At 51.9% G+C, this 70,559-nt stretch overlaps 1 protein-coding gene and 1 long non-coding RNA gene across 2 annotated transcripts; one reads left to right on the top strand and one right to left on the bottom strand.

The window, feature by feature from the left end:
- Positions 1 to 24,970: 24,970 nt before the first annotated feature.
- Positions 24,971 to 32,103, bottom strand: TLX1 (T cell leukemia homeobox 1). Its single transcript, XM_025881018.2, has 3 exons — positions 31,242 to 32,103; positions 28,918 to 29,119; positions 24,971 to 26,731 (listed from the first exon to the last, which is right to left on the bottom strand). The coding sequence occupies exons 1-3, from the start codon at positions 31,822 to 31,824 to the stop codon at positions 26,509 to 26,511; spliced, it is 1,008 nt and encodes a 335-aa protein (XP_025736803.1). The 5' UTR covers positions 31,825 to 32,103; the 3' UTR covers positions 24,971 to 26,508.
- A 131-nt stretch (positions 32,104 to 32,234) lies between these two features.
- LOC141374691 (uncharacterized) lies at positions 32,235 to 42,212 on the top strand. The gene is made up of 4 exons (XR_012381775.1): positions 32,235 to 32,613; positions 35,949 to 36,100; positions 40,057 to 40,188; positions 42,024 to 42,212. It is a non-coding gene; the product is annotated as an uncharacterized lncRNA (long non-coding RNA).
- The last annotated feature ends 28,347 nt before the right edge of the window (positions 42,213 to 70,559 follow it).

Below are 70,559 nucleotides of genomic sequence, written 5' to 3' on the forward strand. Positions count from 1 at the left end.
TCTCTGATTGACTTATTTCACTCAGCATAACACCCTCCAGTTCCATCCACGTCGTTGCAAATGGCAAGATCTCATTCCTTTTGATGGCTGCATAATATTCCATTGTGTATATATACCACATCTTCTTTATCCATTCATCTGTCGATGGACATCTTGGCTCTTTCCACCGTTTGGCTATTGTGGACATTGCTGCTATAAACATTGGGGTGCACGTACCCCTTCGGATCCCTACATTTGTATCTTTGTGGTAAATACCCAGTAGTGCAATTGCTGGATCGTATGGTAGCTCTATTTTCAACTGTTTGAGGAACCTCCATACTGTTTTCCAGAGTGGTTGCACCAGCTTGCATTCCCACCAACAGTGTAGGAGGGTTCCCCTTTCTCCATATCCCCGCCAACATCTGTCGTTTCCTGACTTGTTAATTTTAGCCATTCTGACGGGTGTGAGGTGGTATCTCATTGAGGTTTTGATTTGGATTTCCCTGATGCCGAGCAATGTTGAGCACTTTTTCATGTGTCTGTTGGCCATTTGGATGTCTTCTTTGGAAAAATGTCTGTTCATGTCTTCTGCCCATTTCTTGATTGGATTATTTGTTCTTTGGGTGTTGAGTTTGATACATTCTTTATAGATTTTGGATACTAGCCCTTTATCTGATATGTCATTTGCAAATATTTTCTCCCATTCTGTCGGTTGTCTTTTGGTTTTGTGGACTGTGTCTTTTGCTGTGCAAAAGCTTTTTATCTTGATGAAATCCCAATAGTTCATTTTTGCCCTTGCTTCCCTTGCCTTTGGCAATGTTTCTAGGAAGAAGTTGCTGCAGCTGAGGTCGAAGAGATTGCTACCTGTGTTCTCCTTTGGAATTTTGATGGACTCCTGTCTCATGTTTAGGTCTTTCAACCATTTAGAGTCTATTTTTGTGTGTGGTGTAAGGAAATGTTCCAGTTTCATTCTTCTGCATGTGGCTGTCCAATTTTCCCAACACCATTTGTTGAGACTGTCTTTTTGCCATTGGACATTCTTTCCTGCTTTGTCAAAGATAAGTTGACCATAGAGTTGAGGGTCCATTTCTGGGCTCTCTATTCTGTTCCATTGATCTATGTGTCTGTTTTTGTGCCAGTACCATACTGTCTTGATGATGACAGCTTTGTAATAGAGCTGGGAGTCCGGAATTGTGATGCCGCCAGCTTTGCTTTTCTTTTTCAACATTCCTCTGGCTATTCGGGGTCTCTTCTGGTTCCATACAAATTTTAGGATTAATTTGTTCCATTTCTTTGAAAAAAGTGGATGGTATTTTGATGGGGATTGCATTGAATGTGTAGATTGCTCTAGGTAGCATTGACATCTTCACAATGTTGGTTCTCCCAATCCATGAGCATGGAACGTTTTTCCATTTCTTTGAGTCTTCTTCAATTTCTTTCATGAGTATTTTTATAGTTTTCTGAGTACAGATCCTTTGCCTCTTTGGTTAAATTTATTCCTAGGTATCTTATGGTTTTGGGTGCAATTGTAAATGGGATCGACTCCTTGATTTGTCTCTCTTCTGTCTTGTTGTTGGTGTATAGGAATGCCTGTCCTTTTTCTGACCTTGTCAGGTCCGGTGCTTGTCAGTCCTCAACCTCAACCAGAGTCCTCTTGGGAGAGAGTTAAGAAAGGGAGCATGTGGATTTCCTGCCAGCCCCCACCTGAACCCAGGTTCACCTCTTTGGCTTGAAGTCATCTGTCAAGAGGCGGCCTCCTCTCCTTTTGGGAAGTTACCTGTATGTCAGTTTCAGTGTGTGTTTAAAGATGTTCCATGGGTGAGGGGAGAAAAGCATTAAAGTGGCTGGTGAATATTCCCTTTTCCTGGAACAACTGATCCCTTAGCATCCCATAAAGTAAAATGTTAGATTTCTTCTTTTAATCTCTATTTCATGGAAGATGACCATGGAGGTGATGTAACTTGCCCAAGGTCACCAGCAGAGTGAAGACTGGACAACAGATCTATCTCACTCCAGAGCATGTAGTCACCCAACCCTCTCCAGAAGCCATCAGGGTGGGGTGGTTGGGGGTGTGTGTGTTCAAAGCCAAGTACGTTTCTAACTCAGGAGGGAGACTTGTGGGAAAATACCTTCTTATCCCCTCCAGAGAGAGACTGGGGTCTGTGCAGAGAAATGAAGCTCTGCTGGCCTAGACGGCCCAGGGGTGCCAGGGGCCAGTGCCTTGTCCCATTCGTGCTGCTCTAGGGGTGGGCCCAGTGGATGCTTTGAGTGGGTGGGATGAACTGGGAAGGGCGCCTGGGTGGCTCAGTCCCTTAAGCCTTTGGTTCAGGTCATGATCCCAGGGTCCTGGGATTGAGTCCAGCATTAGGCTCTTTGCTCTGCGGGGATCCTGCCTCTCCCTCTGCTGCTCTCCCTGCTTGTGTGCACGCTCTCTCTCTCTCTCATAAATAAACAAATAAATCTTTAAAAAAAAAAGAATTGGAAGGGTGAAAAGAACATAAACTGGTGGCTACTTGGGGGAATCGGAGCTATCGCGAGGTGATGAGCGTCCAGAGGAACCAATCCTGGGCTTTAAGAGGAAACACAAGCACAGGGCTGTCAGGAGCCACCTGAGCTCTGGCACGCACTACACTTCGCAGGGGGCTGCAGGCGTCTGGGGGTGCTTGGTAACAGCTGGGTAAGGTGGAAAGAACCAGCCTCTGACGGGAGACCGGCCACACTGCAGGTGGAGGGACACGAGCGGAACACACTAGAACAGCTGATGCGCTCCGCCTTGTGGCATGTCGGGGAATGGCAGCCCCGAGCTCCGGCCTGGGCATCTGGGGAAATTCCTTCCCGCCCGGCTGGCACGGCTGGAGTGCCCATGGTGTGTTGGGTCTTGCACGAGCCATTTACATCCACCGGCTCACCTTCACAACAGCGGGCCCCAAACCGCTTCTCTTCATCAGCACCTGTCCCTCCCTCCATCCTCAGGTGTGAGCCGAAGCCTCGCTTCCTCCCAGAGGGGTCTGCTGTCCCCCGCCTGGGGTCCTGTACCTCTGCTTGGTACTTCTGGAAAGCCTGGCTGGTTCTCTGGCACTTGTTTACTATTACTAGTTTATCTAACGGTGTACCTTCACCCATGGGCCATAACTTCCTCAGGCAGCTTACTCTCCTTTACAGTAGTGACAGAGAAGGAACCGAATTAATTTTTGTCAGATGAATATGTGATGAATGAGAGAGTATTCCTGGCATGTATAGCCTGGATGCCAGGGACACCGCAGCCTGCAGTGACGCCATGCCCGAAGCTGGCACTTTTAGGGAGAGTGTCCCTAAAGGCCATTAACCTTGAAATCTCAAGCACATCCCCTTGCAAAACCCCAGATGACTATATGTTCTATTCCTTTGTATTGCACTGTTCTCTCACTGGTGAGATCCTGGGAGAGAGGAACCAAGCGAGGAATTTTATGACATAACTGTCTGGTGTTGAGACAGGGTCCTGGAGAAGGTTGGTCCTGGCCGTGGTTGCTGAAATGGGGGAAGAGAATCCATTAGGTAATGACCCCCAGCAGGTGAACCCTAAGAGGACACTTATTTATTTATTTTAAAGATTTATTGATTTATTTTAGGGGGAGGGAGGGGCAGAGGGAGAGAGAATTCCAAGCAGACTCCATGCTGAGCGTGGAGCCCAGCTCGGGACTCGATCTCATGATCCTGAGATCACAACCTGAGCTGAAACAAAGAGGTGGATGCCTAATGGACTGCACCATGCAGGTGCCCCCTAAGAGGACATTTAAACTGGTCTCAGATTCTGGGGCTCAGATCAGTAGGGTCAAGGATCACATCGTTGATCTCTCACTATTGCCTTTTATGAGGTTTCCATACATGACTTTGGCCTCTCCTGGTCAGAGTTTTGTCCTCATTTGTCATCTGTGCATAGTGGTAGAAAGATGGTAGCAGTGTCAGCAAAATCTTGGGATCCCTAAGTGTGCCACAGAAACACCTTTGGCAATTCTCAGAGCACTGGGCAGACTTCTAACAGTCTACTTTTACAGATGAAGAAACTGTTACTCAAAGACTAATATAACTTGCTCACAATCAGACAACTGGTAATTGGCAGAACTAGGATGGCGATCCAAGTCTGTGGCTCCAAATGTGTGCTCTTAAAATTTGTTTTGAATAAATAACATACTCACACAACACAAAATCCAAACAGTTCTAAACAGTGACAAGTCAGACTACCTTCCATCCTCTAGCTCAGGTATTCTGTTGCTCTCCCTAGAGAGCCAGAGCTATAATTTTCTTGGGTATCTTTCCTGAGCTTTTCTATGCATATTCGGATATATATATTCTCTCCCCACATACCACATGTGGAGGGCAACCTCGCATGTGCCCTATTCCGCATCCTGTTCCTCACACCTAACACTGTATCTAGAGTTTGCTCCACATCCACATATTTAGAGCTGTCTCATTCATTTCATGGCTGTATTCTATTACACTGATAATTTATTGTCCTGGTCTTCTACTGATGGACACTGATTTGTTTCCAATCCTTGAGACTGCAAATAATGCTCCAACGAATATGTTTGTACACATGCCATTTCACACGTGTGCACATACAGCGCATCAAAGCCACTTAAGACTTTGATTGTTTGTTCATTTGTTTGTTTGGTCATTCATTAATCTAGGCCCCGAGGACACCAAGATGAATAGCACCTGGTTCCCTCCTGGAGGAGTGTGCACCTTGGCAGAGATGGTGAGCAGGGCATGGAAGAAGTACTGGCCATTCTGCTTCTGGAAACTTGAGGCTGACAACTGTTCTGAGGAGTGACCTTCTCCAAGCTCCTGGAAGGATGCTGGGACTCATGTGGACCACACTCTTCTTCATGCCGCACTGTGCCCTTCCCAAGCCTTCCTGTGTATGGCAGTTTTCTGCCCCATTTATCAGTCTTCATTTGAGTAGTGTTCAGGGAGGCGGGTTGGAGATGGTAGGAACAGGTGCAGAATGGAGAGCACCCGCTTGTGGATCTCTGTGAAGGCAGTGTGGAAAGACCCAGGGTAGACAGCCTCTTCTGGTCTTCTGGTGCTCAGTTGGGTACCCTCAAGACCCCTCCTTTGCCTCAGGTGGTAAAGGCATGGGCGAAGAGTCATCCCAAATCCTGGCACCCCCTACTAGAGAGTAGAGGCTCAATTTTAGGGGAATCCTGTGCCCTGGGCTTTAGGATGTGAAATACAAGGAGTCAGAGAAAAGGGAATTGGGAAAATAAAAACAAAAATGCAGGATCAGAGATGGAAAAAAGTAGGTCCACCAAAATAGGGATCACGCCTAGGGGAAAATTACAAAGACTGTACTTTCTTCGTTCTCCAGGTTCATAGACCTCTGTCTGTCCCCAGATACCCCTCTCTTTGCAACTAAGACAGTGATGCTCAAACCAGCACCCAGTAAGTTGGGCAGGGCTGGCCCTTAAGGAGAGCTATCCCTGCAGCCCCTCCCCATTTGGGAAAGACTGTGAGTTGGACTTATGGCCTAATGTAGCCTTATGGATCGGACCAGCCCCAAGAGAGACAGTGCCTCCAGGCCCCAATCTGGCCCCTGGTTCTACTCCATATCAGGCCTGTCTGCTAACCACTGTCAATGGCCATATCAAATATATCTACCTGTTCCATCAGCTGGGGCAGCTGAATTCTGGGTCCCTGTCTTCTGAGACCAAAATCTCTCTGAAGCTGGACTGGATCCTCACTTACAAGTTAGGGGTGGGGTAGGCAGTCTCTGTGATGGTCCCCAGTGATCCCTGCTTCCTGTGTAATCTCTCTCCCCTTGTAGAATCACCTTCCCTTGAGTGTGGGCTATACCTAGAGACTTGCTTCTAATGAATAGAATATGGCAAAAGTGAGAAATGTCACTCCTGAGATTAAGTTATGAAAAGACTGTGTATTCCATCTTGCTCGCTCTCTCAGGCTCTCTTGTTTACTTGCTCTGATGAAGCCAGCTGCCACGTTGTAAGCTGCCCTACAGAGAGACTCACATGGCAAGGAACTGAGGGAAGCTACCAGCAAACAGCCAGCGAGAAACTGAGGTCTTCAGTCCTCAGTCCAATAACCCATAAGGAAATGAATTCTGCCAACAACCATGTAAATGAACTTGGAAGTAGATCCCTCCCCAGTCAAGCCTTCAAATGAGACCACAGCCCCAGATGATACCTTGATTGCAACCTTGTGAGGGGAATGCACACTAGCAGAAGGTTGGATGAATGTTTAATGGGCTAATTCGTAGTATCTACCACACCTTCCACTGAAAGTGGAACTCCATCCTCCCTCCCAGAAATTCCATGGACTCAACCCAGCTAGCCCATACCCACAACCCCCTTCTACCTTAGCCCTGGCCTAATTGTCTCAGGGAAGAAGAACCCTCCCTATCCCACCAATTGTAAAGACATCTTATTTGTTTTAGTGAAATGTGGCCTTGTTCTCTGGGTACAACCAACGTTCAGTAATTCTCACTCTGTCTGTCCCTGAAATGCCAAGGTCAGGCTGGTGGGCTTGGGGTCATTGTTACCCCAAGTCCCCAACTATTCTTACCAAAATTTCTGCCTTCACACAATAGGCCCTAATTAGGAGAGCCCCAGAACAGAGGAATCTTGGCTTATTGTCACTCAGAGGATTCTCCTCAATGCCAACCAGCCTTGGAGAACCTCAATCCTCGGTCCTCTCCAGATCTTGTCTCCTAGTATCCTGCTGATGGAACAACGTGGTGGGGGGCAGTGGCCCTGCATTTCTATTACCCTAAGATGTTCTTGATCTCTATGGATGGGAGGAGACTCTGGAGTTTATGGTGTCATGGGAGAAAAAGACAAGTAAATAAGCACTCACAAAACCTCATGATGAGTGTGATGAGAGATGAATACCAAGGATATTTTGGGAACTGAGAAGAAAGTTTAATTCTTTCCCAAGGGCAGGGAAGGCTTTGCAGAGGGTAAAAGTTTACTGGGTCCTATGAAAGAGAAGACATTCCAGACAGAGGAAATGGCATGCACATGGCCAGGGCGGTTATGAGAGAGTGTGGTGCACTCAGGGAACTGCATGCTATTTGGAGAGCTGGCACTCCAGTGAGACAGGGACGCAGGACCCACTGAAAAACATTTTATTTTTACTGACATGGAAAGATGTCCAAGATAGGTTATCAAATGAATAAAGCAAGTTACATGAGAGTGTGTATGGTGTGATCCCTTTGTATTCTGTGTTAAGGATATACCTATATATGCACCTGATTGCATGTGAATGTCTGGACACTTATTGAAAGAAAACACAAGAAATCAACCCTTGAGGAGTTGGACTGGACTGGAAAGGAGAGGAGAGGAGAGAACGGAGAAGAGGAAGAGGGCCACTCTTCCTTTTTACCCCATCCCACTTTGCACTGTTTGCATTTGCATTATTTTACAAAACAGGTATGTTAAAATAATTTTATGGAGGAAGTGATGTAGCCATATTTTCTTTACAGAAAGATCACCTTCACAAGATTTGGGGAACAATTTGAATGTGGGATGGATATTAGATGCTATTAAAGAATTATTGTTAATTTGAGCCACATATGAAAAGAATCTTATTTTTCAGAGGTAAATAGTATGATACCTAATATGAAAGGATTTCTAACCCCTAGGGAGATTCAGCAAAAGCTGGACCCCATGAATTTACCCGTGTGAGTTTCTCCAGCAGTGCTCTGTGGCCTGGGGAAAGAGAAAGCATGCAGTGGTGATGTGGCTCTGGGCCTGGGGTCTGTCAGTGACATGGGTTAAATGCAAGGACAGGCTGCAGCTGGAGAGGGGTTCTTGGCCATATGGAGGAGAAGGAGAGCCAGGAAGTCCCCAACTACAGGGAACAGCTGTGTGTATATGTGTGCTTGGCTACTCCACATCTGGACACACTCCAATTTGGGAGGAACCCCCCTTTGTGTATGACTTGGAAGAAGGCAGAATCTCATCTGCCACTAGAAAAGCAAAGGGGCCAGAGCTTTCTCTTTCCATCCCACTCTCTGCCAGCCTGTGGGCACATGACCCAAGTTAAGCCAACTAACACTCCTACCAGGGATGACTCAAAGATGTAGGGACAGGTGAAAAGTTATTCAAAGTGGGAACACTGGGGCTGGAAACACAACACCCGCAGCACTGAGTGCTCAGTGGCAGAGACACCAGTGTTCAGTGGGGACTTCCAGCCAGAATATTCTGGTGGTTTGACCTTGGCTGTATTTCTTGCCTTCCTAGTTCTTGAACACTGGTTCTTTGGCATTTATATGGATTCTTTGAGCTACCCAACTCTTTTTTTTTTTAAGATTTATTTATTTGTCAGAGAGAGAGAGACATCAAGAGGCACACACAAGCAGGGGGAGCACAGGCAGAGGGAGAAGCAGGCTCCCCACTGAGCAAGGAGCCCATGTAGGACTTGATCCCAGGACCCTGGGATCATGACCTGAGCTGAAGGCAGATAATCAGCCGACTGAGCCATCCAGGCATCCCTGAGCTACCCAACTCTTTCCAAAAAACTCTCTTTACTCTTTTATATTTAGGGTAGCCAAAGTTAATTTTTACGCTTGCTGCCAAGAACCCTAACTGGTACATAAATTGGTACCACACAAATGATGGCACGTGAAAGATTATAAGGAGAAATGGTGAGTTATTTGACTTAGTTAGGGCTATAGGACTACTGGAATTCAGGAATGGGAATTCAGTGGCCTATGCCATACAGTACAAACCATCTAATTAAATTATTGCTTGTGTGATCACCTAGAATGAAGTATCCACTGAGGACAGGCTTTAGGAGACCACAGGAAAAGCAGTACCTGCTTCTAAAACCACAGAACAGCTTCTAGAAGTTGGATAACAAGTTCAAGCCCTAAATCCTCAGCTCAAAACATTAACTTAAACCCATGGACTTCCTGTTGTTGCTGGAAAATATACCTTATTTCTTGTATCAAGAGGGCTGACATAAATGAAAATGAATTTTGAGAATCTGATCTTAATGGTTCTTGAACTATAATGTTAGACAAATACTTATAAAATTAGAACATTTAATTAGGAAAAAAAGGGAACCCCAAGAACCAGAACAAGGCTACATAAGAGACATTTAGAGGAAATCCCCAACTATCACTGAGCATCCCTCACCAGCTGAAGCAGCTCCTCCCCACTGTCTGGCAGTGCCCTTCCCGTGACTGATGATGTGACTTCTCCTGGAGTTGCCTTGCAAGAGGACACCATTTATTTTCATGCTCCACCCCTCCTACCCAACATTTTCTTTAGATATGTCAAATCTCAGCATGCCAATTTCGGCGGGTGGTCCTGTTTGAAGGAGCACATTGTTGACAAGCCCGGACTCCCAGCTGCCCAAACTAGAACACCAACTTCAGGATCTTTGATAAGTGTGCACACATCAGTAAATTCAGATTGCTCTAAGGTTACAACATCACAAGCAGTATAGCCTCATAGGAATCTGAAGATAGATGAAGATGGGAACATTGGAGAAGATTTATCCTGTGCAACTTGACCACCCACACATTATGTCCCTGGAAAGGGTCCCAGGTGTTTCATTCTCAAAGAACTTGGAAAGTACTTTGGTGAAGGAAATAACAGAAGCACCAAAAAGCACTTTAGTAAGCTATTCTCTGTAGGTTAGAGATACTACTGAGAGATGGTGAGTGGCTGTTTCAAAGAAAATGAATTGTGTGCTTTATTTATTTTTATTTTTTTAGAGGCGGGAAGGGGAGAAGGAGAGGGAGAGAGAGGATCTCAAGAAGGCTCCATGCCCAGCACAGAGCTCAACAAGGGGCTTGACCTCAATACCCTGAGATCATGACCTGAGTGAAAATCAAGTGTCAGAGGCTTAGCCGACTGAGCCACCCAGACAACCCAAACTCTGTGTGCTTTAGACCAAGTAGCAACACTTAAGTAGCAGAGGCAAATATAAATAGCACATTTGGCAGCAGAGGTCCATGACCATTATAATTATTTTTGCTTCTTTTAACTAAGTGCCTGGAACTAAAATAGCCCATAAGGTGCCACTTGATCAGTATGTTTTTAATGGTAAAAAATGGTGAGTAGAAGTTTGAGTTGAGTTATTGTGGCAAAAACTACAAATTGTTTCCCAATATCTATTTTCCCCTTCTCTCTCATAGAAATAGGACCTCTGATTTTTAGCAGAACTCACGGCTACCAAGAATAAAGACTACATTTCTCAGCCTCCCTTGCAGCTAGGTACGGCCACGTGACTAAGCTCTGACCAATAGGGCGTGAGTGACAGTAATAAGTATAATTTCCAGGTTGTGTCTTTAAAGGTAGCGGTAATAGCCTTCTTTCCTCCTCTTTCTCCATCCTGCTGCTCAGAATATAGAAGTGGTTATGAGACATTTTGGAATGTGGACCAGGGCGATATTCTAGTGACGGTAACAAAACAAACTAAAAAGGAGCCTAGGTCCCTGGATGGCCTTGTGAAGTAGAGACATCCTACCAGCCCGTGGACAGCCTACATTTGGGTTGTCATATAAGAGAGAAATAAACTGTTTTTTTAAGATTTTATTTATTTATTTATTCGACAGAGAGATAGAAGAACACAAGCAGAGGGAATGGCAGAGGGAGAGGGAGAAGCAGGCTCGACACTGAGCAGGGAGCCTGATGCAGGACTCAATCCCAGGACCCTGGGATCATGACCTGAGCCGAAGGCAGACGCTTAACCATCTGAGCCACCCAGGTGCCCAATAAACTCCTATTTTGTTTAAGTCTCTGTTATTTTAGGTCTCTGTTACTTAAAGAGTAAGTGAGTAACTAAGTAATGACGATAGATATAAGCCCCCAATGACAGAGAATGTAGGCATCTCTTTTGATTCCCAGACCTGAGTCATTTCACAGACCCAAAGCCCCTTAAGTAAAAGGGAAATTAAGCATTTGTAATGAGGAATTCTGTAATTACAGCACAATAATGTTCTTTAATAATTATAGCTACCATTAATTATGAACCAAGCACCGTTCCAAGCGCTTTACATGTATTAGTTCATTTAATCCTCAAAACTTCCCTATAATTTATATACCAAAAAAAGCTGATGACTACCTTGCAGCAGGTACAAAAATTAACTGAAAACGGATTATAGATCTAAATGTAGAATTTAAACTATAAAACATTTAGAAGAAACAGAAGAAAATTTTTATGACTTTGGGTTACCGAAGATTTCTTAGTTATGACTCCAAAAGCACTATCCATAAAAGAGAAAATTGATAGACTTCATAAAACAATTTAAACTTCTACTCTTCAATAAATACTGCTCAGAAAATTAAAAGACAAACCACACATTGGAGGAAAATATTTGCAAAACATATCTGATCCAGGATTTGTATCCAGAATATATAAAGAGGTCTCAAAACTCAATAAAAAGAAAGTAAGCAATCCAATTTTTTAAGTCGGCAAATTATTTGAAGAGACACAGACATATGGAGAGATGATTAACATCATTAATCATTAGGGTAATATAAATTAAACCACAATAAGATACCATTACTTTAAAATGGTTAAGGGGCACCTGGGTGGCTCAGTTGGTTAAGTGTCTGCCATTGGCTCAGGTCATGATCTCTGGGTCCTGAGATTGAGCCCCACATTAGGCTCCCTGCTCAGCGGGGAGTCTTCCTTCTCACCCATCAGCGCCCAGCTGAAAGATCACCTCCTACAGGAAGTCTTCCCTGGTTGCCCCTCCCAGGCTAGTTTGGGAACACCTCCTACTGCTTTCACCAACAGTGGCATTCACCATACTATACTGTTATAATCTGTGAGTCTCCACAATGGTTACACAGATGGGTACATTTGTCAAAACTCAGAACTGCCTGTAAAAAGGGCAAACTTTATTGCATGCAAATTGTATCTAAAATCTGACTATGGGGGGAAAACTACCCAATAAAGTAGGCATTACCACCCCCTTTCTACAGTTTAAGAAACTAAGACATAGAGAGATTTCAAACCCAGGCCAGCTCCAGATCCGTGCTCTTGATCCAGAACTATACTGAATTCCCCTATTGACCTTCTTTCAAGGAAGCCTCAACTATTCCCAGGGGAATTAAGACCTAGAGAAAGAACCATTTACCCTTTTGAGAGGTTATTAGTCACTGGCTTTCAGCTAACGCAAATGCCCCATGTTGGACATAGAGCCTACGTTAAAAAAATAAAGAAGAACACAGCTACTTACCGAAGAAGGCCTGGGTTTGCTATAAATCACTTGGTGTATATGAGCCACCAAGACGGACTGAGCTGGCTGCTATCTGGTCTACCTCGCCATGTGCTGGCTGTATCCTTTAGAGTCCATCAAGTAGAAATGGAATCTGTGGGATCAGGTCCAAGTAGGTCCTGAAGGCATAAGCAAGCATCCTATGCAGGCCACTCACCAGGGCCTGGACTAGGGTGAAGTGGACGACAGGCCTGAGGTGTAAATTTATGGAGGCCCTCACTCAGGTGCTGACCCAGTATTTGCATGACCCTGACAGTGAGGGCCTCCTTACATTTTTTACCACAGGCAGCCAACTTGCTCCCCCCTCCACATAGTGTGATGTGCCACCCCTCACTCCACATCTCTGAGCCCATGGGGAGTACCCTAACACCAGATGGCAGAGAAAGAAAAATTTCAAGTCTAATTTATAGTGCAGTATGCCAACCCTGGCCAGAAACGGCCCACTGATGTACAGAAGAGAAGAGAAGCCTTCCCCGTGGGCAGAATGCTGAACAGTATCTTTTGTGGCTCACTCAGTCTGCAGGGAGAGGCAGCCTGGCGTAAGGATTTGTATTGAATGTATGGGCGGTGGCGAATGGTTGAAACAGATGGCAAGGACTGGAAGGAAAGGAAGGAAATTAAAGACTTGGGGCAAGGAAAAGGAAGGAAAAAGCATAAAAAAGAATCTTTGGGGATGGATATAGAGTGTAAAAATACTTGTGTTTCAGGGAATTGGTCACTAAAAACTTCCCACTACAGAAAGGGTTCTTAATCATCAAGTGGAGACAACTGCCCCCTGGATCTCAGTCCCCTATCCCGGGGAACCTCAGGGCCTACTTTGGAACAGATGGCCCAAGATGGAGATGAAAGCTCTGTATGAACTCAACATCTCACCGAAGCTAACCTGGTTACCATCACTACAAGATGCCCAATGCGCCAGCAGCAGCCATCAACCCCAAGTCCCCCATACTGTTCTATAACCCCAGCGAGACCAGGGAGCTACCCAGTGGAGGGTTTGGATATGCCTTCACTGAGCATTAAGCTTCTGCCAATACTATCATCCATGGACTTACTCTATGCCTTATAACTATCTGATTTCCCCACAGCGTGGCTTCTTAACAAGAATTCATTTTGCAGTTAAAAAAAAAAAAAAGAAGGTAACGTCCATGAGATTCACTGATCTCACTTATGTATCCCATCATCCAGAAGCAGCTGACTTTATGGATCCATGGAATAGTGTAGTAAAGACTATAGCTTGTCCCCTCTCACTCCGTCTCCCTTCCTCCTGAGCATATGGTTGTCCACCCAGGGACTACATGTCCCAGCCTCCCTCGTAGCTGGTTCTCCTCCATGGAATGTGGGTGGAATTGAGAGCTACAGCTTCCAAGTCATCTTCTGAAAGAGCTTGCTTCAGAGTTGCTGCACCCTTTCCTTCCTGCTGGCCAGGACTGACAACTTTGGAAGGCACCTGTTGAGGCTGTCAGAGTTTCCTCATTAGCTTGGGTCTCTAGATGTGTTCACAGAGCAGAGCTATCTTTCTTCCCTAGTGGTAAGACAAAAATAAACTTTTATCTTGTTTGAGCCATTGTGTTTTTGGAGTCTTTTTAGAACAACTTAGAATTTTGTGGTGGTGGGGTGCAGTACTTCAAGGAGGGGGTATATGCTTTGAACTAGAGATTAATATCAGGATGCTATTTCTCCCAGAGCTCCAGAAAGAGGGGTGGCACTTTCTACAAGTACCCATTGACCCCCTCATTTCCTGTGACTCTTGTTTCTGCTGCATTAAGTTTAGAGAGTCCTGGAGGGAAGAAAGTTCCCACCAGGAGAAACAATATTTTTACTGAATTAGAAGCAGAAATTGCTCCCTGGTCACTTCCGGTTGCTCTTGCCAATGGATGGATAGGTTAAAAGGGGATAATGGGATTGGCGAAGGTGATTAATTCTGAATATCAAGGTCAATTACGATTTTTACTCTACACAATAGGAAACAAGAAGTACTCATGGGACCAAGGGGCTCCCTTGGGTTGCCTCCGAGTGCTGTTATGTCCAGTGGTAAAAGTTAATGGAAGACCACCACAGCCTTCATAGGCAGGATCATCGAGGGCTCAAATCCTCAGGAACAAAGCCTTGCTTACTCCCTGAGTAGAGAACACAAACCCGCTCAGGTGCTGGCTGAAAGCAAAAGAAACATGGCATGGAAAAAGGAGGAGGGATGTCATAAATACAAAATAGAATCTCATACTGCAGAAAGAAAGATAGGGGCTTTCACCTCCTAAACTTTATCATGGTAGATGCTTGTATATTTTAACTTATTTGCATTTTTCCAGTTTTTATTCTCTTGCTGTTGTGTTATTATGTATGATGATGATTAACCTTATAATTTGGTCTAGTCCACAGGTTGCAGAATACGGAGACAAGATTCCAACGGAACTAGAAGGGGAATAAAATAAAGATCCTGACCCTAGCCTAGAGCTATGGGGTCTGGATTGTCTCCTTGGGGGCAAGTTGAATACAGTCTGTATGAGTGATAGATAGCAGCATATGTTGGATGGGAGCATTTTGTGGGGGAAAGGACTGTAAATTCGGAAAGAAAGACACATGTGGATGTTGAGCCAAGGGGTGGACTGTAGTGACATCATTTTCTTTTTTTAAAAAGATTATTTATTTATTTATTTATTTATTTATTTATGTGAGAGAGTGAGAGCAGAGCACGAGCAGGAGAGAACACAAGTGGGCGGAGGGGCAGAGGGAGAAGCAGACTCTCCACTGAGCAGGGAGCCCCACCCTGGGCTTGGGCTCGATCCTAGGACCCTGAGATCATGACCTGAGCTGAAGGCAGATGCTTAACTAACTGAGTCACCCAGGTGCCCCATGACATTATCATTTTCTTCTTTTTAAACCTAGCATCTGAACACTCTTCCTGATTTGGGAGACATTCCCCAAATGAGGTAAATATTGGTGGAGGAGTTGCAGCTTTTCATATAGAAACCTAAGGGACTATGTTTGTTCTCTCCCCATCTCTGACAGCTGGTGCCTGGACGTGTGTCCTAGAGTTAGCCCATCAAACGATCCCACAGAATGCTTGGAATCTTGAGGGAGTAAAGGTCATAAGGATGGAAGGAGACTAGAAATTATACACAGTGATGCCCATGTCAAGAGTCTAGTGATGGGGTGCCCACAGCAGTGCCCTAATCAAGCTTTCCTGTCCTTTGACCCTGTGGTGTTTCCTAAAACGGATTTTCCTTAATTCTTCAGCCTTCCTGCCTCTCCTAGTATCCCTGCAATAAGTGAATTTTTCTCTTGAGTTAGCTGAACCCAGACTTACACACTGATGGGCTTGGAGAAAATCAAGGGTTCAGGGAAGGGGAGTATTCTCTGCAGGCTAGGGTTGAAAAGTACTCTCTGAACCTTGTGTAGGTGAGACAGACTTCTGTCCTGTACTGGTTGGAGAGGGATGATGTTTCCCACAGGTCTCTTTTGTGGACTCGGGTCACTAAGAAGACCCATTTATCAGGACAACTGGGGTGGCTATTGATAGGTGCCAGGCCTGTGGCCCAGTGATCCAAGGGACTGGGCACTCTTACCTCCAAGGGCCATAAAGGCAGAGATGTAGGGAAAGTTCAGCCCTCTGGAGCGGAGCGGTCGGGGCTGGGTTGGCTCTTCCGTTTCCCCTAGGATTCCTGCCCTTCCCAGGAATGTAAAGAGGAGGCTGCAGCACTCACCGTGAGGACCCTCCCAGCACAGCTGCGGGGCAGCTTCCCAGCCACACAGGCGCAGCTGTGCTTTCTCCTCAACGAAAACATAACAGCACCTGGACTTCTCTCTCAGCCTGGCCCCGAGAGGAGCAGGACGCAGGTGGGACTGGAGAGGAGGCGGCTCTGGGTGGTGTTTCTTTGCATCCGAGAGCCACGTGAAAGTGCGCCTTTCTCCTTCCAGGTTGGAAGCCCTGGAGCCCTCGCCCTTGTCCTCCGGGCCACTGGATGAATCCTGACCAGAAGGCCCACACTCCTCCCATGGGCTCCCAAGCGCTTACCTCTCTGCCGCTGGGCGCGTCCGGTTCCCGGGAGCCGAGGCGCGGTGCCAGGTCCGGGCCGGTGGAGCGCCGCGCTGGAGTCTCTGCCCCAAACTCACAGGAGCGAATCTGTGGCCCGGGGTCCCTGAGTGGGGCGGGACAGGGCACGGCTCGGCGCCCCTTTCCCATCAATACTGGAGGGGAGTCGGGGGGATGGTCCGGAGCCGGCAGAAAAGGCGAGGGAGCCGCGTCCTCTCCTGCCCAGGCCGGGGTCTTGTCCCAGGAAGCGATGCACCCACAGGAGCACCCGGGGGTTGGTCTCGAGAGGGCCGTGCCGCCTGGGACTTGGGCTCCCGGAGCGCAGGAATAATAAGCAAGCCCTTCTCGGCCATAGCCCCACGGCGCCGCCTCCCGGGACACCCTCCGCAGCCCAGGACAGCGCAGGGCGGCGGGATTCCCTCCCAGCCTGGCGCGCTCGGGCTCACGCGGCGGAGCGCAGGGACCCGCCGCGGAAGAAACGGCCGGGTTTGCGGGATTGTCCGACCGCCGTGGCGTCCAGGCAGTCAGGCCCGCAGCTCTCCCGGCCAGCAGAGTCCCCGCACGAGCCGGGTGGAGGCTCGAGTCTGCGGACCGGTAGGAACCAATAGGTGGACGCTGGCGGCGTTTTCTTTCCGGACGGCCTGCCGGGCTTCAAAACGAGCGTCCGTTTCTCGTCCTTTTCGCGTTTCTGGTAGCTTGCAACCCCGCGTCCCCTGCCCGAGTGTCCTTTGCTGCCCGGGCGCCAACAGTCCGGACGCTTGTGAATCGTTTCCTAACCTTCCCGACTGAGCTTTCGGCCTGGACCAGCGGGAGGCCGCGGCTCGCCGGAAGCAGAGCTTCCCCACGCCCTGGGCGGTCTTTGGCGCACTGCGGGGCCGCTCCTTGCAGGTGGCCGCTCACCGGGCTACTGTGAACTGGCAGCGACGCCCGGTGACAAGCGAGGAAGCGAGGAAGCGAGACTGCTGCGTGGAAGGGACCGTGGAGCCCACCCCAGCGCAGAAGGCTCAGGGATTGCAGGGCGCCTCCTTTGAACTGGGAGCTCTGCTCAGTTTGTGCAACCAAAGGCCCCCAGGCCTTCCACAGATCCACTGCTTCAGCCGACTGCCTCTCGGGAAACACGCGTCTCTCACACACCGCCGCCCCTCCATTTTCCCTGCCCCAGAAGCCTCTCCCACCGGGTCTAGGCCGGCTGGTGTCACCGGCCCTGTACACGGGCTGGAGGAGCCTTCGCGGGCCAGTGCCCTGCGTGCCTGCCGTGAGGGACCGCACCTCACCATGCCCTAGGACAGTAGTTAAAAACGCAGAGGTGACTTGGGACTTCTGTGGGGTTAATAAACTGCCGTCTCCCTCTTCTGCCCACCCCTCAGCGGAATCAGCCCATTCGGTAACCGTGCTGCTCCTGTGCTGACCGGGAAGAGCCCAATCTCTGGCCTGAGATATGAAAGGGAAAGAAGTCAAAGCCTGTGGATATTCCGAAATAGGTTCAAGAGTGTCCGCCTGAGCGTCTGTGAGCTCTCAGGCCTAGGCTCCTAACAGGTGTGCCAGCGTGCTGGAACTGGCTTCCCTTTGACGGCAAGTGAACTGGTGAAAGAACGCGTGAGGGCCCCTTAAGCGTTTTCCTGTGAACCGGCAGCATCCGCCCTACAGTTTGTGTGCCATCGGGTGGTGGCCCTGTGGCCCCTGGGAACACATGGGTGAATGCACGCCCTCCTGCCTTTGCCTGGACTGGAGGCAACTGTGAGGGCGAGGTCTGGAACAGCAGCTGGTGTGTAACCAAGACCTCTGGGGGAATGAGGGGGTAAATGTCTAGACACGCAGCACGACTGTCGACCTGTGTGGACACCGGGTCTCAGGCTGACACCCAGCCTGAGCGTGACACTGTGTGCTTGTGCACACATGCGGAGGGGTTTGTGTGGGGGAGTGGTGAGCCCGGCTTGCCAACGACCCCACCCCTGCCGGGCGCCTGGAGGCGGGGAGGGCTCTAGGGCTGGTTGGGTCTTCACTGAGGGTTCCCTCCCTTGGGTCTCCACCCAGCCGGGCAGGGTCAGCATCAGCTCCTTCCCCACCCGCCCGCCCCACGAACAGTGGGGCGCCTGTGAAAGCGGGGGACTCCCTAATCTCCTTGCTCGGAGGAGGGTCGGGCAGGGCACTTAATACACAATAGCACCCCTCCACCCCTTGGAGGCTCTGAGGAGGGAAAGCTCCTGGCGGGAAGGGCTGCCACTCCACTTTCACCAAGAAATCATGGGGTGGGGAGGGCGGTGCGCCTGCAGTTTCCACCCCTGCCTGCTGTGTAGAAAAATAGGTCAAGCCACCCTGGGGTTCCCTGTGCCTTTCCTGGAGTACCAACCAAGAGCCAAGTGTTCTCTACCTGTGTTATCTCCTTAATCCTTTCGGTAATCTGGGAAAGGGTTGGCTCTATAATTTGGGCAAGGAAATGGTAGGCTCCTAAAATTTAATTAACTTGCCCGAGGTTAGGAAGCAGAGAAGCTGGGCTCAAAACCTAGGCCGATGTCCAAAGCCACCTCGGCAGCCGCCTAGGAGTGAAAGAGGATTTTGGAAAGAGGGACAGGTGCTGGAAAACAGGAAATGGGAGATCGGACGGGGCCACTATAGGTGACAGGGAAGGGGCAGAACACAAGATAACAGGGAGTGGGTGAGGCATGTGGCATAGGGGAGAGTGCCTTTTTTTTTTTTTTTTTTTTTAAGTAGGTTCCACACCCAGCAACGAGCCCAAGAGCCCAACCCGGGGCTGGAACTCAAGACTGAGATCAAGACCTGAGCTGAGATCAAGCCAGATGCTTAACTGACTGAGCCACCCAGGCACCCCTGGGGAGAATGCATTTTAAAACATATCAGAAGGGGGCGCCTGGGTGGCTCCGTTGGTTAATCGACTGCCTTTGGCTCAGGTCATGATCCTGGAGTCTCAGGATCGAGTCCCGCATCGGGCTCCCTGCTCAGCAGGGAGTCTGCTTCTCCCTCTGACCCTCCCCCCTCTCATGTGCTCTCTCTCTCTCTCACTGTCTCTCAAATAAATAAATAAAAATCTTTAAAACATATCAGAAGGGGTATCAATTGTGTCTATATATTTCATTTCTTTAAATAAAATGGAAAAAATACTCCTGGGCAATAAAATAAGGCTGCAGGCCATATGTGACAGGCAAGTTTGAGAACCCAGGATGAAATCTCAGACAAAGGGTGATGATTTACAACCTTGATCCTCCAAGCAACATCAACAGCACCTGAAGTTTGTTCTAAATTCAGGATCCAGGCTCACTCCAGATGTGATAAATGAGAATCTGCATTTTAACAAGATCCCCAGTGATTCCAACATATTCAAGTTTAAGACACTGGCAGAATCTATTTATATATAAGTGAATACACCTTCCCATGTTTGACATAGAGCTTACATACATACATACAAATAAAAGGGCCCCTGGCTGGCTCAGTCAGTAGAGCATTGCAACTCTTGATTTCAGGGTTGTGGGTTCAAGGTCCTTGTTGGGCATACAGCTTACTTTAAAAAATAAATGAATACACCTTATAATGTATATAGAAGAACTTCCCAGGGACACTCCCCTACAACTCTGGAGGAGGCGGGGAAGAAGGGAAGGCCATGCTCTCTTTTCTTTTCATATTCTAACTAAACCTTACTGTCTAAATGGTCAAAAAAAAAAAAATCCCTGCCAGCTCTCAGAACTTCAAGCTGCACTCTCCCATCCACTCCAACCTGTTCGCCCATTTTCCAGCCCAGAGCTTTGCACAGAGCAGATGGAAAAGGAGAAGAAGGATTTTCCTTCCTCGGTCTCCACTCCTTTGTCTAATAAAGGGTGAGTCATTTGGTTCTATTTTTAACTTTCTGCCTGTTTGAGTCCTCCCACCCTGCTGACCCAGAAGAGGGAGGGGAAGGGAGGGGAAGTGCAGAGAACCTCCTTCTGATCCTAGAGGGCTCCTAGAAGGAGGCAAGCCCAGGCTGGAAGGCCCAGAGGATGGGTGCTAGACAATATGGGGAAGAAGGAGGAGGTCTCACAGGGCCGGCAGTGCTCCAGGATGGGTCCTTGAGGGGTAGAGGGGACAGTCCGAGCTGAAGGAGGCCCAGTGGACTGGAGTGGATCGGGGGTGGTTTTTCCAGAGCCCTGGGAGGCAATCTCCCAGCGGATCTCTGGGCTAAGAGCCTCCACAATAAGAGAAATCCCATGAGGAGGCTGGTGTGGTCTCACCTCCAATCCTTCCCAAATCCACCGCACCCCTGGACTCAGCCATCTGTCCCAGAGACCCTGGCTCTAGGGTTAGACCCTGGGTCGGGATACTGCCCCCATTACCAATGGCAAGCTCTTAGGCAAGTTGCTTAACCTCTCTGGTCTTCCATTTCCCTTGTCTGTAAAGTGGGATGAAAATACCACCTACCTCATAGGATGGTTGTTGGAAATGTACAGGCGACCCTGTATTAGTACTTTTAAAACCTAGTGTAGTGCCTTGAACACAGCAAACACTCAATACTGTTATTTATTAATATTATTACGGTTATTGGGGCGCCTGGGTGGCTCAGTTGGTTAAGCGTCTAACTAGGGCTCAGGTTATGATCTGGGGGTACTGGGAGCCCGTGTGGGGTTCCCTACTCATGGGGAGTCTGCTTGTCCCTCTCCCTCTGCCCCTCCGCCCGCTCTTTCTCAAATAAACAAACAAACAAATAATAAAATATTTAATATTATTATCATTATTATTTTCCACCACGGCTGGTAGCAGCCGCCCCAGCACTCCCAAGGGTCCCTTAGACCCAGGCTCCCAGGGCCCTAGCTCCAGGCGCCTCTCCCCACGCGGCCCCTAGAGGGCGCCCGGAACTCACTCGTCCGGCGTTTTTGCGTTGGAGCCTCAGGTCTGGCTCCCACTTCTGGGTGGCTCCTGAGTCGCCGCCACCGCCTCCAGCTTTTGGGTCTTGCGACTCCTCCCGAAGGAAGGGAAGATCTGTAGGCTCTGGGACTACAGGGTGGAAATGAGGGGGCAGGAGCAGCTCCCACCAAAGCCCCCCTGAGGGCGGCTTGCAGCAGTGGGGACCTTGCTCCGCTTATGCTCCCCAAACCCTAACAACCAAGCACACAAAAGGAGGCCGGATTTCCATAGGCTTCAGGGAGGCAGCGGCGACCGCTGGACCTTCTGAGCCTGGCTAGGGTCCTTAGCTGGAATCCCTGGCGGCCCGCTGCCCCCAAGCCCAGCCTCAGCGTCTTGGGGCGTCGTCACCCACAGGAGCCGCAGGGCTGGCAACAGAAGCACGGGCCTAGGAAATCCCCATTCCCGCGCCGCCGGAAGGCGAGTTAGGCCTCCTCGCTCCGGGCAGGGGGAGGAGGGGCGGGGAAGGGGAAGGGGAGTGCCCCTGGCGGAATGGCTGCGGGGTATCCGCCTGTAGGAGCTTCGTGGGGCCTGGGCGGGTGTGAGTTTGAGGGAACCGAGAATGCCCGCAGTGGAGGCTGTGTGTGTGCGTGTGTGTGCCTAGCACCCGCACACCTGCGGCTCCCTCCCCTTGTGCAACATCGCACATCCCAGGGGTTGCACACTGGGAGGGTGCACGTGAGGTTGCACACAGCGATGCAAGCTGTGACTGAGGAGATGTGAGTTTGTAGGCACCCCCAACACAACGTGGGTACCCCACTGCTCCTTCCACTCACCACCCTACCCCCTCCATCGAACACACCGTCCTATTCTGCTCTGAGCTCCTTGGAAAATCCAAACCGGCTCTAGCCCTTGCTCAGTCTGTTCCTATCGGGCTCCCCAGGATGAGGAGTCCAGGGGTGGGTGTAGGGGAGTGGTGTCGGGGGCCTCCCCGGGCTGGCATTGGGCAGCCCATTCAAGCCATGCGGGGGGAAAAGCGGAAGTACCTCCTGTTAGTTGCCGGGGCAGCAGCCGGGCTGTGGGGCTCCAAACCCTGAGCTGCTTAGGGAGCAAGACTCCGAGGGCTGTGTGGGAGTGAGTCGTGTGTGAAGGTGGGTGTGAGGAGACCAGGGAGAGCAGAGCAAGAGAGATGGGGTTTCCTCCCGCATCCGGCCTGAAGGGCCCTCAAGGCAGCCCCGGGGCCCCAGCCCCCCTCCCCTTCCCATAGCTTTGCAGCAGAAGGAATACCAACAGCTCCAGCTCTGCACAACCCGGAGGGAGGTCCCTCTTAGTAGCCTCAGACACCTGGAACATACCTTGCCCACCTGCAAGTCACACCATAAACAGGATGCCCTCCAGAGTCCTGGGCCCAGAGCAAACCCCACACCTGAGACCACAGTAGGGGCGTCACAAGGCAGTGCTCAGGCCATGCCCACACAGCCCCCAGCGCAGATCGGAACAAAGCCCTATTTTAGTTAACAGGTTGAGCCAGATTCTCTGTGTGCCACCGGCCGCACAGCACGGGCCTCTCGGACCCCAGCCCTGCCTGGATTTCTGGGCCCCACAGGCCGCCACCGACTCAGCCACCACGCTAGTCTGCGCCTGGTCTGAGCGGGAGCTCAGGGCTCAGTCGCCGCCGAATTCGGTCAGTGCAGTCGGCTCCCTCAAGCCAAGGAAGGAAGCGGACCTTTCTGCTCCGACAGGTTCGTGAATTCCTCTTCTCTTTCCGCATCTCTCCACACAATTCGGATACTGAGTTCCTTTTCTGTTTTTTGAACAGAGACCGACCATTTCCGGCAGGCGCGGTGGCAGGCCGGGAGTTGTGAGCTTTCGGCTGCGGGCAGCTGGCCCTGACTGTGACCCTCGCAGCCCCCTCCCCACCAGCCTTCGCCCCACTCGGGACCGGGTGTGCGGGTCCAGCTGCCGCCTGGCGGGCCCCGCCGCCGTCCTGGTCTTTCCCCGCTGCCGCGGCCCTCGGCCGACCCGGGATTCGCCGAGATTCGGTCCTAACGAATTCCCCGCGGAGACAGGGAAGTCGTGCGCGGCCCCTGGGTGCCGAGAGCCCCGGTACCCGGGGGAATCTGGCACCCCTGGGACCCCTCGCCCGAGGGCCTGGGAGCGGGGGAGGGGCCCCGGGAGAGCGCGCGACCCCGGCCTCCCGCGGCCCCGAGCGCCCAGAGCCAGCGCGGATCCCGGGAGCCGGAGCGCCGAGCCGGGTGGCCTCCAGCGATGGGCGCGCGGCCCCCGGGCTGGGGATCCCCGCCGGCCGGATGCCCACTTCCCCGCGAGTCCCCGACAAGCTGGACGGGGTCCGAGAGCAGTGGCGCGGAGGGGGCATTTGCCCGTGTGGTTATGAGTGTGGACCCTAGCTGTTTGTGAAGATCCGGGAGGCAGGAGGTGTTTCGGGGAGGGGTGTATGATGCCTAATTTTGCTTAGTTTGTCTTGTAAGAGGGGACGAGGGGCTGGGGACAAAGCCTGGACTTTGAAGCGGGTTTGGGGGCCCTGTTTGTGCCGGGCAGTGGCCCGCATTCCTGCCTCTGCTCCTCATCTGGACGGTCTACGGCCAGAAATTACCGCGCAGCCTCCGGGGCCAGCAGCCTGTGGAGGGGTCCTGGGGATTGGGAGGTGGGAGGAAGGCTCCAGTCTCCGCTGAGGTTCAGAGAGACTCTGGAATCTTACAGCCGGGAGGCACTAAAGGTGCGTCTTTAAAACACAAATGAAGAAGATAGGGCGCCACGCAGAGAAGGTGCGGGCCAGGCGGCTCCAGTCCCCGTGGGAGAGGAGGGATCGGCCAGACCTGCGCAGGCCGACGGAAACGAATTCGCTGGTTCCGGGAGGCCATGTCCGGATTTCTCCTGGCCAGGTCCTCGGTGTTTCGGCTGGCGCAGGCTGGAGGCCAGCTGCAGACCCAGTTGTGGTGGCCAGAACCTTCTCCCCAAGACCAACACAGTTTGTTAGGGCCTTGCCTGGTCACCCAGTGGGCCTGGGAGGTGGGAGCAGGAGGTCCAGCCGTAGTCCTTTGGACCCAGAATCCTCTTCTCCTGAGGAGATCAGGCTCCCAAGGGGGCCACGGATAAGAGATGGACGAGCATCGCCCCTCCGTCAAATTTCCCTTTGGGCCTCCTAGGGTGGGAGGTTGTTGTGCTTTGTCCCCCTCTGGTATATCAGGTCCAGGATAGCAGCCTGGGCAGGGATGAAGGACAGTGTCTCTGATGGTACCCTCTGGGTACACACAGCTCTCTATACCTGAACAAGACCCACACCCACTCGCTTCTAGCTTCTAGCCACAAAGTTCTTTCACTCTCCCATCCCAAAGAAAGAGCTTTCTATCCCCCCCCCCCCCTTTATGCCCCCAGGATGGCATGTCCCCAGACCCTCCATCACCTAGCTTCTTCCAGAAAAGCAGCCCCAAATCAGTGTTGCGCACCTGAGACTGGTCTAGTGCGTGGGGGACTAGATGTTATAGGGAGTGTTGTGTACCGTGGCTGCTGTCCTGGCCCGCATAGTCCGGATCCCTGGGAAGTCACTTACTATTCAGATCTCTCCTAGGCCAGACTAGTGCTGGAAGTGGGAAGTCCCACTTAGAGCACCACAGAGGATCCTGGCCCAGTTACTGACTCACTGTGCTCCAACCTGTGTGGCTTGCTGGGTAAGGGCCTAGAACCCTGGAACTCCTAGCAGATGTTGGTACGCCCCCCAGTGTATCTGCATAGCCCACCTTAGACCCCCCCACCAGCATTGCACCATTACACCCGCTCAGTCACAACTGCACACACTCACCTGCAGGAAGGGTCACCCACAATGATCCACACTCCCCCCTAATTCACACCCCCATTGCATACTGTCACACACACGTATATACAGTAAAATACACATCTCATGTATGATTACATGTCAAACATGATTAAATGTCACACATGATTACATATCACACACAATTATATTCATACAATTACAGATGATTCACAATTACAAACATTCACACATTTAACACAAAAACAGATTCACAAGGAGAAACGAATAGGTACTCTCACACACACATAAGCACATGATTCATACACAGTCACAAATACGGATGGGTGATCACAATTACCCAAAAAGAAACAATCACATTCACACATGGTTACAGACACACCACGCACCACTGCAAGTTCGTGCGTACAATGATAGTTTCGATTTGCAACTTAAGCAGAAACAAGCACTTACAATAATTGCAAACACATTGACACGCTTGAACACGATTACATTCATTATCAGTATCATCCGATTGTCCACACCGTCACGAACACACAGGGCACACCCGTGACCCTCACACCCAGAGACAGTATATCCTCTTGAGCATTAGCCGTCCTAGGAGAGCCTGGCACTCCTTCCTTTCCTCAGGTCTGCCATCTCTCCTCCCCTCTCCGCAGAGCCTGCGGGTCCTGGCCCCCAGATGTCCCTCCTGAGCAGACACCCGCGCTGCCCCAGCAGCGGCCCCAGCAGTGCCACTTCACACCAAACCCAAATAGCTGCAAGTTGCTGGGCTCAGCAAGGAGCAGGCAGCCCTGACTCCGGATCCGGAGGGTTTTATTTTTTTTTTCCACATAAATTACACAAGCACTTTATAAAATGGTTACACAGAAAACACCTTATAAGTGCATAACTTAAGCTCCCCCATGAACAGGATCTGGAGAAATAGGCTGAGTTTGTGTGAAAACCTGCCTGTGCGTACCTGGGTGCGGTTAATGTATGATGGGGGCCTGGCAGGCCGTGGTGCTGTTGTGTGTGGGATAGTGTGTCACAGTGTGGCCGTAGCCTTGTGTTTGTGAGAAGTGCCATGCTGTTCACAATGAAGCTGGGTCACCCCTAGCTTATGCCTGATAGTGAGAGTCAGGGGTGTAAAGGCTATGACACTCTGCCGTAGGTCCTCTGTGTTTGACTCTGGGTGACACCAGGAGGGACAGTAAAATCACCTCTGGCAGGGCCTTTGGGTGTTGTGTGTGATGGGGAGTGGAATACAGAGGGGGTTTCCCCAGAGCAAGTTCAAATGACAGCCCATGTTGTCCTCTGAGGACCTCAGAAGCTCTTCTTCCCCCACCTCCTCTGCCTCTCTCAGTCCCACGTTAAAAATCAGAATAAAATAAAATAGACGCAAACTGAGAGGACTCTGAACAGTTCCAGAGGGTGCAGGACCACTTAGGCATCTGGAAGGAGGTCCGTGTCCCTGTCTCCCACGCTCTTTTTTTTTCCCCCATCAAAGAGGAAACAGCGTCGGCAGGAGCTCGAGGGCCAGTGCGGAGGGGCGCCGCGTTCCCCTCCCGCACGCAGTCTGAAGCGGGAGGGGGGAGAGAGTCCTGGTTCTCAGCCTCAGTGCCCCCTTGGCTGGACCTGGGCTCTCGAGGGGTGGGGTAGGCAGGCTCACTCGCAGGCCGAAGCCACCGACGTGACGCTGGTGATCTTGGTGGAGTCATCGGACCACGGCTGCAGGTTCTGCAGGGCGAAGAGCGAAGAGTTGTGCACGCACAGCGGATCGGCGGGCAAGGGCTGTGCCAGACTCTTCTGGAAGGCCTCTTGCTGCAGCTGCAGGAGGATGCGGTTCGCCTGCTGCCTCTCCGCCTCACGCTCCTCGGCGGTCTGCCGCCTGCACCGGGGACAAGCCGTTACCCATGCTTCGGGTGTGCTCCCAGAAAAGAGCCTGGAGGAGCCCTGCTCCCTTCACAGCTCCCAACTCCAGCTTGGGCCCCTTTAACACACACCCTTATCTTGAGGGTCCTGACTCTGACAAAGACTGGAAACCCCAAAAGTAAATGGAGCACGGGTATCCCGGGGAGCTGTGGGAAAATCCGCTAGGCCCAAGCATCTGGGGCTCTCCGTCTCCCACTAGCCTAGGATGGCGCAGCCATGGGTAGGATGGCATCTTGCTTCTCCCCAGCTCCGCCATCCCAAGCCTGAGGTGCCCCACCCTCCCCACCAGCCCAGGGCAGAGACAAGGGCCGGTGAATTAGGAGCTGCCTTGCCTGACCTCTCTTCTCCCCCTGTTCTCTGCGATCCTGTCGCAGGCTTCTTGCCTCCTACGCGGAGCCCTGTGCCCTGCGGGGACTCCCGCTGGACCAGACGCCTTCCTCCGAGGCGGTCCAGGGAGGCGATGACTCACTTATTCCATTTAATGCCTTCCCTCCACCCCGTCAACTGAGATCAAACGTCTGTCTCTAAGGTGGACAGACCTAATGGGAGTCCCGGGGGCCTCCAGAAGCAATTTGTAGGCGATCGATGAAGCCGGGCGAAGCCGGCAAGGGCCTCTCCCAGCGGCGGACGCCGCCTCCTTCCCGCCGCCCCTTCTTGCCTTTCGCTCCATGCGTCTTTCTGACTCGCCTCACCCTTCTCTCCTGCGTTTCAAACCGCCTGACTGGTTCTCTTCCTTTCAGGCGTTGTGTCTTTATCTCCCATTTTCTCTCACCCCCACTCCCTTCGTTCTCTCAGAATTAAGAGAATTTGTTTGAAACGAAAATGGAGGTTTAATGATCCGTTGTTTTCCTTTAGTATCCTAAGACTTCTCCAGGCTGCCTGCTTTCTCCTTTTCTCCCTGGGGTGGGCTAGTTATCTTTGCCCCCTCCCCCCTCTCTGCCTGCCACTCTCTTGTCTTTCCCTATGCCCCTCTCTTCCCGGGGCTTGCGTTGCTCCCTCCCCTCGCTTAGGCTGCAGCCTGGTGGCGCCTTGGGAACACTAGTGCCCGCACCCCTATTCAGCTAGCCCTTGCTACCTCTTTAGCCTTCCAGAGGTCTGAAGCCGTACCCCCATTTCTTCCCCCAGAGACAGGAATGAGGGGGCAGAGTGGTGGGGCAGTGGCTTCCTTTGTGGCCGCGATGGCGGAATCCCGGGCAGATTCCTCGCCCTCATTCAGAAAAAGAGGAAACTCCCAGCTCCTTGCTCCAGCTCTGGGCCCCTCTGGCCCGGAGCTGCGGACTTCGCCCAGACTCCCCTGCGCTCGCCCCCCCCTAAGGCCTGAGCTAGAGAGAAACTTCTCGCGTGTGGAGAACGGCGTATGCGGGCCAGATGTGCCCTCGGGTGCAGTGGTGCAAGTGGGTGCAGCTGGAGAAAGTGCCGGTAGTTGCAGTGAATAAGTCTGCCAGAGTGTGGGACTCGTTGAGACAGAGAGAGAGAGAGAGAGAGAAATGTATGTGGGGGGGGGATTTTAGTGTGGTTGTGGGTGTGTGATGGGAGAAGGGTAAATGTGTGTGTCTCCTTCTCTCTCACCACACCCATCTGCTCCTAATTGATCCCCCTTTCAGTGGGACTCTCCAAAACCCCGCTACAGCCGGTGCGGATTGATTTTCCTCTTCCAGAGTGGGGGACTGGCTGCGAGAGGGCCGCGCAGAGTGCCTGGGGAGAGGGAGTCAGCAGGGTGGCCGGTGGTTTGGAGCCTGGCGGCTCCGCTAGGAGCCCCGGCTGGGGCGCAGAAACAAGGCGCGGGCCATCCGGCCTCCAGTCTCATTTGGAGGAGACATCTCTGTAAGCGCGAGTTTGCACAAACAGAAAGTCCCTCAGGACTCTGATCCCCGAAGCACGGATTGCATGGACTGTGCTTGAGCCCCGCCATTTCCCCAAGCAGCGGTGGAGACCAGCCGCGTCTACACCAGCACTGAGTGTGTCCGCCAGAAAGCCAAGAAGCCTCCGGTAAAACAGAGCGCGGGCTCTCCAGCCTCGGCTCGGTTGCTCCCCGTTCCCAGCCAGCCTATCAGGGAACCGATCAGAAGCCGGCGAGCGGAGGGGGTGTGAGCGCCCCAGGAGAGACCCCGGGACAGAGAGCTGCCCGCCCAGCGCGCTCACCTCCACTTCGTCCGCCGGTTCTGGAACCAGGTTTTGACCTGCGCGTCGGTCATTTTGAGCGCCTTGGCCAGGGCGGCGCGCTCGGCCGAGGCCAGGTACTTCTGGCGGTGGAAGCGCTTCTCCAGCTCGCAGATCTGCAGGCGCGTGAAGGACGTGCGCGGCTTCTTCTTCTTGGGGGGCGTCCGGTTCTGATAGGGGTGACCTATACGGCGTGTTACAGTGAAGGGTGAGAGGGCCACTGGAGCGGGAGACAGACAGACGGCAGAGGCAAGCGGCAGAGCGTCAGGAGGCGTCCCAGGCCCGACTCCCCGCGATCAGCGAGCACAGCGGCTAGACCCCAGGAGCGGGGCCGTGATCCTCCCGTCAGCCCTCAGCTCCAAGCCCGCGGCGGGCAACGGCCCCCTCCCGCCCGCCAGGCCCCCGCCACGGAGGCCTCTCTGGCCCGGGGCTCCCACATGCCCAGCCAGAACCGGCGCAGTCGCCTCCCGAGTCTCCTTGAGGGGCATGTCTGAGGCGAGCTAAAGGTCGCAGGCCCCCACTGCCCCAGGCCTCCAGCCTCAGAGAAGCTGCCCAGCAGCAAGGGGCAGTGTTTGGTCGGGTGTGGGGGGGGTGGACCCTGGGTCCTGAACTGAGCCACCAGTAGCAGCAACATCCACAGACACATCACATACCAGGGGGGTAAATTACAGATCCATACACCCAGTCTGACACACAGGGACAGGGACACAAGGAGACACATACAGGACACGGGGCAACACAAGTGGCAGTTATTCACTTCCTCAGAACCTTCTTCAGGCCTGAAGCAAGATTAGGGTGTGCTGTGACTCGCCTAGGTAGGTCCTTTCACCAGAGACCCAAGACCAGTGGGTTCTAGGCTGAGGGTTCCATTAGAGCCCTTCAAGGCTGGCCTGGCCTGCGTTGGGGGAGTGGAATGAGCAGCAGGCTCTGCTTCCCCAGGCCTGAGAGGACTTGGGGTGGGGACTGGGGTCCCTTGAGTACAGGGTCCTTCCTGGAGGCCCAGAGCAGAATGGCTGTATTGCCTCTGCTGCCCACCCCCCACCCCCACCTTTGCCACAGACCTAGCCTGTGAGCCAAGGTTCCAAGGCCGGAACAGGAGCAAGGGGCCTGGTGTTCCTTGGGGTCGCCTACCTGAGAGTGTAGCTCTAAACTGCCTATTTCCTTTCCACCATTGGGCCCAGATCCCTAGCCCCATGGGAGTCCCACGTCGTCATCCGCAGCGGCCCGTACCTCCTGCCTCCTCTAAGTCCCGGCCAGGAGCCCTGGCTCAACTCGTGGTTACTTCTCAGCGGGCATGGGAGCGGGGTTGGGAGGGAGGATCGAGGATCGTAGCCTCGGATCCTAGAAATGCTAAGAGGCAGCGGGAAGTGAGGCCGGAGAAAGGGGCCCGCGCGTGAGCGAGAGCTGAGTGCCGAGAGCGGAAGCGAGAGCGGAGGGAGCCGCGGCGAGCGGAGGAAGGCGCGGAGCTGGCAGCCGAGAGGGCGGCAGCCGGCCGCCGCCGAGTGCGTAATCGTCCCAGGAGTTGTCCTTCGGCCGCCGCCGATCGATCGCCGGCCAGGCCGGTGCATTATTCACACTGGAGGGAACAGGGCTGGGCCCCGAGGGGAGGACGCCATGCCACGACCAAACGAAAATGAAGCAGGAGGCTCAGCCTCACGCTGCCACCGACCTGGACGAAGCCCGCAGTCTGGAAAGAAGGGCCCGTCAGCTCTGCTGCTTTACTCAGGCTCGGGGCCTCTGCCGGGCCCGGCAAGCGCAACGGGCACTGGAGATCCGAGCGCGAAGTGGTGTGTGTGTGTGTGTGTGTGTGTGCGCGCGCGCGCGCGCGCGTGTGTGTGTGTGTAGGGAACGAGAGGTGGGGAACCTGTTCTTTCTTTGCGTCTGATTCTGGGGCTCACTGCCTCAGCCAGAGAACGTTGGCCGGGACGGAAGAAACAGTTTGTTCACATCGCACCCCTTTCTCCAAGATTACCGAGCCCCAAATGTCGGCGGAAGGTAGTCCCCAAGCTACATCGCCCTTTCCTCCGCCTGACTGAGCCCAGGGACTCCGAGAGGAGATCGGGGAGCGCTTTTCAGTGTGGGGGTCCTGCGGGAGAAACGGAGAGGGGCCCAGACTGGGAGAACTCTTCTCGAGCATGGCGATTCCGCGAGCGTGGAAAGGTGGCGGGCGGCTGCACTTGGGGGAAGCACCGAGAGGAGCTGAACAACCTGGTGCACAGAGGGGGCTGCGGGGAGCCACTGGGCGGGGAAAAGGTAGCGCAGAGCCCGGGCCGCGGCCAGGCGGGGCGCGCGCGGGCCGGACTCACCTGTGAACCTGTCCTTTGTGTATCTGCGGTTACTCTCCATCCAGGGGAAGGTGAGGCCGGTGAGGTTGTTGACACCCGGCACCGCAGGCACGGACGGCACGGTGGGCAAGCCGGTAGCCAGAGGCTGAGGGTGGGCCACCGCTCCAGCTAGCGGCCTATGCGCCGGCACCCGAATCACCCCCGCAGCGCTCAGGGCCCCCCCGCCGCCGCCGCCGCCACCGCCGCCACCGCCGCCGCCGCCGGGACCAGGGCCGCCCGCCAAGGCCATGTTCACGTTGTAGGAGCCAGCCAGCGGGCCCATGCTGCAGGCGCCGCCGCCGCCGCTCGCCGGGCCACCAGGGCCACTCGGACCGCCAGCACCATAGGCCCCCGCGCCCCCGGCCCCCGCCCCGGTTGCGGGGCCCCCTCCACCGTAAGCGTAGGCGCCTCCAACCAAACAGCCAAGGCCGTATTCTCCGTCCTGGAGGCGCGAGGCGGGCCCCATGCAGCCGCCCTGGTCCGGGCTGTTGAGGATCTGGTCGATGCCGAAGCTGATGGGCTCCGCATGGCCCGGGTGGAGATGGTGCGGGCCCAGGTGCTCCATGCTGGCCCCCGGCCCCGGCCCCGCGGGGGGGCCTGGGCGGCGGCGTTTGCTGTGTTTGGCTTGGAGGGCAGCGCGCAGGGGCGCGGAGGCGGCAGCGGCTCCTGGCTGCGCAGAGACTTGGAGGCGAAGTGCGCGGAGGGCTAAAGTAGGGGGGAGGGGAAGGGAGAGGGAGCGCCGTATTCTTCCCCTCTCCGGCTGCTCCTTCCCCTCTCCGGCTGCTTGCTAGATGTTGACTCTGGGACATCAATCACCGGGCGAAAAAGCCCGGTGCGAGCGAGCCTAGCCGTTTCGGCCGGGTCTCTTCATTGGCTGTGCGTGGAGAGGAGCGGGGTGAATGACAGCGCGGGGGAGGGGCGGAGAGGGGGAGAGGGAGGCCGGGAGCCGAGACTGATGCAGGAGCCAGACACAGAGGGACGGAGACCGAGGCTCGGAGAAGTAGTTCAGGAAGAGAGAGAAGAAGGGATTCAGAGACTTAAAAGGAGAAAAAGAACAGGAGGCGGCCATTCCCAGAGACCCTGTATAAACAGACGGACCCGAGGAGGTGGAGGACAGAGACCTCTTCCCAGCCTGGCAGGAGTCTCCCCACTTTGAATTGGGCCAAAGGGGTCCAGCTTGCTAGGCCTCTGGGGAAGGGTGTCCGTGAGCTACTGGAGAACCTCCCCAAGGGCTCCGCTGGGAAGCACCTGTCCTTCAACAAGAGGATTTACTCCAAACTTCAGGCCTGGCTTGTTAGAAAGTAGAAGACTGTCTTCTCCCCAGGTATGGAGCACAGGCCGCTGAGGCGGGAAGGTGAGTTCAGGCTTGTCCTTTTTTAAAACACAGGCCTATGAACAACTGGCTATATGTTGTTGGAAAAACAACAACCACCCCAACTCAGCCTATTTAGAGAAACTGAGGAAAGGAAGACTTCCTGAGAGGCAAGCACAAGTCAAGGGAGTTGGCTTGCGGCCTGCTGCCAGGGTGCCCATGCCTCAAGATACCCCTTTCCTTTTAAATAGAAGCCTCAAGAAGCAGTTCCCACAGTGTGTGAATGAATTCAGTCAGATTGCTTTCACCTAGCAACTAGCCCAGGGCTGGCTATTCCAAGCAAGAAACCCTTGGACTGTGGTGAGGGGAAGGAGTTATTTTCTTACTTTTGGAATCCTGGGAGGGAGGCGTAGGGGACTTAAGGCAGTGGGGGCTGGGTTTGGTGGGACCAAGATCAGGAAAGTGCATCCGGACAAATTGAGGCCTTTTAAAGTTTAAAGTCAGCCTGTGGCTCACTGGCTTAGAGCCCAGGAGAGAAGGAGGAAACTCCCTTTTTCTGCTTCCTCTCTTTTCCCTCTTCAATAGGGAAAGGTCTGCTCCCTCGAAGGAGCCAAGCTCTGGGAAGGGTGCAGGTTGGATCACTTGGGATCTATTTCTGGTCTATATCAGATTCAACAGGTCTTCAAGGAGGGACTGTCTCTATCAGGCAAGATGCTAGAATGTGAAGATTTGCATTTTACTCATCAAATCTTGTTACAGTCTATTTGCTTTGGTCATGTCTGTTATTTCCACTTGAAGAGATCTCCTTGGAAGCAGGGCCTGGTTTACTCATCTCAGCCCCCCCGCGCCCCGGCTGTGGAGTACAGCCCCAAACTGCAGGATATATTCATCCTGGGTGAAAAATGAAAGAACAACCTCGTTATTCAACAAATATTTATTGAATACCTACCATGTATCAGGCATTGTTCTTGGCATTGAGAAAACAGCAGTAAATAAAACAAAGGTCCTGCCCTCATGGAGTTTACATTCCATAGAAGGGGTTAGACAATAAACAACAACTACATTAAGTCAGATGGCGATGGAGTTTACATTCCATAGAAGGGGTTAGACAATAAACAACAAATACATTAAGTCAGATGGCGATAAATGTTATGGAGAACACTATGAACATCACTAACTCTTCAAGATGAGTATTATCCCCATTTTATAGGTGTAAGAAAGCAAATTTCAGAGAGGCTAAGTGATCTGATCAAGACAGAGGAGCTGGATTTGACTTGCTTTCATAGGTTAGTCTGGAAACCTGGCTGCTGGTTGGAAGCACATCTCTGTGGGGAAAACCTTGTCTGGGCTCCAGGCAGGTGGACAAAGGCCCACTCAGAGAAAGGCCAGATGTGAAGAAGGTGGTGGTTTGTAAATACTAAGCAGAAATAGGAGAGAGCTCTACTCTCTTGCCAGTTTGCTCCTTTCCATCCACCCAATCCAGGTTCTACACCTCTACCCTGGAGACGCCATAACTTTCATCAAAAATGGTTTGAACCTGTCCACTGTAAACGTCAGATCATCTCAACAGATCAGAGCTTCACTCAGTTTGAGAGCCAATAAAGGAAGGTTTTGTAACTTTCAAAAAATATTGTTTGAACCTAAATTTGTCTCTTTCCTGCCTCTTGTCTTGGGGGGAACTAAAGCAGAGATAAACATAAGCGTTTTACTGAGAAACTACTATGTGCCAGACACCATACCACACTGATCTCATTAAGACTCACAACAAACCTGTGAAGTTAATGGAAAAATCTCTAATTTTTAAATAACTAAGAAAATTGAATGAATGTTCATAGCAGTATTGGTCATCATGTGATGAATGGATAAATAAAATGTGGTATAATCATACAGTGGAATATTATTCATCCAAAAAAAGAATAAAAAGGAAGTCTTGATTCATGCTACAACATGGAAGAACCTAGAAAACATGATGCTAAGTGAAAGAAGCCAGGCACAAAAGGCCACATATTATATGACAGCATTTATATGAACCATTGAGAATAGGCAAATCAATAGAGGTAGAAATAGATTAGTGGTTGTCAGGGGTTGGAGGAGGAAGGTTAGGAGGTGGCAACAAATGGATACAAAGTTTCTATTTGGAGTGATGAAAATATTCTGGAATTAGATGGTGGTAATGTTTGCACAACTTCGTGAATATATTTAAAACCACTGAATTTATGATTTAAAGGGAATATTATGGTATATGAATTATATTCATTTTTAAAAAGAAAAAAACAAAAACTGAGACTTGGTAAGAGGAACAAACTTGCCCAAAGTTCCACAGACGGAAGAAGATTGACCTGGGTTCCCAAAATCTGAACTCTTTTCCCTGGATGAGGCTGAAAAGTATGGAGAGAGGTTGCTTCTGCTTCCTTTGAGGCTGGATCGCAGTGGCCCTGGTCCTTTTCATGACTAACTACAGTTCTGCCTGCTGCAATTAAAATCCTGTCTTTCTAAGTTATCCTTAGAACAACTTCCCTTTGCCACTCTCTGGCCCGTGCAGGAAACCCCCTGCATGTTCCTAACACTCTCCCCATTCCTCCCTCCCTCCTCCGCTGGATGAAACTTTCCAGTACCTATGTCTTTCTGACCTTCCCCATTTGGGCACCTGACTTACTTACGTATTGCGTCTTGAACTCCTCAGATCTGGCATCAGTTGGCCAGGGTCCCTGGCAGGAGATTTCACCCTTGATGGCCTAGCCCAAGGTTGGCAGAGGTCACAGTTGCCTAGTGGCCCATTAAGACTGTTGGGATGCACTTCTCATCAAAATCCTGCAACCCAGGGACATCCTGACTTTCCCCTTACATCTGTTCGCCTCACCATTCTCTTCCATACTCCCCTCCACCCCCCATCTCTCCTACTTATCAGAGTCAACTTTTCTCCCAATCCCGTTCTGAGGTGCTGGCCTCCCCCAAGATGAGGTTTTTTGTGTCCAACTTGACCTCAGCCTTTGTTTTCCAATGAGGTAGTTGCTGAGGGCCCGGGGTACCCTTTTTTCAGTCCCTTCTCTTCCTAGGAAGTTGAGAAAAGAGGGTCAGGAGTCACTGGGTTCTGGCCCCCGCCCCTCCCGGAAGCAGTGTTCCCTGAGCACACTGCTGCAGGTTGGAAAGTTTTTCCGAACCGGGGAGGAAACTCGCACGGAGCTTACCTCCCGTGGTGCAGCTTTTGCATTTCCACAGTGTTTCTGCATGCTGTGCAGAGTAGCCCTGTTAGGAAGGAGTAGGGGAGGAAAAGAAAGCCGGAGGACAAAGCACAGTGACATCCTAGGCACCCTCAGTCACGGTGATTGTCTCATGTTGTCCACCAGTAACCCTGTGATGTTATCTCCATTTCACAGATGAGAACACTGAGGTACCGAAAGCCAGGAAGAGACAGGAACTAGACTCAAATGCTGTTTTTCTGCCTCCGATCATTAGAAGCTGATTTCTCGACATCAAACTTGGTAGATGTGGCCCTTGCTTTGCAGGAGTATCTTGCACACACATCTAGGTGAGTTCCAGCCCTGAGGCCACCTGGTAATCCCCCCCCCCCACAAGCACCATCCACTCTCCTAGCCTGCAGAATAAAGAAGTGCCTCCAATTAAAAGAGGAGCAGCTGGGGCTGAGGCTGGGGTTGGGGGAGGAGAAACAGGAGGGCTCAGCCACCGAGGGCAGCCCCTTTGGATCCCACAGGGCTCCCTCCCTCCCTCTGGGAGAGACCCCTGGGCCAGGGGTTGTCCTTTAGCTTAGGGGTGTGTGTGTGTGTGATAACTTAATTACTTTGTGTTTGTGGGACTGTGTGTCCATGAGGGGAAAGCCAGATGTGAAAGTGTGCGTGACAGTGAGGATGGTCATGCAGATATACTGGGCTTGTCTCTGAGGAATAATTTTTTAAATTTACCCAACAAATATGTATTGGGTGTCTATTATGTACTAGTGTTAGGCTGTTGGGATTCAACTGCAAGCAAAACATGTCTGTAAGGGGGCTGGGGGAGAGGAAGGGAGTCTGGGTCATTTTTACAACTGGATTTGTCTGTGTAAGAATACAAGTGAATGTGTGTTTTCTGTAACAGATAAGAGTGTGTCTCTAACTGTTCCTGTATAATGGGCATATATGATGGGCTGAGGTTATCCCTCAGCTACTGTATGAGTGTAATCATGATGTGTGTGTGGGTATCTGTGGAAGAGGTGTCTTATTTTCTAGTGTAATTTTCAGGGAAATGGCCATATGTGGGACTGTGGGCGTGGAAAGGGGGTGACAGGATATGCCCAATAGATATGCAGCAGGGAGAGGGTAGAACAAACTGAGAAATGTGTAAGGGGATGTGTAAGATGAAGCAGTTCATGGTGGGGCCATTGGGATCTGGATTTCCAATACCCAAGGTGCCAGTTCTGCCTTGCTCACCTGCCTCAGGAAAGGGGGCAGAAAATGGAGGGGCAGGTGCAGCTGGTGACATAAGCACTTAGAGACCCAGTAAAGGGCACTCCACCTCCAGGGTGGGAGGGTGTTCTCTCTAGGAAGCTAGGTCAAGGAAGTGGGGGGTGAGCAGGTCAGGCTGGTTCCAGCTACACAACTCAGTGATTTCTCAGGGCTGGGGGTAGGGGTTGTCCAGGGCCAGCCCCTGGTGCTCCTACCCAATCCTTACAGTAACAGGGACTGAGGATCTCTCCAACATGGAAGGACAGGCATACATTTCATCAGTGGAGGGACCCCAAATAGATTGAAAACAGAGGGACAGGTGACAGACCTTTTCTGCTGTAAGACACATCTCAGCTGTCACCTAGGTTAGGAGCCAGCACCTTTCTTCTCCTCCCACCGCCCCTACCCAAAGGTCTGCTTGAGCAATGGGGTCATTAAGTCTAGGCCCTGCCCTGTAAGCCTCCCCTTCTTGGCTTCTGACACAAAGGAAGCTGTTGGCCCCATCACCTCTGGGCATTGAGCTAGGACCTCAGGCCTCTCTCTCAGGCCAACTCCCTTCCAAAGGAGGTCTAGAGACCCCCAGATACTACCATCTAGCACTGATGCCCTTGACAGAGTGTATCTTTGATGCTAGGTCTTCTCTCAGGATGCCAGAATGAGGATAGAGCTGGGCAGGGGGTGGGCTGAGGTTCAGGGGAGGACAGAGCTCTGCGGCCCTGCCATCCCCTGACAGCTCCTGAAGGGCTCCCTGAGCACCAAGTTTAGTTTCCCACCACTGGACCCCAGTAGAGCACCCCAGCCTACAACCCAGGACCATAGGCACACCCAGCATACCCATTCTTGGCCTCCATCCTTGGCCCTACCCAGCTGACAAGTGGGTTTGAGCTGGTCCGAGGGATTGAGGAAATTTCCAGAGGCAGAGAGCATTCCACAATCAGCCCCTGAGTATGGTGCAGGGGAGGAAGAAGGAGTAGGGAGAGCGCTAGCTTGCTGCAGGCCAGGACTCTGAGGGCCATTACCACCTTCTAGGCACCTACTCCCTGCGCTGGGGGGCTGGTGGGCCAGCCTTCTGCGGGTGTGCGGTTCTCTCACTCTGGCCCCTCAGCCTCAGTTGAGCTGAAGGTGGGGGAGGGAGGGCTCCGGCTGGGCCACAGACCTGCAGCGGCCAGATCTACCCAGACTTCTCGCCTCAATTAAATTCCTCAGCCCTCCACGCACGTCCATTTGGGCCCCAGAGGAAGGGCGGGTGGAGACCTCCCAGTTCCGGAAACCCGGTTCAGTCCCGGGCTCTGGTGGGGGAGCCTGAAGGTCTCCCGGTCACCCAAAAGAGCTTGGGCCACCTTGGCTTGGACAGGTCTAGGAAATTTCCACGGGCGCTCAGGGCACGTCTGAAGCTGCGGGAGCTCCCTGAGCCGCGGCCACACTGCACTGAGAATGGAAAACCCGGCCAGTTCAGACCGCTGGTGGCTGAAAGGGCCCAGCCGCCGTGCCTCCGCCGCCGAGCCTCTGCCTCCGTGCTGCGCAGGGTGGGCTCGGGAAGTGTCCTCCGCATTCATGCGTTGAGCCCGAGTTGGGGTTTGAAATGAACTCGCCAAGCTCCTCCTCCATCAGGGCCCGGGGTGGGATGAGGGGGACCGAATTCCAGTTCCACCTGGGAGTCCCAGCTGCCGGGGTGCTGCTGGCGAGGTCCTGTGTTCCACACTCCAGCCTGACTGCACGTGGCCCTCGCGTATACACGAATGGTCCCTGGCAGACACAGCCAACACCCGAGGCTTTCCAGATACAGCGCTGGAGCAGATCCAGCACCGTCTCTCTCAGGCCCAGACTCACAGACCCACACTCACCCTTGCACACAAAAAGGCACACTCCTGTGTGCAATCCCCGCCGCTGCTCTTGAGGCCTCCTTCACGCATCCCCACACAGGCACACACACAAGCTACAAACCTACAGGCACACTGGCTTCCTGCGCCTCAGATAAAAAACATCTCTCCCTCCAGGCACGCACTCTGCCGGCCACATTGAGCCCACAAGCAGCCACACAGTTTTCCAACTTTTCTGGGGAGGCCGAGGGCGGTGAGGGCGGGGGCGGGGGTGGGGAGCCGCAGGTGCCAGAAGTTGAGGTGGGGGTGCCTAAGGGGGAGGAACTGTATCCATATGTATGGGTTCCGCACACAAAGAGCAGCTGCCCTAAGCCGAGCCCCGGCGGGCCCAGAGTCGCACCGAGGCGGCAGCGACCCAGCTAATTGAATTAGACCGGCCAGGCCCTGCCACCCGCGCGCCACCCGCGTGCGCTCTGCCACCAGTCCCTGGCCGCCGCAGGCGCTCGTTGGGTGCCGAGGGACGGATTGAGGGAAGGAGGCACCGCCGCCTGAGCCCCTGCCCAAGGCGTCCTCTCCCCCCGGAAATAATCTCATTGTTCTGCGGGCTGCGTGTGGCAGGGGGCGCCTGGGATCCCCAACTGGACTGCGAGGCCGTGATTAATGGGACAGCAGCGAGGGAGCTGAACGGGGAGGGCCCAAGGCCCTCCTCCCCCCACCCTCCTCCCTGGTTCTCAGCTGCCTTGGGTTCGGGTGCCCCTTCCCCACCGAGTCTGGGGAAGTGAGGGCCGAAGGGGGAGGGAGGGCAACGGGCCACTGGAAATTAGACCAGTCGATGTCTTAGTGAGGGGGGCGGGCTGTGTTAGGGCATTGAGAGCTGTGAGTCCCTCTGCACTGGGGGTGCTGGGGATGTGTGTGACTGTGGCTTAAGTGTAGAGTGTGGGGCTGTGTGTGAGATGTGTATGGGGTATGCTTCTGTCTCTGGGGGCTGTACCAAGCCCCAGGCCAAAGAGCTGGGTTGAGCCCCTGGCACTGCCCTGGGTCCACAGGAAATGCCTGCCGGGGCACCTGCCTTCTCATAATAGATTTCAACAGCCACCTCCCCCAAGACCCCACCCACATCCCCAGACCACCAGCAATTGATAGTGTGGCTCCTGAACCCATCCCCCACCTCCCTGCCCCCACCTTTCTGGATAATGGTTTCCAAGCACAGGCATCTTCTTTTTCAGCTCTTCTCCCACTCTGACATCCTCTGCTCCAGTGCTAGCAGTTGAGACTCATAGTGCCCTAACCACGGAAAGCTCCCTGATGTGTGGCTGGGAAATAACTCCTCTGTCCAAGGTGGCCTTCGAGTCCCTGAGGTAGGTAGCATGTCTGTATGTCTGCGTGCTCTAAACTGCAAGTGCCTGGGGGCACACCAGAGTCCCGGCTGGCCCCTCAATGCTGACACACACCCACAGGTGCTCTCAGCACCAGTGACACCTCCTTGTCTGGTGAGCTCCACCCAAGAGCTGTGGAGACCAGGGCTCTCAGGCACGTGGGCACACAGGCATGCTTCTGGAAACCATGGGGCAAGCTCACATCCTCACCTTCTCCGCCCAGAAGCAGGAGATGGGGAACTGGCCCCGAGTGTGTGTGTGTGGGGGGGCTGCCCTAGGAACAGAGCCATGGATTCTAGGAGGGCGGAAGAGGACCACCCCCCCCCCCGAGAACCTAGGGCTTGGGTCATCCAGTGGTGAGCACTGCTACTGAGACCCTGTCCCAGAAAGGACATCTGGCCCTCAGACTTCCTGCTTGCTGTTGCCTCCACTGCTGCCCGCTGAGCTTTGCCAAACCGCCCAGGTGATGCAGCCAAGGCAAGGTACCCTAGAAATCCAGCTAGGGGTGGGAATGAGCCAAAGCTGGGGGCCTCATGCCCACCAGAAGGGCTCAGTGCATCTGGCAGGGACCAGGGCCCTCTGGAGGAGTGACACCAAGGGGAGCAGTGGCTGGTGCCTCTACCCACACCCCCTTGCCCTGATACCCAAGGCTCCAGAGAGGTGGTGGGGGTGGGAGCTCTGGTCTGGAGCAGGCCCAGTGGGTCACCCTGAGAGCGCTAGGCGCCAACACTGCCCACTCTCTCAGGCCCAGGGCCAGGCCTCGGCGGCCCTCAGTATATTTCCCGGGACTTTTACTGTAGCACCAAGATGAGCAGTGACATCCCCCTCTCCCCTTTCATAAATATTGCATCTTCCCAATGCAATTACAGGAGACGGAGCGGCATGAGCGTTTACTAAATAAGATTATGGGGTAATGCTAATGCAGTTTATGTCTGCGCTCTGACACCAGACAAACTCCCTATTAATAACCTCTCAATGAGGTGCGAGGCTCTGAAGGCAGACCGGGGGCAGCCCAGGGCTGTGCACTAGGTAAGAATGGTCACGGCATGGCCACTCCATGCTGGGGGAGGCTCCCTCTGCTCCTACCCTCCTCTTTGGGCCTCTTGGCTTGGAGTTCCCACCACACTCCTTAGGAGGCAACCTGGGCCTCCACCCTCAATTCCAGAGTCTCAGTGACACCCTACTTCCTGAAGTGAAGTGGTTCACTTCGGTTTCCCAACAGTTTGGTCCCAGCTGGTGCCCTTCCCCTCTCTTTGGAATTCGCACTGCTGGAGGGGCCCAATTCCCCTCTCTAAAGGATGTGCAAGGCACATTCTTCTCTGGCTTAGGAACCACTCACCATTGTCTATGGGAAAATCCAAGCCCTTTATCCCACCGTTCAAGGCCTTCAATTTACTGCTTCATTGGTAGTACCCTCCCCCAATCCCTGGCTACCATTCTCCATCCGCTGTATCTGCTGATGTATCAGCTGAGACAAATACTCTCAGACCTTTCCACTTACACCCGTCTCCTCGGTGCAATACCCTGACAACACCCACTTCTCCCCTACCCAAACCACACACACACACACAAATCCTACTCCTGCTTAAAAAACTCGCTCAAACTTCTGCCTCTCCTGACATTCTCCAGGTGTATTTCATGAGTCCAACTGGCCAACAGCACACAAGTTTTAAAAATTACCCTTTTAGTTGTTGTTGTAGATCTGCAGTCACAGAGATATGGTTTGGAGTCCCAGCCATGCTGCTTTATAAATGTGTATCAGAACAGATCAATTAACCTCTCTGGCCCTTACTTTTGTTTGTTTGTTTATAAAACAGGTATAATGGGGGCACCTGGGAGGCACAGTCATTAAGCTCTGCCTTCAGCTCAGTGGTCCTGGGATCGAGTCCCACATCGGGCTCCCTGCTCGGCGGGAAGCCTGCTTCTCCCTCTCCCACTCCCCCTGCTTGTGTTCCCCCTCTCACTGTGTCTCTCTCTGTCAAATAAATAAATAAAATCTTAAAAAAAAAAAAAACAAACAGGCACAATGGACTCTGCCTTCCATTTCAGTAAGCCATTGTCCGAGTCTTCGGAGTTCATTGGGTGTATCTCTGCTTTACCATCTTTCTTATTGTATTAAAATTTGTGTAAAATGTTTGTCATCCCTACTTGTCTGGGAGTCGTTGAAACTCAACGTTGTTAGCCTTGCTCAGTTTCCCAGAACCAGCTGATGAGCTTCTAGGACCCGTAGAATCTCTTCTCCTTGCCTCTTAGTTCCCTCCTCTTGAGGCCTCTTTAAGTTCCCATTGAGAGGATGGGGCTAAGGCAGTGGAGACAAGTTCTGGGAAAATAGAACATCAGTGCAGCAGAAAAGTATAGGAAAGGCTGAGGCCCAGGGCCTGGAGGACGGGGGCAGTGCCTTCCCAGATTCTCCAGTCCCTCACCCCTTAGAACCGGGGCGACTCCTGATCTGGCTAGCACATACTCACCACTAACTCTAACCTGCCGTTCCTGCCCTGGGCTACAAGTGACTTTGCTAAATGCTGCAAACCTGTCTGAGTCTGTCTGGGGCATTTCAGACTTACCACAATATCCCTTCGCTTATTTACGAAGCATTAGGCTTGACTCTTTCTTTCTATTTTCCCTTTCTGTCTACCTTAGCTGTCCTATCCAGTCTCCCTGCTGAGTCTTAACACTTATGGTCTGGGAAATTTCCTAACCAGCCCTTTTACCCAACTTGTATGGTGCATGCACACAACACACATGCAAACTCAGAGGTACATGCAGACCCCTACTCTCAAAAACACATGGGCAAACTCCTGAGCATGACACACTAACCCATCATGAAGGCCTGGATCCACCTGTGCAGACATGCATCTGTGCTGTCTCCCCCTGAAAAGCACGTATGCAGAGAAGAATACAACCACATAAGTTAGCATGTTCACACAAACACAAATACACAACCAATCAACATGCCAAGCACAGTTTCTGAAGTTGGTACTGCCATCGAATCTTCCAGAGTTTTCCAGGGGCCAGGGAAGTGCCTTTTTTTTATCCTTGGTGGGTACGCAGTATATGTAGGATAATGTCTGCTCAAGGGTATTTGGGGTTTGTATAATTGGCAGGATTGGGAAGAACCATTCCCTACAAGGTACCCAAGCTCTGAGTCATTCCAGAGGACCTGGAAAAGTAGGAGGAGCACACACCTGAGCAGAGGGATGTGGTCTTGTCATTGGAATCAGAACCTGCCCATCATATGCACTCTGTAAATTAGGTGAAGATCCTAAGGCTGGAAATGAGAACCTAGAGGGCAGGCTCCAAAAGGGCGTGGACTTCAAAACAGGAAAGGAAGGAGCTATTTGGGCCTCTCAGGAAGTGGCCCTCAGTTCCAAGAAGCACGAGGTAGAGATAGCACTTTCCTTGGGGGTGGTTGCTTGGGCCCAAGTGAAGCCAGTCCTGACCATGGCCAGGAAGAGCAGCGGAGCTATGAAGGGTTTGTTTCCACCTCAGTGTCCCTGAAGCAAACCACTCATGGCAAAGAGAAATGGACTAGGGTAAAGTGGGGGCTTCAGGAGGTCAGAGAGGAGGGAACTCTAATGGAAAGACCAAAGGCTTTGATGTTTGAACAGGATTCAAGTTTTCCCTGTGTTGCTCCACTAGCTGTGTGGTTTTGGGTAACACACTTAACCTTTCTGATCCTCAGTTTACTCCTCTATAAAATGAAGATATGCTATCTACTTTGTATGGTTGTGGTGAAGAATAAAAGGGATGAAAAGACTGGCTAGCACATGGCAGGATCCAATAGATAGGGGCTGTATACAAGAAGAAGGCTTTCCTTTCCTGAAGGAGATTTGGGCTGCTGGGGCCAAGGCAGGACCCAGAAGAAGAAGGGCAGCTACAAGCTGAAGTGCCTGTCCCTGGTCAAGTGAGCAGAGCTCAGCAGTTAATAATTTAATGCCAGGGGGCACCTGCGTGGCTCAGATGGTTAAGTGTCTGCCTTCAGCTCAGGTCATGATCCCAGGGTCCTGGGATCAAGTCCCGCATCGGGCTCCCTGCTTGGCGGGGAGCCTGCTTCTCCCTCTGCCTCTGCCTCTCTCTCTCTCTGACTCTCTGACTCTCATGAATAAATAAATAAATAAAACATTTAAAAAAATAATCTAATGCCAGGCTGCCTGAGTTCAAGTCCTTCCAGCTATATGACCCACAGCAAATTTCTTTTCTTTCTTTCTTTTTTTTTTTTTTTTTTTAAGATTTACTTATTTATTTGAGAGAGAGCGCACAACTGGGAAGGACAGAGGCAGAGGGAGAGAGAAACTCAAGCAGACTCCACCCTGAGTGCAGAGCCCAACTCGCGGCTCAATCTCACCACCCTGAGATCAGACCTGAGTGGAAACCAAGAGTCAGACGCTTTAACCGACGGCGCCACCCAGGCGCCCCAGCAAATTTCTCAATGGTTTGGTTTCTTTATCTCTAAAATGGGCATGATAATAACAGGATCTAGCTCGTGAACTTGATATGAGAAGTAAATGAGTTAATATTTGTAAAGTGCTTAGAGTGGTAGCTGATACATAATAAATGCCATACAAATGTATGCTAAGTCAATAAAAACAAACCAGGCCCACGTGCTGATGGGGAATCTGTCTCTAAGGAGGACTCGGGCAGTCTGCCTCTCGGCATGCAGGACCAGTGCCCTTCAGAAGCCTGTGCTCTCAGACTCCTGTATTTGTGTCCTCCTGTGGCTGTGGTTTGTTTACTTTAGGAGCAGGTTACCCTTTTAAGTTTTCAAGCTGCTGAAGGGTTTGTTAAGGGAAAAGTAGATATTTCTTTATATGTTGCTGGTGGTGGTGTAAATTGGTCCCATCCTCCTCGGGTTACGTAACAAAGAACCATGATACTGTTCATATCCTTTGATCAGATAATCCCACTTTTGGGCCCATATTCCAAGAAAATAAAAAAGCAATTTGTACAGAGATGTTTAGAGGAGCACTATTCATAATAGCTCAACCTTGGAAGCAGTCCAAACACCCAACGTGAGGGAAATGGTTAAGCCAGCTAGAGAACATCAGCACAAAGGAATAGTACACAGCCATTCAAACTGCTAACGATGACACAGGTTAAGTAGTGGGAAATGCCATATTCCTAGGTAATGATGCCAAGCAGTGTAAAAATGACAATATTCCCTAAGAAAATGTGCAGGCTTACTGTCCTACTAATCAAAATCAAAGCAGAATTTTTCTTTGAAATTTTTTCAGGAAAAAAATGATTCCACCATTTACATGAAAGAGTAAATAGGTGCACATAGCAAATAGTTTTCTAAAGAAGAACAAGTTCATGGGCGCCTGGGTGGCTCAGTCACTGAGGCATCTGCCTTCAGCTCAGGTCACGATCCTGGAGTCTTGGGACGGGCTCCCTGCTCAGCGGGGAGTCTGCTTCTCCCTCTGCCCCTCACCCTGCTCATGCGCTCTCTGTCTCTTTCGCTCTCTCTCAAATAAATAAATAAAATCTTAAAAAAAAAAAGAACAAGTTCAGGGATGTGGGGGGTGAAACAGGTGAAGGGGATTAAGGAGGGCACTTGTGATGAGCACTGGGAGATGGACGGGAGATGGACGGACTCGCTGAATCACTGTATTGCACAACCTAAAACTAATATAATGCTGTATGTTAACTATCCTGGAAATCAATCAGTCAATATATTTTTTTAAAGCCCAACCATAAAAAAGAAAAAAGAGGGGTGCCTGGGTGGCTCAGTTGTTAAGCGCCTGCCTTCGGCTCAGGTCATGATCCCAGGGTCCTGGGATCGAGCCCCGCATCGGGCTCCCCACTCAGCGGGAAGCCTGCTTCTCCCTCTCCCACTCCCCCTGCTTGTGTTCCTGCTCTCACTATCTCTCTCTGTCAAATAAATAAAATCTTAAAAAAAAAAAAAAGAAAAAAGAGTAAGTTTGACCAGATGTTAAAACATTTTGTTATAGGGCCACGGAATGAAGACCGTGGGTGTCAGCACCAAACAGACATTTAAATCAGGGGGGCAGAACAGAGCCTAGAAATAAATCCAGCTACACCTGGAATTTAACATAGATGTTAGAAAACAAGACAGAAGGGAACCAAACTCAATAAATGGTTTGGGAAAGGCTTTGCCACTTTGAAATTATTTTATTTTATTATTTATTTATTTATTATTTCAAGTAGGTGCCACACCCAACGTGGGGCTCGAACTCATGACCCTGAGATCAAGAGTCACATGCTCTATCGACTGAGCCAGGCAGGTGCCCTGGAAAGAAGTTTTTTTTTTTAAAGTTTTTATTTATTTATTTATTTGAGAGAGAGAGCACAAGCAGGTAGAGCATAAGCAGGTAGAGGGGCAGAGGGAGAGGGAGAAGCAGGCTCCCCTCGGGGCGCCTGGGTGGCTCAGTCAGTTAAGTGTCTGCCTTCGGCTCAGGTCATGATCCCAGGGTCCTGGGATCGAGCCCCGCATCGGGCTCTCTGCTCGGCAGAGAGCCTGCTTCTCCCTCTCCCTCTGCCTGCCCCTCTGCCTACCTGTGCTCTCTGTCTCTTTGTCAAATAAATAAATAAATACATCTTAAAAAAAAAAAAAAAGAAGCAGGCTCCCCACTGAGCAGGGAGCCCAACGCAGGGCTCCATCCCAGGACCGGGAGATCATGACCTGAGCTGAAGGCTGGCGCTTAACTGACTGAGCCACCCAGGCGCCCCAGGAAAGAAGTTATTTTAGATCATATAGAATTAAGAGTGATAAGATTAAATAACTAGAATGATGACTAAGAGATGAGATGCAGAGAAATATGGGTACGATGCAATCTCAAATTTTAAAGATTCAAAGATTGTGTGTTCTTACTGACTACAACTGGGGAAAAGTACAGGTCTTAACCTTGAAAAGGATCAAGAGATGAAACATGATTGATGTAAGTCATTGGTGTTTCCTATTGATGGAACTTGCTGAGAAGGCAGGAGTCCAATCAAGTGGGGAAAGGAGAGGGGTGTGAGTGCTCCCACCTTTCCCTGCACACGGACAAGAAGGCGGCTGCTGTGGGAGGGCTGGGGCTATGGGTGCTCCAGGTCAGATGGAGAGACCCTGGGGGTAGAGATCCAGGACAGCTAGCTGTGAATACTTGCTACCTTCTGCTCTGACTCCTGAACCTGAGCTTCCCTGCCTCCAAACCAGACTCAGACACCTCCTACCAGCTCCCTAGAGACCAGACTGCCTGGGTTCCAATTTCAGTTCTCCACTTAAAAACTGGGTGACCTTGGACCAGTAACTTAGCCTCTCTGGATCACAGTTTTCTTATCTGCAAAGCCGGATAATAATAGTACTTACACAGAGAATTATTGCAATGATTTCATCAGCCGACTCCTGGAAACCTACAGAACAGTGTCAGGCCTAGAGTAACTTCTCAGTAAAAGCTGGTTATGCTTTGGGTTGGGTTTGAGGGAACTCTCAGGGAGGAAGCAGAAAACAGTGTTTAATTTCTCTGATGCTTATGTCTTCTGGGTCTCTGGCTGGTTTTAAAGCTTAGTGCACCTGGCTTTCTCCCTCATCTCGGCTGATGAGGCAAGAGAGACTTGGCCAAGAGGGGGCCCTTGGTGCGGACCAAGAATCCAGTGCTGACACACAGGGCTCAGCTGCCTCAGATTCTTCCTGCGGGCATGCCCTCCCCACCCTGGCTGGGGCTGGGATGGGTGGGTTAGCCTTCCCCTGCCCCCAAGGGCCAAGACCAAACCAAGTCTCCATCTGGGATCTGGGGGAAAATAGGCTTTGTGTTTGGGGGATAAAGAAGGGGCAGGTTTTGAGCACTTGGCGGCGGCGGGCGATGTCTCACTAACCAGAGATAACTCCCCCAGCTGAGGACCAATTGAAGATAGGAGCTCCCACCAGAAGTTTCCAGGCATACAGGAAAATGGGGATGCTTTTCTTGAACTGTCTCTGTGTATTCCTCTTGCTAAGTCAGGCACAGATGGGGTGACAGGGTGTAGTGGGTCTGTTTCCTGTCATCCTTCCCTATATGTCCCTCACACAAACCTGGAATTGTCCTTATCTTTTGGTGAAAATTTTGTTTATTGCTATATTGTATTGTTATTAGCACTCTTATCGTAATTAACCAAGGTAGGATTTCCCAGGATCGACTTAGTGGCCACTTAGTGGCCCCCAGAAGGAGCAAAGTGGGTGACTCCTGGGTGCATGCAGGATGGCGAGACAGGAGGGCAGGGATCTTTCAGAGCCAGATTGAAAAGCACTTCCTTCTTCTGGGGACTAGACCAGGTGAACCTTTAGTAGCCAAGGGGGCTATAGAATGAAGTGAGTGTCAGGCCTGAGAGAGCGTGCCCAGAGGGTCCACTGCAAAGAGAAGACAAGGGGGAGGCCTGGAAAGGACTGAGGGTCCTTCCTGACTCCCCAGCAAGGCCGACCCCACATATGTGCTCAGAGAGTTTTGAATCCACAGAGTCAGAGACTGATTACCAAGAAACCTTCTTTCCATTCACCTCCCCATTCATTTATTCAGTTATTTGTCCATGCAGCCTACTTGGTTGAGCTTTGCTCCAAGCCGGGGACTGTGCATGCCCCGTGTGAGCTAGGCAGGAGCCCTGGGGAAGGGGTTCAGGGGGGCTCCCTCGGGGACAGGCCCGGCAACACCTTCACTGCTATCAAAGCCAGAATCAATCACTTCTCAACTTTTCTGGGACTCCAGTAGTTTGCCTGTGTTTGTTTGTTTTTGCTAACCCCTGTTTGTCTGTAGTTCCTGGTGGTTAGAGAAACAAGCAGGGCAAGACTCGAATAAGAAAAAGAGCGAGAAAGGGGACGTACACTGGTTTCAGAGCCCAGGAGCAGAAGTGTCCTGGAGAAGTGCCAGGAGAGAGAAGTCCAGAGAGGGAGAGCCCAAAGTCAGCCCTCTTCCCTGTTCCCCCTCTTCCTCATGGCCCTTGCCCTCTCCCCAGTGTCCCCCACCCAACCTTCTGTACGCCATACTCCTTCCTCCCCACTCCCCCTTAACTGTCCCCTAGCATCACACAGTTTCTCATGTCCCTTCCCCCTTGGGAGTCTGACCTTGAGCCTTGGGTGCTGGAGAACTTGCGCTGGGCCTGAGCAGCCCCCTCCCTAATGAGCATTCATCCTGGGATGAGCCCTGGCCTACAGGGGTCAAAGGTGGCAGCTTTATTTACTCCCAGCCCTGCTCTCCCTGCTCTGGCGCTTTCATCATTTTGTTCTAATGGAAACAGCCGATGGCCACGGGTGCCCTGGGAGACCGCCCGCCACCTCCCTTCTCCCCCCAGCCTCCAGACACACAGACACTTGTAGCCCTCCAATAAGGGCTCAGATTTCTCATCCAAGTACAGCTTTGCTCTCACGACAGTTTTCAGCTGTCGATTTGATCACATTCCTCTGTTTAGAGCCTGGGTCCGAGAGGCTGGGGGTGGGCCAGCGTGTGAGAGTGGGCGCGTGTGTGAGGAATAAGTACGGTGTGAGAGTCTGAGAGTGCATGGTGGGAGTGTGTGTTTGTGTGTGAGAACGTGCACGAGTGTGTGTAAACATGCGTTTCTGGGTAGATTTATAGACGCATATGTGTGTGTATTGATAGTCCCAAGTGCGAGCGTAATGAGAGTGTGCCTATGTGCACGAGAACCTGGGTGTGTTTGTGCCTGTGTGCGTGTGTACTTGTACCAGAACCTGTGTGCAGGCTCTTCTAAGTGTGTGTGCATCTCCATGTACAAATATCATTTAAGAATGTGTTTGCAAGGGGTGCCTGGGTGGCTCAGTCGTTAAGCGTCTGCCTTTAGCTCAGGTCATGGTCCCAGGGTCCTGGGATCGAGCCCCGCATCCGGCTCCCTGCTCCCTGCTCGGCGGGAAGCCTGCTTCTTCCTCTGCCTCTGCCCCTGCTTGTGTTCCCTCTCTCGCTGTGTCTCTCTCTGTCAAATAAATAAATAAAATCTTTAAAAAAAGAAAAAAAAGAATGTGTCTGCACAACACAGATAAATCTGAGAACTATAATGTTGGGCAACAGAAGACAGACAAAGAAGTTAACACACTCTGTCAACATTTATATAAAATATAAAAACAGAAGAAAGTAATCTATGGTGTAAAAAGTCAGAATAGAATATTGTGCCTGGAAAGGTGGCCTGAAGGGGCTCCTGGGGACTAATAAAATTCTACTTTTTGACTGGATGCTGTTTACATGTATGTGTCTATTTTGTGGAAATCCACTGACTTCTATACTCCTATATAATGAGAAATCATAAAGTGCCTATATAATTTACCGTCTGGATATATAATTCAATAAAACTTTGGTCCAAAAAAAATCAAACCTGAAGACTGTCCCCTGCACGCTCACCCACGTCCCTCCCACATGCCCGCATTGCTCACCTTCTCCAATCGGCCCCTTCGCCTCCTTTCCCTCCTCACGCTCCCTGACGGTGAGGGTGTCTGTGCATCAGGGGCAGATGTCTCTGGGTTGCCAAGACGACTGCCCAAATCCAGCTCCCCTCTAAGCTTCTCCCCCCAGCCTTCCTCCTCACCTCCCGGTCACCTTTCTTGGTCCCTCCCGGGAACTCAGGGACCCTCTTGGAAGGCAGTGTCCTGAGGGCAGAGTGCAGATGAGAGAAGATTTAGCCCCACCCTCTAGAAGCCCCCACGCTGATGCTCTGGAGCGGGTCAGACCTCCGGCGGGAGGTACTGGAAGGCCAGCAGCTCTGCCCAAGGACAAACCGTATGTGGGAGGCAGTGGGTGGCTGCAGGGCATTAGTGAAGTATGGCTTTTTACCAAAGAAAAACCTTGAGGATTGGAAAGAAATTGAAGAAGACACAAAGAAATGGAAAAACGTTCCATGCTCATGGATTGGAAGAATCAACATTGTGAAGATGTCAATGCTACCTAGAGCAATCTACACATTCAATGCAATCCCCATCAAAATACCATCCCCTTTTTTCAAAGAAATGGAACAAATAATCCTAAAATTTGTATGGAACCAGAAGAGACCCCGAATAGCCAGAGGAATATTGAAAAAGAAAAGCAAAGCTGGCGGCAACACAATTCTGGACTTCCAGCTCTATTACAAAGCTGTCATCATCAAAACAGTATGGTACTGGCACAAAAACAGACACATAGATCAATGGAACAGAATCGAGAGCCCAGAAATGGACCCTCAACTCTATGGTCAACTTATCTTTGACAAAGCAGGAAAGAATGTCCAGTGGAAAAAAGACAGTCTCTTCAACAAATGGTGTTGGGAAAATTGGACAGCCACATGCAGAAGAATGAAATTGGACCATTTCCTTACACCACACACAAAAATAGACTCCAAATGGTTGAAAGACCTAAACGTGAGACAGGAGTCCATCCAAATCCTAAAGGAGAACACAGGTAGCATCCTCTTCGACCTCAGCCGCAGCAACTTCTTCCTAGAAACATCGCCAAAGGCACAGGAAGCCAGGGCAAAAATGAACTATTGGGATTTCATCAAGATAAAAAGCTTTTGCACAGCAAAAGAAACAGTCCACAAAACCGAAAGACAACCGACAGAATGGGAGAAAATATTTGCAAATGACATATCAGATAAAGGGCTAGTATCCAAAATCTATAAAGAACTTATCAAACTCAACACCCAAAGAACAAATAATCCAATCAAGAAATGGGCAGAAGACATGAACAGACATTTTTCCAAAGAAGACATCCAAATAGCCAACAGGCACATGAAAAAGTGCTCAACATCGCTCGGCATCAGGGAAATCCAAATCAAAACCTCAATGAGATACCACCTCACACCCGTCAGAATGGCTAAAATTAACAAGTCAGGGAACGACAGATGTTGGCGGGGATGTGGAGAAAGGGGAACCCTCCTACACTGTTGGTGGGAATGCAAGCTGGTGCAACCCCTCTGGAAAACAGTATGGAGGTTCCTCAAACAGTTGAAATTAGAGCTACCATTCGATCCAGCAATTGCACTCCTGGATATTTACCCCAAAGATACAAATGTAGGGACCCGAAGGGGTACGTGCACCCCAATGTTTATAGCAGCAATGTCCACAATAGCCAAACGGTGGAAAGAGCCAAGATGCCCATCGACAGATGAATGGATAAAGAAGATGTGGTATATATGCACAATGGAATATTATGCAGCCATCAAAAGGAATGAGATCTTGCCATTTGCAACGACGTGGATGGAACTGGAGGGTGTTATGCTGAGTGAAATAAGTCAATCAGAGAAAGACATGTATCATATGACCTCACTGATATGAGGAATTCTTAATCTCAGGAACAAACTGAGGGTTGCTGGAGTGGTCAGGGGTGGGAGGGATGGGGTGGCTGGGTGATAGACATTGGGGAGGGTATGTGCTATGGGGAGCGCTGTGAATTGTGCAAGACTGTTGAATCACAGATCTGTACTTCTGAAACAAATAACGCAACATATTTTAAGAAAAAAGAAAAAGAAGAAGATAGCAGGAGAGGAAGAATGAAGGGGAGTAAGTCAGAGGGGGAGACGAACCAGGAGAGATGATGGACTCTGAAAAACAAACTGAGGTTTCTGGAGGGGAGGAGGGTGGGGGGACGGGTTAGCCTGGTGATGGGTATTGAGGAGGGCACATTCTGCGTGGAGCACTGGGTGTTATAAGCAAACAATGAATCATGGAACACTACACCAAAATAAATTATGTAATATATGGTGATTAACATAACAATAAAAAAATTAAAAAAAAAAGAAAAACCTTGAGGATCTCTCTTTGAAGACCCCCAAAAGAGCCTTGGCCGCACTATTTAAGTTCCCAGGATCTGGTTTCTTAACCTGTAGAGTGTGAGAAAGGGCTCCGGTTTCCCGCACTGTCCCTGTGATTGCCTGGGCCTGCGTGTCTCTTTGTGCACAGGACGGCGTGCGTGTGCCCGCAGGTGATGCACATGAAGGTGGGTACGCGGGTGCCTGTGCGGCCAGATGAGGTCCTGTGTGATTCATAGGTGGTGTGCGCAAGCTCCACGCGGGAGGCAGGGTAAGTATATCCCATTCCAAACTACTTTGCCCTGTGATTCCCACAAACACTTGCTGAACTGTCCCATTTGGGGGTTCAGAACCTCTGATTCCTGCAGGTCTATACTGGGAAGGGGGCTGTGGCTCCACGGAGGAGGGCCAGCCTGGCTCCGCTCTCTTATCTTCTTCCAGGTTGGGTTTATTTATTCCCCTCCCCAGCTAGCACCTGGCGTGACACCCTGAGGAACCTGGCTCTGTCAGCTCCATCCCTGGCCCAGGTCCCTCCCCCCAAGTCAGGGCTCCTCCCACCCTCTCCCAAAGCTGCTCAACCCGCCTGGCAGCCCAGCATCTCCCAGAGGCGCCTCTGGTGCCCCTCTTCAGAGGAACAGCCATCCCACCAGTAGCAGGAGAGGCAGCAAGAGTGGGAGTGGGGTAGGTGGGAGGGCAGGTTGATCCCCTCCCAAGGGGTCGGGGGAATTAGGCTTGCTGCTGCCAGAAACTGCCTCGATGCTTCTCTCTCAACTTAGCTTGCAGTGCCCCTCCCCCATTGTCCCCGGTCCCAATTTCCTACCAGCCTGAACTCTCCTCCTCACCTCCACCCTTTAAGATTCAGTCCTCCCTCCTGGCTCAGCTGACATTCTATCTGATTGACCCAAGGGGGCAATTGGGGCATTGTTCTCGAATGTCCTGGAATGTCCTAGAAGCATAGAAGGGATGAGAGCTAGATGTGAGTCACCCCTCTCCTCCCCAGGGCTCCCTTTGAGGACGGGCCCTGGCTCTGGATCTCAGTCTCAGCAAGCACAACCGATCTCTGCAGTAGGGTGTACAAACAGATGGGAAGGGCAGAGCTACCCAGCCATCTCCCCTACCTGATGAAAGACAAGCTGTGGCAATATCCCTTCTTTTAAGAGGATAAGAAACACAGATGCACAAAATTAAAAAAAAATTGTTGAACACTTATGTGCCAGGGGCTGTTCAGAGAGTTTTATAGAATTCGGCTCATTTTAACGTTGGTAGCAATCCTATAGAGTACATATATTCATTATCCCCATTTTAAAGATAGGAAGACTGAGGCACAGAGAGGTCAAGTAGCTTGGTCAAGATCGTATCTCCAGTAAAGAGTGGATTCAAGATTCAAACTCAGGCAACAGGACTACTGAGCCTGTGCTGTTAACCACCACATTATAACATGTGCATAATTACCCTTAAGGATATATACATCCACTCGTACTTAGAGCAGGCTGGTTCACGTGCATAATTGTACATAGAAACATATCATTACCCAGATGCTAATCATACCTAGCATTTATACAGCAATTTATTTACAAATCTCTTTTACACCTAGATCCAATGCCCACTGAGGGGGGAATTGTTGCTCCGTTAATAGACAGCAATTAAGGCTGCCATTTACTGACTTAGCTGAGACTCAGTTATTTGGCTGGAAACAGTTTATCTTTTTTTAAAGATTTTATTTATTTATTCATAAGAGACAGAGAGAGAGAGGCAGAGGGAGAAGCAGGCTCCCTGCTGAGCAGGGAGCCTGACGTGGGACTCGAGACAAAGGCAGATGCTTAATCATCTGAGCCACCCAGGTGCCCTGGAAACAGTTTTATCTTCTTTCTTCCTTCCTTCCTCCCTCCCTCCCTCCCTTCCTTCCTTCCCTATTTTAATTTATTTATTTGAGATATAGAGCACGAGCCAGAGCTGGAGGGGAAGAGAGAATCTGAAGCAGACTCCATGCTGAGCATGGAGCCAGATGTGGGGCTCCATCTCACAACTCTGAGATCATGACCTGAGCTGAAATCAAGAGTCGGACGTTTGACCGACTGTGACACCCAGGCGCCCCTTTCTTTCTTTTCTTAAATAAAAGTAAAATATGCTTCATAGTAATACTAAAACGGTACAAAGAGAATAAAGTGAAAAGTTATTCCTGTTATTCCCATTTCCAGAGGTAACCACTGTTGACAGTTTCTTTGTATACCCTTCTGGAAACTGTCAACATATAAGCAAATAGTATTAGAGAATTATATGTGGCTTTTAATCCTTGCAACTTCACACTGGTGTAGAAGCTCTGGTTCTCCTCCTTTTACAGATGAAAAAACTCTTAAAAGCGGGCTGGCTCTCCAAGGTCTCCAAGGTCTCCAAGGTCAGGTCGCCAATCCAAGTTGTCCTGGCCTGGAACCTATGTCTTTTACTCTCTCTGCCCTAGGGTTCCTTGCCTCCTCCATCCCGTGCTGGCACCGTGATGGTCCAGCTGAGGTGAGAGGCTCCATCATCCCCATGGGCAGGCCAGGACTCTGCTGCTCCGTATTTTTAGTGGCCCCCTCTGACAATTCAGTCTAGGGCAGAATTTGCTGGGCTGAGCCTTGCTGATGGGGAGGGCAGGAAGCAGGCCCAGGAACTTGATTGAGATGACTATAGGGACCACATCAGCTGAGCGGTGCATCCCTGGATGCCCTCTGGGATGCACCTAGAATTTCACTGAGGTCTTGAAGGTCACAGAGAGTTGCAGGCCTCAGTTTCCATGGACAGGGACATAGGATCGGGGAGGAGGGGGGGGTCTGGAGCTCCCACGGAAGAGAGGGACCTTTAGATGAGAACTGCAGCCCTTCACACCTCCCTCTGGGAGGGCGCTGAGCAGGAGCAAGGAAAGTAGTCTTGCCCCTGGATGTGAGGAGAGGCTCTGGAAGGCCCTTACCCCCTGGGTAAGCTTTCAGAGGGACCCCCAGACCTGTCCTCAACTCCTCTTTTGTACAGAGCCTATAGGTTGGGACCTTAGGAGACGTGAATTGCCAAGGTCCAGCCATAGCTACTGAGGTTTCGGGGACTTTCCCAAGGGAGGGATGCAGCGGGCATTCTGACCCCAGTGGCCTGGGCTGTCCCTGCTGGGGCCTGCATGCCTCAGACCTGTGTTCCATTTCTGACACTCCTATTCTTATACAGACTGTAGAGAATGGACCAGGCCAGGGCCAGACTGGGACCCACCCTTACCCAGTCCTCATGGGACACTCTTTGGGATGGAGTCCTCACTGAGGTGCCCCTTCCTGGCTGTCCAAGAGGGAGTTTATGTCAGGGATCCCTGAGGTCAGTACTCAGGGGATGGAGAAGAGCCATGAGAAGGCTAGCAAAAGCCAGAGGAGGGTTTGAAGTTGGACCCATCTCTGCCATTTCTGGACCAAGCTGACTCCAAGGGACAAGGCAGGCCTCCCCAAGAGCTCACCCTCTCCTTCTGCATATGGCAGAGTCTCCCCAGGTCCCTGTTACCCCCAGGATCATGTCCACACACCTTAACATGCACTTAATACTTTCGAAGCCCTACAGCTCTTTTGAGAACCGGGGGGAATTAGTGGTACACCCCATTTCTATCTGTTGATAGTGATAGTGATAGTGCTAGACCGGGAGTCCAAGGACACGGGTCTGTTCTCAGCTTGAAGGGTCTTGGACAAGTCACTTCCCCACTCTGAGCCTCAGTTTGCCCATCTGTGAAATAGGAGAGTTGGACTCCATTTGGAATCATGGAAATCTGGGGATGAACTGGTGGGAGTGGAGTTGGCAGTGGGAGTTCTGCTTGTTGAACTGAGTAGGATCTCTCTCCAGGGGACTGGGGAACACTGTGGAAGGTAGGGAACTCCTAAAAGGATATTATTGGTCAAGAGGAAAGAATGCGTATGAGTTTGCTATGAGTGCTTGTATCAGTGTGTATGTGATGTGCACATATGTACATGTGGTAGGAGTGTGTGCGAGTGTGTATGTGTTTGTACAGCAGCTAATTGATCCTCCTCTCCCAGTTGGAGTGGGGGAAGGGACCGAGAAGGCAGTCACTCATTAGGAGGCAGCTAATGGGCCCAAATGGCGTGTCAGCAAAGGCTGAGCTCACATGAGCTTCCTCCCTGAGGGGGGAAGGGGAGCCATGTGAAATAGGAAGAGGGGGGAGAAGAAAGCAAAGACGAGAAGGAAGGGGAAAGGATGAAGCTTTCCCAGGAGGAACAGTAAGATTTACCATGTTCTGACTTTGTCCCCATCAGTAAATACTCCCACCTGCGTGGAGAAAAAGCCCCGGGAGCAGAGAAGGGGTGGGGGGAGAAACCGCTTGGCGGGCAGTGGAGGAAAGCACACATGTGTTCGAGAGCCCACAGACACAGGCACGTCAGCCCGCACTCACAGACCGCCGGTCGTGCACACGCATCCAGGCACGTGGGGGCCACGTGCTCACCCAGGGACACGCCCCTTGGGCACACACCGAGCACATACAAGTGCAGGTACATGTGTACACTCTGTGTTACGTGCGGGGGGAGACAAAGGTGCAAAGGACAGGTCCCTGGCCCCTGGGGGCTGACATTTTAGTGGGGGTCCTTGCTAAGGAAACAGGCCGGTCATGTGACGTGACGCACGTCTTACACCTGGCGCACATAGATGCGCCTCTCGGGACCCTCGGGGGATCACCCACTGTTCCTTTGCCTGGAGCCATTTTCGTCCTGAGGGGTGGGAAAGGGGGAGCCAAGGCCAAATTCTGTACCTCACTCAGCTGAGGCCGATGAGGGGACCCTCACATCCACTTCCCCCACATCCTTCCTTCACTGCACCAGATCCTTGCCATCGCTTACAAAATCTCTCGCTTTCAAACTGGGAAAACACTAACAGCATGCCTTGATACTAGCAAATCAGATTCCTAGTCTGGAAACCTGATGATGGTGGGGGAGGTCTCTAAACTTGACTTTACAAGAGGATTATTTCTCTCTGGCACCACTTACAAAGTAGATTCCAGAGGAAATAAAGACCTGACTCTAAAACTGTTAGAAGACAATATGCGGGGGCACCTGGGTGGCTCAGTTGGTTAAGCGACTGCCTTCGGCTCAGGTCACGATCCTGGAGTCCTGGGATCAAGTCCCGCATCGGGCTCCCTGCTCAGCGAGGAGCCTGCTTCTCCCTCTAACCCTCCCCCCTCTCATGTACTCTCTCTCTCTCATTCTTGCTCTCTCAAATAAATAAATCTTTAAAAAAAAAAAAGAAGACAATATGCGTTAAAATAAAATAATTTCACATTAGAGAAGGCTGTTTAAAATAAGACAAAAACTATAACAGACATAAAGAAAAACATTGAAAAATATACTACATCTAAATTTAAAACTGCTTTCTGATAAAAGGTTGAAAATAACAGAGAGAGAAAAGCAACCAAATCATAACAAATATTAACATGCAGAATAATGAATTCTAATACATCAATAAAAAAGATTTTTTAAAACCTGTTAGAAAAATGGGCAAAGTATATGAACAGGCAATTTATACACATAGAAATACTAAATGTCCAATACACTTAGGAAAATATGTTCGACATTAGAGAAATGCCATCATAATTAGGAAAATGCAAATTAGAGCAAAGATAACATTTATTTTTGCTTGATCCATTAGAGTAGCAAAATTCAAAAGATTGCTAGTATCCAGTGTTGGAGAGAATGTATGAAAAAAGGGTTGTCTCATCAGTAATTGGAAGCACCATAAATTGATCCAGTCTTTTGGGAGGGTACTTTGGCAGTTTCTATTAAAATTAGCAATGTCCATCCTTGTTTTAGCAACTCTATTTCTAGATATCCATTATCCTAACGAAATACTCATGTCTGCCCACAGAACCACATACCAAGGAGTTCACTGGGCACTGTTTATAACAACAAAAAATTGGAAGCCACCTAACAGTCCACTGGTGGGGCATGACAAAGTAACTATGGCATCCTGTGCTATGGAACACTTCATATGTTGCAGTTAAAAATAATGAGGCAGACCTATGGGCGCCTGGGTGGCTCAGTTGGTTAAGCGACTGCCTTCGGCTCAGGTCATGATCCTGGAGTCCCTGGATCGAGTCCCTGGATTGAGTCCCGCATCGGGCTCCCTGCTCGGCAGGGAGTCTGCTTCTCCCCCTGACCCTCCCCCCCATGTGCTTTCTCTCTCTTTCTCTCTCTCAAAAATAAATAAATAAAAAATCTTTAAAAATAATGAGGCAGACCTATAGGTATTGATTCAGGACAGTCTCCAAACTATATTTTTTTCCAAGCCATATTTTTAATTAGAAAATCAAATTGCAGAAAAAGAACACTTGTATACAAGATAAAAACACACTCAAAAACCTGATTGTGTGTGTGTGTGTGTGTGTGTATGTAAATTCACAGGAAATGATCTGGAAGGATACTCAATAAAGTGACCACAGCAGTGACCTCTGGGGAGAATTCTGGAATTGGAAAGAGTGCTTCATTTTTCTTTTTTTTTTCTTTCTTTCTTTATTTTTTAATATTTTATTTATTTATTTGAGAGAGAGAGAGAATGAGCAGAGGGGAAGAGCAGAGGGAGAGGGAGAAGCAGACTCCCTGCTGAGCAGGGAACCTGACACAGGACCCTGGGATCATAACCTGAGCCAAAGGCAGACTCTTAACCTACTGAACCACCCACGCCCCTCATTTGTCTTTTTTTTTTTTTTTTAAGATTTTATTTATTTGACAGAGAGAGACACAGTGAGAGAGGGAACACAAGCAGAAGGAGTAGGAGAGGGAGAAGCAGGCTTCCCGCAGAGCAGGGAGCCCAATGTGGGACTCGATCCCAGGACCCCAGGATCATGACCCGAGCCGAAGGCAGACGTTTAACGACTGAGCCACCCAGGTGCCCCCTCATTTGTCTTTCTTACAACAAGAATGCATCCAGGGTGCCTGGCTGGCTCAGGCAGTAGAGCATGTGGCTCTTGAACTCTAGGTCTTGAGTTTGAGCCCCACGTTGGGTGTAGAGCTTACTTAATAAAAAATAAATAATATATAGGAAAAAGAATGCATCCATGGCTTACTTTTTACTTATTTTTTTAAAGGTAGTTTTATTAAGGGACGGGACCTGTGGACAGAAAGAGCTGCCTTACTTTTGAAATTTAAAATAAATTTTAATAAAGGTGCATTGAATGAATGAATTACTGAAGGGGTCTGCAGTGAGACCTGACATACACACATTAGACACCAAGAGTTTTATCCACTGAATGAAGAGTGGAGACCCTCTTTGGCAGAAATTCTACTTTGATAGATGTCACGAGAATTTGCCTTCCATTCCATTCTTGGAATGCTAAACTTGGGGAGCTATACAGACTGACTGGCTAGCATCCCTCATGTTACAGAGGTAAGGAGAGACGGCCAGGGCCCAAGCCATAACTGCAGAAGGATCACAAAAGGTTAATGGAAGGCAGAGAGGCAAGTTGACTGTACCCTTGTTTGACTTGTAATTTATTGTCTCAGAGACAAGTCCAGGCCCGGGGGCTCCTGGCTATTCCCATAGCCCCTGGATTCAGTCCCAGCGATTCAAAACAAATATTGAGTGATGGCTGGTGCTAACAGTCATTCCAAGCAGCCCTCTGCAGTTGATAGGATCCTGCCTTGCACATTTCCTCATTTGTTCTCATTACAACTCTGAAAGGTAGCTTCCATTGCTATCCCCATGTCACAGATGGGCAAATTGAGGTTCAAAGAAGTTAAAGACTTGGCCAGGTTCGCTCAGATATCAAGAGGCAGAGCAAGACTCAGCCTCATTAATTTTGAATCTTTATCCCCAATTCTTTCTGCTGCAGCAAAATTGCTTTTGGGATTACCATCTGCTCCCCACCTCAGTTTTCCTGGGCATGAGCCTTAGCCCTGGCCTGACATGTGCTCTGGCAAGAATCCAGTTCTGAGGCCACAGGCAGAGGACTTAACTGAGGCCTTGGGACGGTGATGAAGACCACAAGAGGCAGTCCTGCTCAGTGATGAAGGGCAAGCACTTGGCATCAGATGCACCAGGGCTGTCTTAGCTTAGTGACCTTGAGCGAGTTACTTAACATTTTGCCTCTGTTCCTTCATCCATAAAATAGCAATGATATGAGAATCTCTCTTGGGGCTGTGGCAAACATACACCAAGATAATAATACATGTAAAGTTCTTAGTTTGGTGCCCAGCATTTTATTAGTTCTCACCAATATGCTGAAGGTGCTGATGGCAAATATTTATGATGGAACAGCCCTTCTGCCCTGGTAAGCATGACTTGAATCTTGGTTTCATTTTATTTTATTTTTTAAGATTTTTAAAACTTATTTGAGAGAGAGAGAGTGTGTGTGTGTGAGAGAGAGAACACCAGAGTGGGGGGTGGGGGGTGGGGCAGAAGGGGCAGAGGGAGAGAGTGGAGCCAACTTCCCGCTTAGCGGAGAGCCCGAGGCTCGATCCCAGGACCCTGAGATCATGACCTGAGTCAATGGCAGACACTTAACTGACTGAGCCATCCAGGCGCCCCTTAAATCTTGGTTTTAGTGCACACTTGTACCACAGAAGGAGCTATGTCAGAGAAAAGTGTGACAGCAGTTTGGGAACTGCAGAAGAGCTTCTGGGGCTAGGGGATGCTGAGCCAGCCACCAGCTGCCAACAGGGAGAAATAAATCCCCAAACAGGAAAACAGGCCCAGTGTCTTTGGAGTAGATGGTCTGAGAGGCAGTCAGAACTCATTGTGGGTGGAGGGAGAGGGCTGTGGTCAAGGGCAGGATGGGGCCCGTGTGCCAAGCAGAGAGGCCAGGAGGATGGCCTGGGACAGGTCTTAGGGGTACTTAGGATCCACAGGTGAGAGTCAGCCAGATAAGATCCATGAGCCAGGGTGCTTCTTGGACCTGATTTCCCTTCCTCTGGGCTTTTGTGTCTAGAAGGGAGCCAGAGAGGGATAAAGTGGAGGGCCAAGGTACTTAGAAGACTGAATCCCCAAAGCAGCCTCCAAGTCTTGGCAACTGCTGACAGGGAACATTCAGAGTCTTCAAAGGTCAAGGAGAGGGGCTCTCTAAGACAGTTCCATAACATTTTCCAGGCTGCTTCCTGTTGCCTCTCCTCACCCTAGCCCCACAGGAGCCTAAGGCCAAACAGTTACCAGACTGTGAGGGCAGCCAGTGTGGAAGGAAGAAGCTTCCTAACCCACCTGAGGTGTGAGGTACTTGTGTTCGCCAGTTGCCAACTCAGCAACAACCCAGAAGCCACTCTTAAGCCTCCCTCACCCTCCACCTCACTCCACATCCACCTGATCATGGAACCCTCCCTTAGGGTTGCTAACTTTTCCCGCCCTGCTCCCTGTTTCCTCAGCCCAGGCCACCGCCCGCCTGCACTGAAGCAATGGCCTCCTGTCAGCTGTCCCCTCTTCCCATCCACCGCACGTGGCCACAAGAATATTTCTAAATTATTATCCGAGCAAACTACCCCTCTGATAAACAAAAACAAAAACCCCTCAGTGACTCCTCAATGCCCTGGGAACCAAGTTCAAGTTCAAGGTCCTTGTCAGGGTCTGTAAGGTCCCTGCTCTCTTCTCTGGTGTCATCTCTTATCATTGGCTATTTCATAATTATGCTCTGGCTGGATGGAACTGCTTATAGTTCCTCAGGCTCTCACCTCAGGACCGCTGAACTAGAATCTGCATTCGAACCAGCTCCCTAGGTGATTCTCATGCCCAGCAAAGTTTGAGAGCACAGCTCTAGGCTGGGGTCTCTCGAAATCTCTGAGAATTCAAATCACCTGGGATGTTTATTAAAAATGCAAATCCCCGGGCCTCACCCTAGCCCAGCCAAATCAGAATTTCCAAGGGAGAGGCCTGGAAAGCTGTGTATTTAACAGGCATCTCAGCTGAGTCTCTTCATCAGGGAAGTTTGGGAATCATCATCAGTGGTTCTCAATCTTGGCTGCCCGTGAGAATCACATGAGGAGCTTTAAATCTCTATTAATGATTGGGGCTGGTTGTCTGGGGTGCAGCCTGGCCAGCATCAGGACTCTTCAGATCACCCCCAGGGGACTCCTGTGTGATGGGCAGCCAGAGTCGTGAGGTGCCGCACCCAGTAGATGGTTTCCAAACGCAGCTGCATGGACTAGGGGCACCAGGAGCACCTGGGAAGCTCACTGATAGCTGGGACTGGAGGTGCCATGGCCCTCCAAGCCTGGAATTGTATTGGGGAATGGTCTACAGAAAGTCAGAAGGCGAACCTGGACAGACAGCCTCCCTTCCTGGGGCCTGTACCCTCACAGAAGGAGGCGGCAGTGGTTCCAGCGGGTGGAGGGCTGCAGGGAGGCCAAGGGGGATCTCCCGGCTCTGGAGCAGAACGGCGCCGCGACAGCTTTGAGTAGAGCATGTGGAACCAGGGTGGCTAGATGAGGTCGCTGTGCCCACTCCTCCTCCCTGCGCCTACCCAGTCCTCCCGAACCCGGTCCCCAGAGCCTCCCTGTGTGGGTGGTGTCTGTGGGATGCCATCCCGCTCCAGCGTGGAACCCGACTCGGGTGAGGGCAGGGAGAGAGGCAGAGGATGGAGAGGGCTCGCTGACTTCCCAAGACCCTACATTTGACAGATTACAAACTGTTCTCCACCGCACAACTTCACTGGAGCCTCAGGACTACCCTTTGAGGGGATTTTCTCCCCACCTGCCGGTACAGAAACAGACTCAGAGAAGTCACACGTCCAAAGCCACATAGCTGGTCGGTAGCAGAGCTGAGCTCGGGCTCTGGATCTTCTGGGATTTTCCAAGATACACAGGCAGCAATGCCTTCCCTACGCATTTTGTGCTCTCACACCCAAGCACAATCACACTTAGTGGCACTCTTTCAAAGACCCACACACTCACACTCACAGTGGCACCCGCACTCGGCCCCAAGGGCACACGCCTATGCAGAGTCACAGACTTGCACACTCTTGGTCTCCAGCAGGCACACTCAAGGACACAGGCGCAAATGCACCCACACCCAGTCTCATAAGCCCCTGGTGGCTCTCCCTCTTTCCCAGAGGCCAAGTCTCTAATCTTAACCTGACCCCATTCCAAGTGTGTTTTGGGTGGTCAGTCTGGACCTCAGGGTGGCAGGGAAGCAGGTGTCTGGCCCCAGCAGCCCACCTCTCATCCCTCCACCTGCCACATTGTGGCTCCAACCCCAGGGCCGAGAGACTGCCTGTGTATCCTGGAGGGAAAATCCCAGAAGGTCCAGGGCAGCAGCCAGGGTTGAGTAAGAGAAGCCAGAACAATGGAGATCAGAATAGAAACCCACCATCATCCAGAGCCCCCCCCCCCCCAAGGCCATTCGGAGTCTGGAGCAGGGCCCTTGGGCTGGGAGGTGAGACCTAGTTGGGTCTGAATCCCAACCTACCACTTCCTGGGGGCAGCTTCGAGCAACTCACTTAACATCTCTTGGTGCCAGGCACCTCCGCTGGGAGCAGGGTGCCGCCTCTGCCCGCCGTGCTGCGCTGATAGGAAGATCCGATTGCAAAGGCGTCTGGCGCCACAGGTGGAAAGTATTCAGTCAATAGGGGCTATTTTCCATCATTCTTGCCGTTATCACAATGAATTTTATCATTATTATGAAAAGTGCTCCCAGGTGTGGCCCACTGCAGAGGTCAGCCAATGGTCAGATGGGCTGAGGTGGGCTTTCCAGGGCAGAGCAGAACAGCAAGCGTCAGGGTGAAAGCAGGTCCTGGGGCAGAAGCTAGACAGGGCAGCAGTGAGTGAGGGGCTCCTTCCAGCGGGGGGCAGACACAGCTGGTCGGGGTGCTGAGCATGGCCTCGGTTGTGTCCCCTGGTTCAGAGGGCGGTTCCTGCCCTATCACGGAGGCAAATGGAAGCTGGGGCCCCTTCCCTAGTCTTCAACGCCTGATTTCCTATCCTTCTGAAGCTCTAGATAGAAATCAGGGCCCACCCCACAGCAGTGCCCCCATTCTCCTCGTTTTCTGTTGCCAGTGCCCCTAGTCAGCACCACATCCTGCTCACCCGGGCTCCCTGAGAAGCTTCACTGTGTTCTCCAGGCACCCCAGGGAGGCTTGGAGGGTCAAGACTGTTTTCCTTCATGATGAGTCAGGGTGGGAAGCATTTTCTGCTGATTGACCTTGGGTTGGGAAACTGAGGCACAGGACCCCAATCCAAGTCACAGGGAGAACCCAGCAGAGTTGGGGCTGGGATCCCTGACTTTTACTGCCATCCCCAGACACTGACCACAGGTCTGGGAGGGGATAAAAAGGTCTCTCTGGGCTGGCCTGAGTTGAGGGGTCAAGATCTACATCTTCTGGAGCTAAGGCCAGATTTAGCCAGGACCTGGGGAGAGGCAAGACTTTTCCAAGACACACCCAGGCCTCTGTTAAATGAGACCGAAGGGAAGCTGAGATGGGCCGGGGTAGTGCATGGAGGCCAAGACTGCCCTCTCTTTGGTCTGGGCCTTGCTGAGGGAGGCCAATTACCCAGGAGCCCCTGCTCCCCAGGGCCCCATCACTAGGAGCAGCTCTCATCACCTCCAAGCCCAAGCGGATCCCCCTTTATCAGCCCCCCTGGCACCAGCCTGTCTGAGCCTCCCGCATCTCTGACGCCCAGGACATTTGTTTTGGTATCTGTGGTGACTGTGGTCAGAACATAATTGGAGTCGAAACACCCACTCGGACCCCTGAAGGATAAACAAGCCAGGCTGGGGCAGCCCTGGAACTGACGTGAAGACAGACATAAAGACAGTGGCTCAAGGAAGAAGGGCAAGCTGGGTGTGGTAGGGCAGGCGGGGAAGGGAGAGGGCCCAGGTGGAAAAACAGGGAGGAGGCCAACCGTGAGCCTCTGCTGCAGAGAAGTCCGGGTTCAGATGCCAGCTAGGAAAACCTCCCCACCCCCACCCCGCTCTGGTCTGCAGCTGCCCTCGGGCAATGCGGACTTTCCCCAGCCTGGGGGATGTCTGCAGCACAGGTAGGCAGAACAGGTGACTGGGTTCCCCGGAGCCCATTCCCACAGGCTGCAGCTCTGTAGGTCTTCAGGCCCAGGAGTCACACTGGGAAAAACACGGGTCCTCACTGATGGGGACATTTTGGCCTTGTTTTCCGGGAACCTGAGAGCGGGAGATAGGGCCCTGCCTCGCTCTGGGACTTCCCATCAGGGCACAAAGGTTCTGGAGCCAGGAGGGGCCCTCCAGGATCCTGGCTAATACCCCTGCAGAGAGCTGGGGGGAGGAGCTTAAAGCAAGGACACCTAAGCAAGATCTGCCAAGTAGACGGATGTTCAGTTGTTTTCATAGGACTCCAGTTGAGGCAGCTGGGGCTAAAGGAGGCCTGGCTGGCCTTCAGGGCCTGGTTCTGCCATCTCCACCCTTGGGGCTCAAGGTATTTAAAGAGCCAGAGGCCTGCGTTTCCAGGGGAAGCGGCTGGTTGGCTAGGTGGCCACGCCGTGCCACGCATGCTCTGCACACCATCAAACCGCAGCTCTGCCCAGCCTCGGCGGAGGGCATAAACCCATACCCTCAAGGTGTGTGTGGGGGGTCAAGGAGCTTGAGAAGGGTTGGGCTGGAGGTCTCTGGCAAGCCCGTTATTGAAGCCACAAGTCTCCTGGATCTTAGGACTCATTTGTGTCTCTGGGCGCCTTGCCACTAGAATGGAGGAGGGAGCAAGGAGCGGGTCTGTGGGGGGGACAGGGGTCCTTGAGGGAAAAGGGTCCGCGCAGCTCACAAGCCTGTGTGTCTGAACGATCAGTTTGCAGAGACAGTGAGCACTCCAGATGCTGAGGGTTGGGCTTGCTGGACCCCTGTTAAACCAGTAGCTTGCGTCTTGGTTGCTGTCAAGGGTCTCCCAGCCAGGACAGGAGTGGGAGGTGATGGGCTTGAGCCTGGGAAGGAGAGCCTTGACAGGCTGACCGCATTTCAGGGGAGCTCGGCCTGGGCGGTGAAGTTGGAACTGGCCGCATCCTCCCCAGCTCGGGTCCCATTGCTCACGCCCACCTTCTGGGACGACCCCATTTGAGGATGGCACCATGTGTGGTCTCATGTGTGAGATGGGTACCGTCTTTTGGTCCCACTGAGGCAAAGGGCTCTTTCCCTCATCAAGACTCCCCCATCTCCAGCTATCCCCCCCTCTGACCCCCCTCCCCTCCTACGGAGCCTACCTTTCCAAAGGCACGACCTCCAGAGCTGCTGTCCCGGGTTGGAGGGCTGCCACCTGGTGGACATTTCTGTAACTGCTGCCACCGCCTCCTGAGGCTTCGGCCTTCTCAGAGGTGTGGCCAGAGAGGGCGGCCCAGACCCGGGAGAGAGAGGGCCCCCGCGGGAGGCGGTCTCCCAGACCAGTGAGCACGCCCACATCCTGCTTCCTGGGAGGGGGAACTCCCAAGAGTTGGGCTTGACTGGCAGCAGAGGCGCTCAGGTGTCGTGCAGGAACCTCCAGGTAAAAGCACCCTCTGCTCCACCCACTGCGGCCTCAGGAAGCCCAGGGGCCACCCACAGCCTCTCATCCGGCCCCGTTTCTCCCGCCCAGAACTAGAGAGGTGTCGAAGTCCACAGCCCTGTTTCCTATAGCTGAGAAGTTCCCGTGTGTAGAACAGACCCTCATTAACGGGGCACCTCTCCCTACCATCCCCTCAAACCCTTTGCCTGGGGCTCCTTGCCGGGGCCAGAGCAGCGAAAGCCCGCAGTCCTGTAGAGCTGCCACGAGGACCCGGAGGTCTGTGGACCCACTCCACAGATGCAGACGCAAGGATGGAAACCCTCATTACAGGATTCCTCCACGCGCCCCAGCAGTGGTGAATAATTTATGTACAAGGCGGAGAAGACAATAAATCAGCAGCAGTGATTAACATGAGCTATTTTACGTGTGAGAAAGATCTATGGCAGGAGGCTGCCAGGTTGCTGGTGATTAATGCTGCTGTTTGCCCTGGCTTCTGGGCCTTTATATTCAATTATGGGCCTGGAGTATGTGGGGGGTCCTGGGTATGGCACAGGGGAGACAAGGAAACCAGGGACCCAGTAGTTGATGCCTGAGACCAAGGTTGAGGTGACAACAGGTGGCAGCGTAGCCACCTTTACTGATGAAGAGGTTAAGTTAGTGGGACGGAGATGTGCCTATTTCTGTAATGGCAGTCACTTTTCCCCTGGGATCACCTCTAAACACTAGGCGAAGGGCTGCCCTGGGAAGGGACACAGAGGGAGGGAAGCATCCTTGGGAAAATCTGACCCTTCCAGAGTCAAACGTCAGGTTTCTGGGTCCCCGTACTTCCTGTGCCACCACCTCCACAAAGCTAGGAGTGGGGTGACATCAGCCAGCCAGCTGGGGTGGGGCTGTGGTTACTGCTGGAAAAAGTTCCCTGTCAGCAACAGGGCCAGGGCACCAGGGCCTATCTTCGCATCCCAGGCAGTGATGGTGGCAGGGGGGACAGGCTGGGGAAGAAGGTTCTGGGTGCCCTCCTCCCAGCTGACCCAGGAAGCCCTGGGAGGCCCCCTCCCTGCATTCCCACACTTAGGCCTCTCATCCTCAGCCAGCTCCAGCTGGCCCCTGTCAGCGCCGGGGGAGGGGCGGTGGTCCAAAGACCAGTGGCGGCTTCGGGGTTAAATGATTTCCCCCCTGCCCAGCCCCTCCCTGTCCTGGCTCCTATCAGCCCCTTCCTCCTCCTCCTCCTCCCCAGTGACCTCTGTGCAGTGTGGCCCTTCCTCCCCTCAGAACCCAAGGCTTGTCATGAGGCACAGGGGGGGGGTGTGGGGGTTCTGCTGGGGGCTGGGCTGACAGCTGGGCTCCGGGACCCTCCGGAGGACCAGAGATGTGAAGGAAGAACTCCCTCCCTCCCCCGGCCTGGCTGGGAGCCTGCTGTAAGTCATTCTACCCACAGGCCAGCACTATGGCACTCCAGGCCTGGGGTGGGAGGAGGTGTGCGAGAAAAGGAGGGAACTCCGTCACCCTCGTGGGGGGTGGGACGGGGTGCCAGAGGAGGCTGGCATAGGCAGGGCAGACATTCTGGCCCCAGAGAGAGTTTCTGGCTCACCTCCTGCCCCCTTGCACACCCTGCAGCTTCATGGGAAGTGGTTCCAAGTCCCAATACTGTATGTCTCCGTGTGCGAACTGTGTGGGTACGACATTCTGTGTGTCTGCCTCCCCAGGTCTCAGGTAAACATCTGGGTCCGTGGCGGCGTGCACCTGTGTGTCTGAGCACCTGCTGTGTCCATGTGAGCGCCTGGGTGGTGAGTGCAGGAACACACAGCCCTGAAGCTGACCCCTGGCTCGGGCCTCACTCACAGCCTCCTCTGACCCACCATTCCCCAACAACTGTCTTCCTCAGCCCCTAATCCCCTGTTTGCCTGCCTCATCCCCTGGACTCCCTGGGACTCCATTAATGAGCCCTGGCCGCCCCAGGACAAGCCCCAAATTAACCCCACTGCTGACCCCGACATGGACACCTGTAATTAGGCCAGGGGTGGCTGAGGCAGAGAAGGCCCCCAGGCTCCGAGGGGTGAGGGCAAGGCTGGGCTGGGACCCGGAGCCTAATGCCCAGGAATGTTCTAAAAGCTGTGCCTGGCTCCAGGGCCCGCCGCCTGGCTCATCTCTAATACCTCGCAAAGCCTCCCAGACGGGGCTCCAGGGGAATTACCGCCCCCCCCCCCACAGCCCCCGGAGAGGCCCTGGAGGTGGGCAGGGCTGCTCAGTGGGCCCACCCTGCTGGCTCTGGGCTGAGGAGGCCTTATGGAAGGGGCCCACTGCCCCCGTGGCCTCAGACCCAGCAGCTAGCTACAGGGTTTTTAGCAGCCCGGAGCCTGCGCTCGTGACAGCTGCTGCCCAGGCAAGAGCCAAGTCCAGGCTGGTGGGTGCCCTGCGCCCCCTCCTCCCAGGGCCAGCCCCGCCGTCCCCCAACTTGTTTTGTTTGCTCTGTGTAGCGTGTCCGGTAGCTCCATCTGCATTAACCCCTGACCCCGACTGTAATTCTTCCTGCCCTCTGACAACGGTGTTTACCCAGTTCTCTTTCCCGCCTTTCGCCCTGCTGCCCAGCCACTCCCGGGGAAAGGTGCGTTCTCCTTGGGACTCCCCGATCCCCAGGGCTGCCGGAAGAACTCTTGCCCATGAGTGTGCCCGAGTGCACATGGGCACAAGTGATGTGGCTGCTGCCGAGGGCTTGGCAGGCAGCATGCACAGGGGTTTGGGAGCCGGAGTAGATTGGTACGATCACCTTGATGTGCCATCTGCACACCTATCAGACATTTTCAATGAACAGGTCATTTGACCTCGCAATTCCACATCTAGGAATTTGTCTATGTATGTCCTGCACTTGTGCTCAAACATATATCATGAGTATTTATAGTTACGTTGTAAGAGTTAAAGGCTGCAAACATGCTAGGTGTCTGTCTAGAGGACTTAGCTAAATAATGAAGCCATAGTCATACAGTGGAATACTATGCGGCCATTCAAAAGGGTATCTACATGTTCCCATCATTAATGATCTTCAGGCTATGAGGTTGGCAAGGTGCAGGACAGGGTACAGAACATGCCATCACCTGGGGAGGGTGTGGAAAAAGGGAAAATAGGCAAATAAGCATTCACCAATTTTTTATTTTTATTTTTTTAAAGATTTTATTTATTTATTTGAGAGAGAGAATGAGAGATAGAAAGCACGAGAGGGAAGAGGGTCAGAGGGAGAAGC

Source organism: Callorhinus ursinus, unplaced genomic scaffold (assembly GCF_003265705.2).
Source record: "Callorhinus ursinus isolate GAN/ISIS: 27379988/994484 unplaced genomic scaffold, GSC_fseal_2.0 scaffold20, whole genome shotgun sequence".
In the NCBI taxonomy this organism is placed as follows: domain Eukaryota; kingdom Metazoa; phylum Chordata; class Mammalia; order Carnivora; family Otariidae; genus Callorhinus; species Callorhinus ursinus.

Bases quoted from the DNA above. Each gene is read 5' to 3' on its own strand.
- TLX1 (XM_025881018.2), bottom strand. From the start codon at position 31,824: ATGGAGCACCTGGGCCCGCACCATCTCCACCCGGGCCATGCGGAGCCC. The intron at 29,120-31,241 runs GTGAGTCCGGCC...CACGCCGTATAG, and splicing joins CACAAAGGACAGGTTCACAG to GTCACCCCTATCAGAACCGG. The intron at 26,732-28,917 runs GTGAGCGCGCTG...TCCCCGGTGCAG, and splicing joins AACCGGCGGACGAAGTGGAG to GCGGCAGACCGCCGAGGAGC.